The sequence below is a fragment of the Solanum dulcamara genome, chromosome 7, assembly GCF_947179165.1.
Source record: "Solanum dulcamara chromosome 7, daSolDulc1.2, whole genome shotgun sequence".
Taxonomy (NCBI): domain Eukaryota; kingdom Viridiplantae; phylum Streptophyta; class Magnoliopsida; order Solanales; family Solanaceae; genus Solanum; species Solanum dulcamara.
In genome coordinates, this window is record NC_077243.1 from 25,597,884 (window position 1) to 25,669,972 (window position 72,089).

Genomic DNA, 72,089 nt, shown 5'->3' on the forward strand with positions numbered 1-72,089 from the left:
TACCGCTGACCATTTAAAGTAATAAAGTTAGATTTGGTTAGAAATTAGTAGTACCTAAAATCTAGTTGAAAAGAGACAGGAAACTTACTTTGTTTGTGGACAAGAGAAGAAGAAGATGCCAAAAATTGATCTTTTACTATGCAATTATACATAAAATAATTGGATTAAAAAAATAATTAGTAATAAAATAAAATTGTATTAGTCTAGGATTTACTGAAGTGAAAAGTTGTCATTATTGTGGTAAAACACAAATATTAATTATGATGTAATGTATGAGGAAATGGATTTGCGGCATGCATAGGAAAGACAGACTCATGCCAAATTCTCATACCTTAGATTACTCTAATAAACTAAATATCCTTTAATTTCATACTTTCTGACTCCTGACTCCTGACTGACAACAACTATGTCCATTTGACTTTGTTCTTGGAGTTTTAAACATCTTTGCTTCTAAGAATTGGTAATTTTCTCTCTATAGTTTCTGAATTATGTTTCCTTTCTGCTTTTGTTTTTCCCCATCTAAATTCTGTCTGTCTTTTAAGTTGTTTCTCGATTTTCCTTGTAAAAAATTCATAGGCATATTCAAGAATTGTGTATCTCTTGATTGAGTTAGCACATGATAAATGAGGTATTCAGAATAGTTTCCTTTGGTTCGCGGGATCCCAGAATTAAATCTGATATAAATTTATACCGTCAACCAATCCCAGGCTCAATTCATCCTCCAGGTGGGATAAATTAATCCAAAGATTATAATCCGCGTACCAGGCGACAAGATTTGATCTTTTAACGTGCTTGTTCACTCATGGAATCGTTCAATATGACGTTTTTGGTTAATATCTCTGTTTCCGTTTTGTCTTGATTGCTAAAATTTACTGAATTCTTGCTTTATATTTGACTTTCAACTTCTTGATTCTGGAATGTTTTTGTTGGGGTGAAAACAATACTCATAATCAACATTTTTCCTGTTTACTTGGATATCAAATTTGGAAAACACCTATCTGTCTGCTAAACAATTATTTCTCTTTTGTGTAATAGAGCCTTGACAAAAATTGGTTAAGTTATGGAAGAAAAAAATGAAGTTGTAACTAAAGTGGAAGGCCTAAGTCCTCTGCCTTCAGTAAACTCTTCAACCATTGCAGTAGCTATCAATGGTAAGAAAAAGAGCAAATGTGTAGTCAGGTGGGCTTTGGACAAATTTGTTCCTGAAGGAAAAGTTTGCTTCAAGCTGTTACATGTCCGTCCGCCCATAATTGGTGTGCCAACCCCAAGTAAGTTGTTTTTCTGCACTCTCTTGTGTTTAATTATTGACTTATTCGAAAGCTTTCTGAAGTAGAAAACTTGTTTGCAGAGGGCTTCCATTGGCTAGTAATTCAAGTTTAGTCTTTGTGATTGATGTAAGATGATTATAGACTTCATTAAATTGATGAACTACTGGAGTGTAAATTAGGCCAGAGGATAGAGCATCCTTCTAGTCTAGTGTTTTAGAAGACTTTGTCCATGATGACAGTTGATCTTGCAACTGAGGTGTTATGTACTCCATTTGTTTTAGTTTGTTTGTCTTACTTTCCTTTTTAATGAATTCCTCTTTCTTAATTTGACCACTCATTAATTTCAACATCCCACGTGACATGTTAAAGGACATTTTGGTAAATTATACATAGCTTTAGCATAAGACTGCAAGATTCAAAAATCTTCACTTTCTTAAACTCCGTGCAAGTCAAACTAAGACAAACAAATTGAAACGGAGGGAGTAATACATAAATATCTGATGATGTGGCTAAGTGGAGAAGGAACATCGTATCAGTATTGTAGCTTAACAATCTTTCACCCCCTCCCGAAAGGAAAAAGGAAGAATAAGAAAGAACTTTTGTTGCACACCCTTTACACTTGATAAATTTGCTTCCGAATCCTGGAACAATGAGAATATGCTGTACTTTTTCTTTCTGCATGGTGGAGTCTTTAGGCCTTTTCTTTCTTGAGCATGAGATATAGCCTTTCTTATCTACATGCACTCTAACTTTGTGACAATATAGCAATATCTAACAATTTCTTGAGGATGCTAACTTGACTAAAGCTTCCGTCTCATATATTATGCCACACGAGTCCTTCATTTGCCTTACAATACCCGTGCCAAATATATATGAAGTATTTTCTGCAGAAGGTGGAAAATACACTAAATATTATCATAAAGCTGTGCGTATCACTGCAAAGATGCTTATACACACTTACTGGATACGTCCTGTGAATGAGTTCATCTAACATGGTTCATATGCTATTTCCTTGAGAAAGCTTCCAATTTTTCTTTGTACACATCAGTTGTCATTAATTCAACTGATATGTTAGGACTATGACTGCTTTATTTATAATCCTTCCTTTTCTTAGTGGGAAGCTTTATACCTATTTCACAAGTGCGGGATGATGTAGTGACTGCTTTCCGAAAGGATGTGGAGTGGCAAACAAGTGAAAATCTGCTTCCTTACAAGATGTTATGTATTAATCGAAAGGTAAATATATATATATATATATATATATATATATATATATATATATTTCAGAAAAGTGGAAAATCTCCTAAAGCTAAACCACTGATCATCCAAAATACATGCAGGTCCAAGTAGAAGTTTTACAACTTGAATCAGATGATATCGTGAACGCAATTGCACAGGAGGTCACCAAGCTTAATATCATCAAGCTTGTGATAGGTGCTTCATCTCGTAGCATATTTTCTAGGTAATAAGATCTATGATGTTACAAATTTTAATGATGAGCTACTGCCAATTGCTGACACTCCAGTTGGCAATCTCTTTATTTTTATTTTTAGTATTTCTAAGGTATATATTGCCTCAACTCAGATTATGTAGTCCTTAATCCTTTATGCCACACTGCAAAGTTGTGATAATCAAGAAATGCAACAACCTGTGGGTGTCTTAGAAGATACAATGCAGAAGAGAGGATGACACCCAATATGGACGAACAAGTTTATTAGTTTGACATACATGCCAGCTTCATAAAGATCCTTGTGGTCATTGACTTGTAATACCAAGAGAAACATTGATTCTAGAATAGGAGGCATTCATACGGATTCACTTCTGATGAGCTGTGAAATACCCTCTCTCAAACAAACATGACATTTTATCTCCTTAGATCATTATGGTTGTTTCATTTTAATTTGCTTAACTCATGCAAAATATCCAAATACCCTTCTTCCTATGTGGACGAACTCTATAGAATATCAACAGTAAATTAGGACAATGTCAAACTAAAAGAAGAGTGCAAGAAGTTCATATTATCCAAAAGTCGAGTATGAAGCAACTAATATTCAACATCATAAAGCTATTCAAAATTATATGAGATACATTAATATGAAAATAAATGAAAGCTTCAGTTGGTGATGCCCCTAACTAGGTTGAAGAAGCAACAAGGAATTCACTACTAATATAAGGACTAGGTTTTCTTATACTCGAGAGGAATGGTCTTTTGGTCCTTTAGCATGACTTTTTGCAGGGCACGAGTCCGTTATGAATGGGATGTAAACACAAACTTTGAAAACCATTGTGGGAGTTTGAAATGTTATTTTATTTTTGGTGAATAGTTTTAGTGAATTGAAATAGGAGAAGATCATAACATTTTTTTTTTTGGAAATCTGTACCATCTTGAGGTGTTTTTACTTGATCATTGTTTGACTCCTTAGAAGAGGGTCTTTCTAGCATCATTTCCATTTTCAGTTGTAAGTTTAAGCTTTTTATTTGATGTTTAGGGGACAAAGCTTATCCTCAAGAATCTCGGATAGTACTCCAAGCTTTTGTACCATCTATGCTGTTTCAAAAGGAAAATTGTTATCTATACGTCCTTCTGATTCAGAGATAAATGGAAGCAGTTCGGCTGGAGATAGTTACACGAGCTGCTCAATCACCAGTTCAACAGTTCAAACTTCAAGTTCACTAACAGGTAAAAATCAACTGTTTGCATTTATTTTATTGTTATTATATGTTTCACCAAACAAAATACTACAACTGTCGACCAGTTTTGCGTACCTTGGCTGAACTTGTTGCCGTTGGCTAGAGAAATTTTTTTCCTTCTTAAGGAGTTTATGTATTTCGTAGCCCCATTTCTTTCTTCCTGTGATTTAGGAGCGATATGAATTCACATTACCATTATCCCTAATCTAAGACGGAGCAGACGTTAGCTAGTACTGATTGTCTGGATGCTGTATTTGATGGCTCTAAATGAAAGACATGGTAGCAACTAGTTAATATTCCTTGCTGCACTTCTATTGAAGCATGTCCCAGGATCGTGATAGCATGTGCTGGATCTTGATTGAAGAAGTATCTTTGTAATAAATTTTCTACTAATCACGGAAGCAGTTTATTCCATTCCTAAAAGTACATATAGTATAAGAAGGTAATATTTTGGGCCTTCTAATGAAAACACCACTTGAGATGTCTTCACAGATTAGGTAGTCATTCAACTGTCATTGATTCATTCTCATCATCATGAATGTTGGTTTTTAGTTTGGGTGATTCATTTTAATATGCCTATTCTTGAAAATACACAACACTTTGTTGAAAGATTTGTCCATTCATAATAGAAAATATCTCTCTAGAATATGTCTACGAGTTAAGAACACGTCAATTCATTAAAGAGTATGTCTATTCATAAAAGCCACATTGGTGATGGTTCACTATCTATAATTACCCATCCCCACTAACCAGAATCATAACTTCATCCTAAGGATCTTCATCTAATTCACTCTCCTGCTGTATCTCTTCTTCATTCACTCTGGTGATTCTTGAGTAGTTCATTGTGTCTTATAAGTAGGACTTTGCTTTGCTATTTGCACCAAGGTAGCATGGAAGTATACTTTGAAACAAACCCTTACATAGCGATTAGTTTTTCACATTCAAACTCCATCTTTCTTTTGTTATGCCTATCTATTGATTTAGCGTTTCCATATTTAGTCATTTCCTAACGATAAATTCCATGTTCTTGAGAGACCTAAAGTGCTAGGACATTTTCTAAATGTGGGAGTAAGTTCATCATTTCTTGGACTGAACAATTTTTCTGTATTCTGCTTTTCAGAAAGGTCAGAACCAGACTCAAGTTCTTCATACAGTCACTTCGGTTCTCCTTCACTGCCAATGCAAAGATTTCAAGCTCTTTCACATATTAATCAGAACTTTCCTCATAGAAGAGCAAGTTCAAATGTATCAGTCCACCATAAAAACTATTCTCTTGATTTTGGTGATGGTGAGGATACTGTCAGGTCTTGTTCCCAAGGAACATATCTCATTGATGGAGATGACCTTGCTTCTAGTTTTAGGAGCTTGGTAACAGACAACTACACAACGGCAGATGATCAAGCTTCAATTTCAGGGGCTCTGACAGATTCATCATCGAGATATGAGGTATATTCTGCCTCAGGTTGTTATATTCATTACTCATCAAATGGGCATAGCTTAAAGTTCTGATCAACTGATGATGACTTATGATTTCAGTTTTACTTACATCAGACATGCCTCCTGTCCTTTAATTTCTGGATCTGTCAAAAACAATCTAGCGCACATCCTAGACTTTTAACACTATTCAATCTTCTAATGCAGGTGGACATCAATTTTGAGCTAGAGAAGCTAAGAACTGAATTAAGACATACTCGAGGAATGTATGCAGTTGCACAGACTGAAGTAATTGACGCTTCTAGGAAGGTATGCTTAGGCAACAATGACTTTTAATGTTCATCCTTTTATGTCTGATTCATATTGTATTGTGATCATAAACCTGCCCACGAACAGATAAATGAGCTGCACAAGCGCCGGTTGGAGGAAGGTGTTAAACTTCGGGAAATTTGTTTGAAGGAAGAGGAAGTAAAAGAGTTAGCACAAAAAGAGAATGAGAAATACGAAGCTGTAAAAAGAGAAGCTGATTATGTGAAGAACTGTGCTGAAAGAGAGGCTGCACAAAGAAAAGAAGCAGAACTACTAGCCTTACGTGAGTCAAAAGAAAAAGACAAGCTTGAGAATGCCTTGATGGGTCAGGCACATCAGTACCAAGAATTCACTTGGGAAGAAATCATATCTTCCACCTCTTCTTTCGATGAAAATCTTAAAATTGGTATGGGGGCATACGGAACTGTTTATAAGTGCAGCTTGCATCATACTACAGTTGCTGTCAAAGTTCTTCACTCTGAGGGATCTCATCTGACGAAGCAGTATCAGCAAGAGGTATGACAAGTTAATGAACGAAAGAATGAGCAAAATGAGTTAGCTTGAGATTTAGAAGAAAATGTGATATTTGTCTGGTCGTAAAGGTTGCCTACAAATATTAGTCCCCTCTATTCTAGAATTCTTAGAATCTGCTCTTTTGTTGTTTCAGCTGGAAATATTGAGCAAAATTAGTCATCCACATTTGCTAATCCTTCTTGGTGTGTGCCCCGATCGTAGTTGCTTAGTGTATGAGTTCATGGAGAATGGTAGCTTGGAGGAGAGGCTGCTCAGGAAACATGATACACCTCCTATTCCATGGTTTGATAGATATCGAATTGCATGGGAAGTGGCTTCCGCCCTTGCCTTTCTTCACAACTCCAAATCAGATCCAATTATTCATCGTGATCTAAAGCCTGCAAACATATTGCTTGATCGTAATTTTGTCAGTAAAATTGGTGATGTTGGCCTCTCAACGATGATAAACTCGGATGCTGCGTTATCCACCATCTACAAAGATTCAGGTCCTGTGGGAACACTTTGCTACATAGACCCTGAGTACCAAAGGACCGGATTGATCTCTCCAACATCTGACATTTATGCATTTGGGATGGTTCTCCTGCAGTTGCTAACAGCAAAAGCAGCTATGGGACTTCCCCACATTGTTGAAACGGTAATCGATAAGGATAATCTAACTAAGGTACTAGATCCAGAGGCTGGTAAATGGCCATTAGAAGAGACAAAGGAACTAGCTATGCTAGCACTTAAATGCACAGAGCTTTGTCGAAGAGACAGGCCCAATTTGAAAGATGAAATTCTCCCTACATTGGAGAAATTGAAAGAAGTTGCTGATAAGACTCGAGATTCTGCCTCGAATACCCAATCTCCTCCTAACTACTATTTGTGCCCTTTACTCAAGGTGTGCCATTCTTTGCTTCCCATAACTCTTATGTTGTGATAATGATTCACGTTTGATGTGGCACACAATAGTACCAAAGAACAAATTGTTATGTACTACCTAGTTTCTCATCTTCATTTCTAAGGCACGCTTGGTTCTTTTGTCTCAGGATATAATGGAGGACCCTTGTGTGGCAGCTGATGGGTATACTTACGACAGGCATGCAATAGAAACATGGCTAAAAGAGAAGGATATATCACCAATGACAAGCCTACCATTAGCTCATAAGAACCTTCTACCAAATTACACACTGCTTTCTGCGATTCTGGACTGGAAATCAAGATAGGCTGGAAACATTTAGATTGTTTGGGTAGATAATTTTTTAGACTTATAGTCTAGTTGAACATAGCATACCAAATTTATATACCTTCACACAATGAACCAGACGATAGATTTGGATGTTTCTCTGTAGGTGTAAAATATGTAAGTGTGAGATTGAGCAAGCAGTCCTATAGTTTGATCTGCTAAATTTTAACTCTCATGGTTAAGTTTTTCCTGTCTCATATGTTTCATTATTAGTTTGCTGTAGGACCTAATTTTCCTGGGATTGTAGTTCAATCGGTCACAGCACCATCCTATCAAGGCAGACGTTGCGGGTCAATAAATATAGCATTCATCTCTTCATTTTCTATGAAAAGGGGGACAGGGAGCATAACTTCATTCCGAACAGGTGATCTGCTTTAGCTTCATTGACAGAAGCTCCCGCCTAAAGTTCAGACCGTTACTTCAAGCTCATTTGAACACAGGGGGATCCAACTTAAGTTATTAGCGTTGAACTAATTGTAATTTTATATGGGTTTAGATATAAGATTTATAGAAATTTTAATAGGCTTTCACATGTATATCTATGCTTTGTGTTGAAAATGCATTTGCTTGTAGTCAGAGTTGTATTTGTTACTGCATGTGAACCACCTATCTTTCTTGTTCCTTTCTAAGCGATTGGGAATAAGAAAGTGTGAAAAATAAAGATGATTTTTGGCGGAATGACCTCGAAAATTTCTGTATTTGACTCCATTTGTCACCTAAGCCCTCCTACTCATGATTGGGAACATCATGATGTGGCAATTTATATCTGATGTGGATAGTGATGTGTTATCCACATCAGCGCGATTGAGAGACACACATGATCAGAGAGGTTTAAAATAATGTATTTTAATAACTTTAAGTATTCACTTGGCAAAATCATGTGAAATCCAAGTACAAGTGACAAATGGAGCCAAGTATAGGGGCTTCTGAAGTTATTCCGCCATGATTTTTTGGATGGTCAAATAATCCTAGATATTTAGTGTAACTTTCTAGAATTATGTAGAGTTACTTGTTGTATCTAAGAAGTGTGTAGATATTTTAGAGAATGAGATATTTATAGTCAATTATAGAATAATCTAGAGTAATATCTATGATAATCATCTTAAGGAAATACCTAGATATAGAATATAAAGTTCACAAGAATTTTCTTTATAGATGTATCTAGGGCTGTTCACAGTTTTGGTTAAAACCAAAACCAAACCGAAAATTTAACCAAATCGAATAAAAAAACCGACATTCAGTTTGGTTTGGTTTGGTTTTAAATTTGAATAACCGATAATATTTGGTTTGGTTATGGTTATAGAAAAAATAACCGAATAAATAACCGAACCAAACCGATAATTATATACTTAAAATTTATAATTATTTATATGTATAATATTAGTTTTTCATAAATAATTAAAGATATTTTATACCTTTTAATTATTAATTTAATATTAATATACTTATTTTTAAGGCCCAACAATCCAAACTCAACTCTCAAGCCCAATTATAAATTCTAATAAACACTAAACAACGGTCCAAGTCCAACAATCCAAGCCCATTAGCCCAACTCTCAAACCCAATTCTAAATCCTAAATTCTAAATCCTAAATTTCTAATAAGTACTAAGCACTTGAGCAGCAGGCAGCAACATAAAGTAAAAGTTAAAACTTTAAAACCCTAGTATCTGTTTTCTTTTTACATTTTTGTTCTTGTCACGTTGGTTTCTCACAAAGTCACAGACTCACAGTCATAGACTAACAGTGAAGGCTCAAGAGCAACCTCAACTTCTCAACCCCAAGTATAAGACTGTCAAATTTTGAGAAGATTTGTAGGGAGTTTTTCAAATTTTAAATTGATTTTAAGTTGTTTTCTTTTTTTTCCGAATGTTTAAGTTGTTTCATTTTCTGTTTTGAACCTCTGTGGGTCGTGAGGAAAAAAGAGGTTCATAAGAATTTGAAGAATGTAGAGAGAGAATATTTGAATTATCTCGGCTAGTCATAAACTGACTAACCGAATCAAACCGAACCAAACCGACAATAACCAAACCCGTGGTTATTATTTTACTTGGTTTGGTTATGGTTTTAGACATTTAATAACCGATTAAATTGGTTTGGTTATGGTTTTAATCAATAACCGATCCAAACCGAACCATGAACACCCCTAGATGTATCTAGAAGAAGTTTTAGAACCATCCATGAACAAGTATAAATATGGGTGGTCTTGTACATTTGTAACAATAACAAAAATAAAAGAGTCTTCTTTCATAACAAAGTTGTTTTACCAAAATACACATTCTCTTTTTTAGCTTCCTCTTCTTTAGTTGAATCTTTCGATCTTAGTTGACGATCTTGGGCTAGAAGAAGGTCTCTCCAATTATACTTTTCTTCTGCTATTTCCTTACATGGTATCATAGCCATAACCATATGTTGGCTTGAGTTATATTTCAAGATAGGGTTGGTGGTAGATTCAACTAGTTTATGTACATGGATTTAAGTGGCTGTGTTAATGGACTATGGATGGAGTTGTTGAATCAATCCAATTACAAGGTATGGAAGACATGTATAGAATCATACCTTGTGGGTGAGGATTTGTGGGATGTTGTTAATGAAAGTAACACAAGTCCTCCTGATGACGGATAGGAAAATAGTAGTGCATATAAGAAGTGGAAGCAAGTTAATGCGAAGGCGGAGTTCATTCTGAAGAGGACAATCTCCTCCAGTTTATTCGATCATATTATAAAGTGTAAATCAGCTCATAAAATATGAAGGACCCTCGATCGTTTGTTCAACAAGAAGAATAAAGCTCGATTGCAGATACTAGAGAATGAATTAGCTAAAACCACTCAAGGTAATTTTTCTATCGCCGAGTATTTTTTAAAGATTAAGAACTTATGCTCTGAAATATCTTTATTAAATTTGGAAAAGGCTATAACTGAAGCAAATTATCATTCGTGGTTTGAAATCTGAATATATTCCATTCGTGATGTTAATTCAAGAATGGGCTCAACAACCATCCTTGGAGGAATTTGAGAATTTATTGTCGTCACAGAAGCTACTAGCCAAACAGTTGGCTGATGTATTTATCAAAGAAATGGAAGGAAATGCTCTTGTAGCTGACAAGAGAACTTTAGAGGAAAATCAAGAGATATGTCGCTCTCTGGATTATCAGGTGGTTTAAGATCACCAGGAAAAAAGGAAGAGTCTTCTAGCAATTACAGTAAGAAGCCTCTTAAATGTTACCGTTGTAGTGAAATAGGACACATAAGAAGATATTGTCGAGCAAATGAGAGCAATATGGTTCAAGATGAGAAAGTTCCTGAAGAAGAAGACTAGGGAAAGTGCTTCTTAGCTGAGGCTCGAGAAGTAGATGTCATGGCTTCCATCAATTTTGAAAGAGACTGGATTGTAGAGTCGATCACGAGGAGAAGCAAGGCTCTAATATTGGTGATATGGTAACTATTATCACAGAAATCAAAGAACTAGATCCTGAACAGACAGTTTCTGAAACAATATAGGCTAGTGATGACCTTTACGGAGAAGGCACTACAGAAGATGTAGTAGAAGTTGATGTCTCTAGTCAATCATCTGTCATATCAAGGTCAATGGCTGACTTAGAGCAAATGTTGGAAGCAAATGAAGAAGATGATGATCAAATACATGAAGAAGCTGGCTTTGAAGGTCAAATTTTAGGAGGAGAGATAAATAACAAAACTTTTGGAAGCTCTGAAGCTGATAAACTGGTTATTGGAGAGTCAGAAAGAAAATTTGATGGTGGATCCTATTATGATGTCGAGGCTTCACAGAAAATTGATGATCAGACTATCAATGACTCAAACAAGGAGGCTGTTACAAATGAAATCTCATTCTGTTATGAAGTTGCGTTAGAAGAAGCAGATTTCAAAATCTTGAACCCCGGATTTCCAAACTTGCCCATCATAGATCTTTATCCAGGTAATACAACTATCAGAGAGCTAAGAGAAAGGGGGAGCTCGAGAACTCAACAACATAAAACTCGACAAAGCTCTGACTCACTTGGTTCGCAAAGGTCGGCGGTACGTTACAGAAATGAAAAGTTTATCAATACGTAGTATTGTTTCTTTGCAAAACCAATTGACTATGGAAAAATTTCATCATTTGAAGAAGTAAGAGGAATCAGAAGAAAACTATTGAGATCTTCACCACGGAATGAACAAAACCTTTGATTGAGTATCGTCCACAACAAGCTTGGGGTAGTTTTCAAAAATCACTTTAAGGAGGAATGTGAAAAATAAAGATGATTTTTTGAATGGTCAAATAATCCTAGGTATTTAGTGTAACTTTCTAGAATTGTGTAGAGTTACTTGTTGTATCTAAGAAATGTGTAGATGTTCTAGAGAATGAAATATTTGTAGTCAATTATAGAATGATCTAGAGTAGTATCTAGGATAACTATCTTAAGGAAATATCTAGATATAGAAGATAAAGCTCACTAGAATTTTCTTTGTAGATATATCTAGAAGAATTTCTAGAACCATACATGAACAAGTATAAATATGGATGGCCTTGTACATTTGTAACAACAACAAAAATAAAAGAGTCTTCTTTCATAATAAAGTTGTCTTACCAAAATACACATTCTCTTTTGTAGCTTCCTCTTCTTTAGTTGAATCTTCCGATCTTAGTTAACGATCTTGGGCTAGCAGAAGGTCTCTCCAATTATACTTTTCCTCTGCTATTTCTCTACAAAGAACATTTGAAGTTATTTGGTTATCATATTTTGCATACCAACCTGGGACACAAAAGGTAAATTTACAAATGGAATAAGTTTATTTTTGTTAGTTTCAAGCTCGAAGGTTTACTTCATATGAAGGTCCAAGCTCATGTTATGTATTCTCTAACATAACATATCAAATAAATCCAAAGCCACTAAAATAATGTTATGCGTGATTCAAATGATGTGGCATTTCCCAATTAAAATAAGGAAAAATTATATAAGAAGACTAATATGTGATATGTATTTATTATACACAACTATAGTTTAAATGAATTATGAAAAGGGGCCTAAAATACCATTGAACTATTGGAAATGGTACAAAAATGTCTCTCATCCATCTATTGGGCCTAAAATGCCCTTGACATCCACCTTTAGATCCAAAAATGACTTTTTCTTTAACGAAAAAAGGCATTTTAGGCCCAATAGATGGATGAGCGATATTTTGTACTATTTTCAATAGTTTGAGGGCATTTTAGGCCCTTTTCCGTAATTAAAATTCTGTTAAATAAATTTTGATTTATAATTAATTTTAAATAATTAAATTGTAACCAATAAATGACTGCCACGTGTTTAAAAAATTATTTAGTTAAAATTTTGTTAAATAAATTTTGATTTATAATTAATTTTAAAGAATTAAATTGTAACCAATAGATGGTCGTCACGTGTTTAAAAAATATTATTCAAATTATTTATTTAAAATTCTGTTATATAAATTTTGATTTATAATTAATTTTAAATAATTAAATTGTATCAATAGATGACCGCCACGTGTTTAAAAAAACTATTCAAATTATTTAATTAAAATTCTGTTAAAAGGGTCTAAAATGCCCTTTTTCGTTAAAGAAAAGGTCATTTTTGGATGTAAAGGTGGATGTCAAAGGCATTTTAGGTCCAATAGATGGATGAGGGGTATTTTTGTATCATTTTCAATAGTTCGAGGGCATTTTAGGCCCTTTTCCGAAAGAATTATGATTCGTATTTATAGTTAGGATTTTATAGCAAATTTCTCTCCCCTCTCTCGCCTCTCTCCTCTCTCTCGCATCTTCATCTCTCTCTCTACAATACAAATAGTAACAATCAATGATACAAATGGTAACATTCAATGACATAATTACACATTGTAACAATCAATGATACAAACGCACATGGCAACACATAAATACAATACACAAGGAAACAACAATATAATTGTATTTGTTGATACAATTGTATTCGTTGATACAAATTATATTTGGATACATAATGTATTCATTAATATACTTGATACAATTGATTTGCATCAACGACTTGAATACAATAGTTTTTGGTAAAATTGTATTCATTGATACAAATCAATTATTGTATTCATGATACAATTATCGTTCAGATATACAATTATCGATAAGATGTACAAGTCAATTGTATCTCTCTCCTAGATCTCGCTTGCCTCTCTCGTCCCTCTCCTAATCTCCTTCTCTCTCTCCTCCTTCTAGTAGCCAATCTTTGATACAAATCAATTTTATTCGTGATATATACAATTATCGATTAGATATACAAATCAATTGTATCTTTCTCCCTCTCTCTCTCAAATCTCCCTCTCCTCTCTCCTCCTTCTTATAACTAGTTTTTGATACAAATCAATTGTATTCGTGACACAATTATCGATCAATCAATTGTATCTCTGTCTTCTCACTCCCAAATCTCGCTCGCCTCTCTCCTCCCTCTCCAAGATCTCACTTTTTTCTCTCCTCTCTCTCCTAATCTCGCTTACTTCTCTCCTCCTTCTAACATGTAGCTACGAATCATAATTAAACAAACTATAGCTAACGAGCCTGATTATGTTTTTAGTATTAGTTGTTTTTGAAATTATTTCTTAAAATAATAACCAAACAAAAGTTGTCAAATGTGCAAAATCTTGACTAATCAAATACAATCTTATCACATAGCTTTTGTAATAGGCTAGAAAACTCACGTGAAACAATCAGAACCAAGCAAGAGAGATGACATTCACAAGTTAATTAAGCAAGAGGGAAGACATTCAGAAGTTGGTGAAGGGATCCACAAGTAGAGAGTTCTAACATCAACTGTATGTATCTTCAACTAAAGAGAAGTGATCAATAGAGTTCTTCCTGAAATTCTATCCGGAGTAACAAAATGCGGCCCGACAGTTAATTTGTAGATCAAAATCACAAGGACATCCATATCACACTATATTCAAGAAAGACGTTTGCTACAGTCCTCGAATCATGAGTAACAATGGAGAGAAAAGTCAAAAAAAATAATATAATACACAAAATTTTACCAACAAAAATCCACACCAAATAAAGTTATTTTTTTCATAATTTATTTGTGATTGTAATTAATTTTCCATAATGTAAAATTTATTGCGAACAATAATATGCTTGAAGAAATAACAGGAATATGAAAAAATTGGTGTTAGTTATGTCGGACACGAAATAAAAATAATTCAAACAGTATGATACGTGCCAAGTTGAGCAATACGAAAATTTGTTAGACATACATAAATGACCCTTAAGAACAAAACTGTAAGATGAAGCTTAGTGGCCCTTTTTAAAAATAAAAAAAATAAATCACCACTATCTTGTTTGGTAGATTAGCATGCATAATCTATCTAAACTTTTCAGGAGATGTGGAAAATATACATATTAATTAAGGGCAAATGGCCTGATTTACCCTCGATTTTATGATATTGAGCTGGTATATCCTTCTTTTAAAAACTAGCTCATATATATCTCTGTCGTTATTGAAATGACACATATATACCCCCCGATACAAATTATTTTTTACTAAATTAGAAATACATTTATTTTTACTAACTTGTAAACAATAAATTTTTCGGGCCGAGAAAAATAAATAATCAAGACCGGAAAACTGGAGTAACAAAGTGTAATATTTGATTTCAAAATGTAATGCGGTTACAATCTCTATAATAATCCTCTGATTCTTCAAATAATATGAAACGCGTTGAACTTGAATTTGAATTTGATTTAGAGTCAAGGGCTTGAATAGCTTGATCTTGAATCTTCGTCTTCGAATTTGGATTTGAATTATTCGTCACGAACACTTGTATGGTTATGACGAACAATAAATATGAACAAGTAACTTGATCTCGAACTTTTTGATATTTGTCTTCGTTCTTGATCTTGAACTTGAGCTTGAATTTGATTGCTTGAACTTTGTAGCTTTGTAGAGAATTTGCGGCCTTTGATCCACGAGCTCTCTTCTTGCTTCTTGTTCTTCAAAAAACCTCCCTCTCAGAATAATGAGGACCCCTATTTATAGTTGTAGGGAGTGGTATGAGGGTGTGATTTGATTGGTTGGTTTGAACTGACCAATCAGATTTCTTTGTTGAAGAGTTTTAATTTGATTGGTCAGAACATGTCACATAGACACGTGGCATTATTCTAGTGGCTCATTTAATTTGACTTAGATTGCCATATAACTTTGACATGTGGCATGATTTTAGTGGCTTATTTAATTTGACCTGGATTGCCACCTAACTTTGACATGTGGCATGATTTTAGTGGCTTATTTAATTTGACTTGGATTGCCACATCATTTGGACTATTTTCTTGAATTTAATATAGTCTAAATTAATTTACGGATTTAAATCCAATATAATTCTAATGTTTACAAATGCCCCCTACTTCAAATCTCGTCGAAGTATTTTATACAAAGACTAGGTTTGAAGTATCGATCAAACGATAATAGTATGTCGTGCAATTTAATATGCATTATGAACATATTAAATTAATATGTTCCTCCGATTGGAGTAACATAGTTGGAGTAAATGATGAGACTCCAATTGGAATATATATATATTATTATTATTTGAGCCTCTTTTTTTCGTTTTTTTTTTGCAAATGCCTACCATTTATTCTGTCCTCCAAATCCAATTAGAATTTCGAAAGGACACACTCCTTTTAGAATATGGATAGCCCAAATTTTTACAATTTCACATCCAATTAGGATTTGGAGAGAATAAATTTGTATCATTCTGCTAGAGTCCTACCCAAAAAATAATTATAATTACTTTGGAAGAAGGACTCTCTCACCATCATTACTTGTCTATAAATAGACTCTCTCCTTCTATTTATTTTCATCGTTGGTATTGACAATTTTGATACTCCTTTTTGCATATCCTCTTGAGTTCAACAATACACGAGGTACGTTTTTTTTATTAAAAAAAATCGCATCGTTATACATATGTACCCGCAATGATGTTGTAAATGACTTTTGGGAGGGTAAAACACAGGGTTTTTTTTCCATTTTTTTTCGTTTTTTTTTTTTGCAAATGCCTACCCTTTATTCTGTCTTCCAAATTCAATTAGAATTCCGAAAGGACACACTCCTTTTAGAATATGGATAGCCCAAATTTTCACAATTTCACATCCAATTAGGATTTGGAGAGAATAAATTTGTATCATTTTACTAGAGTCCTACCCAAAAAGTAATTACAATTACTTTGGAAGAAGGACTCTCTCACCATCACTACTTGTATATAAATAGACTCTCTCCTTCTATTTATTTTCATCATTGGTATTGACAGTTTTGATACTCCTTTTTGCATATCCTCTTGAGTTCATCAATATATGAGGTACATTTATATATATATATATATATATATATATATATATATATATATATATATATATATATATATTTTGTTTTGTTTTTGTTTTTTTTTATTATTATTATTTCGTTTTTTTTTTTTGCAAATGAAAATATTACTTCATATGCAATAAACTTGTATTCTATTGGTCTAAGTCAAAGACTTTACACCGTCTGAGACAAAGACTTTACATGATTTGTGGCAAAGAAAAGGCATTTCATAGTCCGAGCTAAAGACTTTACACCGTCTAAGACAAAGACTTTACATGATTTGTGATAAAGACTTTACACCGTCTGAGTCAAAGGCATTCCATAGTCCAAGCTAAAGACTTTACACCGTCTAAAGCAAAGACTTTACATGATTTGTGGCAAAGAAAAGGCATTCCATAGTCCGAGCTAAAGACTTTACACCGTCTAAGGCAAAGACTTTACATGATTTGTGGCAAAACCTTTACACCGTCTGAGTCAGAGGCATTCCATAGTCCGAGCTAAATACTTTACACCGTCTGAGGCAAAGACTTTACATGATTTGTGGCAAAGAAAAGGCATTCCATAGTCTGAGCTAAAGACTTTACACCGTCTAAGGCAAAGACTTTACATGATTTGTGGCAAAGACTTTACACCGTCTGAGTCAGAGGCATTCCATAGTCCAAGCTAAAGACTTTACACCGTCTGAGGCAAAGACTTTACACCGTCTGAGGTAAAGACTTACATAATTTATGGCAAAGAAAAGGCATTTCATAGTCCGAGCTAAAGACTTTACACCGTCTAAGGCAAAGACTTTACATGATTTGTGGCAAAGACTTTACACCGTCTGAGTCAGAGGCATTCCATAGTCCGAGCTAAAGACTTTACATGATTTGTGGCAAAGACTTTACATGATTTGTGGCAAAGACTTTACATGATTTGTGGCAAAGACTTTACATGATTTGTGGCAAAGACTTTACACTGTATGAGTCAGAGGCATTCCATAGTCCAAGCTAAAGACTTTACACCGTCTGAGGCAAAGAATTTACATAGTTTGTGGCAAAGAAAAGGCATTCCATAGTCCGAGCTAAAGACTTTACACCGTCTAAGGCAAAGACTTTATATGATTTGTGGCAAAGACTTTACACCGTCTGAGTCAGGCATAGGTTTTGCTCAAAGAATATAATCGTCCATTATTGAGATTCATTACCATGATTATTGAATTACTAATTTAAGCGCTAACATTTTTTTTATAGATTGAATCATGATTTACTTTAGAGATTTGACTTCCTCTTCTTCAGAGTTGCGATACCTTTTGTGTTTCGATAGTACAAGAGATATATCATTGTATGAGAGCACCAAGCCAGGATAGGCTCAATTTATCAGAAACCAAGCTTCTTAACATATCCAAAATTTATAGTTCAAGTCCTGCAGGATAGTTCTAAGCAAACTTCAAAAATGAATTTCACATACAGAAAAGCTGACAGATTCACATTTGCATGATCTTATTAAAAGAAAATATTCGTATCTTAGCGTAAAGAATCCAAAAAAACTATAACATGTACAATAATCATAGTTAATAGCTTTATGGATTTGTACGAATATTTCTTTGAAGTCAATTCAAATTCTATCTTGATTGGACCTCTTTAATTCACACGTCATATATGACAATATACAAGAACATTGTGATGCTCAAATAATAGTGTGTTCCATTTCTTTTGAGCTTATGAGACTAAAATTAGGATGTAACTCACAAACTATGGTGGAGAGGGTCAAGAGAGACTATGAGTTCTTTGGATACTCATGCGACTGAACTCAGAATGTAATTCTAAGCGCCTACGTACCTCAGTGAAGAGGATCAAGTCATAACGTAGTTCTGAGAGACTGATTTTTTTTGTGTCCTAACTTTTGCCTAGGATGCCTCTTTCGAGATTTTCAACCTAGCAGACAATTTTTTTTTTGGGTGTCGTGCACAATTTATACTCTTGTGGGCCAGGAGTATCATGCAGTTTATACTCGTACCTTAAGGAGTGTGTTTCTTTTCTTCAAGGATAGTATCTCTTTATGAACTTTCCGTTAATGGGGCTAATGCGCAATCCTTCTGAGTCAACCAGTTTGTAAGCGCCACTTGAGTATACTTCTTGTACCACATATGGTCCATCCCATTTGGCGGAGAACTTGCTTCTAGACCGACGAGAAGTAATAATGGGCCTTCTTACAACAAGAACTTGATCGCCCACTTGGAAGCATCTAAGACGAACCTTCTTATTAAAAGATCGAGCTAGACGATCTTGATAATATTACAGACTTTGTTAGGCCTCTAGTCTTTTTTCATCAAGAGCCTCCAATTCTTCAAGGCACAACCAAGCATTTTCTTCATCAGTGAGCCCTTCTTGAATGGCAAGGCGCAATGACGGAATTTGACGTTCAAGTGGAAGAACTGCTTCAACTCCATAAACAAGAGAGTAGGGAGTTGCTTGTGTTGGCGTGCGATACGTAGTCCTATATGCCCAAAGAGCCTCTTCTATTTTTTATGCCAATCTCTCTTAGACTTGGAAATAACTTTTTTCAACAAGTTGCAGAGTGTCTTGTTAAATGCTTCAGCGAGACCATTAGCAGCCGCATAATACATAGAGGAATTGCGTTGCTTGAAGCCAAAAAAATCACATATCTTCGTCATTAATTTGTTATCAAATGGCTTGCCATTATCTGATAATATGTATCGAGGAATACCAAAACGGTAGATAATATTAACTCGAATGAAGTTGGCGACATTCTCTTTCTTTACTTCTCTAAGAGAAACAGCTTCTGCCCATTTTGAGAAGTAGTCAGTTGCAGCCAGGATGTACAAATGTCCACCAGAGGACTTAGGCAATGGTCCAACAACATCCAAACCCCAAGCTTCAAATGGCCATGAGGCAATAGTTGGGTGCAATACTTCTAGGGGTTGATGTATAAAATTCGCATGGAATTGGCAAGCTTTACATCTTCGGACGTAATCCAAGCAATCTTTCACCATGGTTTGCCAGTAATATTCCATCCTTTTTATGTGAAAATAAAGTTTTGGTCCAGACTGATGCGCTCCACATACTCCAAAATGCGCTTCTTGCATAGCTTGAGTAGATTCATCTGCCCCCAAACATCGTAAGAGAACTCCATCGAACGACTGCCTGTAAAGTATATTTTTATAATAAAGAAAATGAGGGGCTCGCCTTCGTATTTATGTTCTTCTTCGAAGGTTTTCTGGCAATATTTCATAACACAAATAATCTATTATTGGTTGTCGCCAATCATCAATTTCAGCTTCCGAAGTGGCGATAACTTGTCGAAATTCTTCTTCATGCTCATTTGGAGGTGGAGTTATCAATCTTTGGCAAACCACAACTTGTATTTCATCAGGAGATACCAATGCAAAAGCTAAAGCTGCCAATGCAACAGCCTTTTTATTTTCTTTTCTTGGGATATGTTGAATAGTCACCTCTCTAAGCCACCCTATCATCTTTTGAGCGTAATTACAGTATGGGATTAACTCAGGCTTCCTTACTTCATAATTACCCAAGACTTGATTGATCACCAACTTGGAATCCCCAAAAACTTATAGTTGCAATTGTTTCATATCAATGGCCATCTCAAGCCTAAGTAAGAGTGCTTGATATTCAACAACATTATTGGAGAAGTTTTGTGTTAGAGTGAAAGAGTATGGCAAAAATTCTCCATGGGAAGTGACAAATACCACTCCAGCACCGGCTCCTTCACGATGTGCAGCACCATCAAAATACATTTTCCAAGGTGGCTGAATTTCCACTAGCATTACGTCTTTATCAGGTAATTCATCAAATAACTCCCAATCATTCGGAATTGGATGATTGGCCAAGAAATCTGCTAGCACTTGTCCTTTTACTGCCTTCTGAGATATATACACAATCTCAAATTGTTGAAACTGGAGGTACCACCTTGCTAGCCTATCACTTAAGACAGGCTTGGACATGACAAACTTGATAGGATTCGCTTTAGAGACAAGTTGTACAATATGAGCCTGGAAGTAATGCCTCATCTTCTGAATTGAGAATATGAGTGCCAGACATAACTTCTCAATAGGTAAATACTTGATCTCATTTTGTGTCATCATCCTACTCAAGTAATATAGGGCATTTTCTTTCCCTTCATCATTTTCTTGTGCGAGAAGTGCTCCTACTGACCTTTCTTGTGCTACAATGTATAAAATCAATGGTTTTCCAGGTATAGGAGCTACAAGTACTGGAGGTTTCATCAGATAAGACTTTATGTTCTCAAAAGCATTGGTACAAGCTTGGTCTCATTCAAAAGGAACATCTTTCTTCATAAGGCGACTGAATGGTTGACATCTCCCAGCCAGATTTGAGATAAACCTCCTAAGATATGCTAATTTTCCTTGTAAGCTTTTCAACTCATGAATATTTTTTGGCTCAGACATCTTCAAAATAGCATCTATTTTATCTTGATCAATCTCGATTCCTCGATGTCGAACAATAAAACTGAGAAACTTTCCCGAAGTAACTCCAAAGGCACATTTTAAAGGATTCATTTTGAGTTGGTATCTTCGAAGTCGTTTAAACACCATTCTCAAATCTTTCAAGTGGTCATCACTCTTCTTTGATTTCACTACTAAGTCATCGACATAACACTCAACATTTTTATGAAGCATGTCATCAAAAATATTCTGCATGGCTCGTTGATAAGTGGCTCCAACATTTTTTAAACCAAAAGGCATCACTTTGTAGCAATATATACCTTTAGGAGAGCGAAATGCAGTAAGTTCTTCATCCTTTGGTGCCATGCGAATTTGATTGTATCCAGATGAACCATCCATGAAGGACATTGCCTCGTATCCAGTTGTAGCATCAATCATAAGCTCAGGGATTGGAAGAGGAAATTCATCCTTAGGGCATACATTATTAAGATCTCTAAAGTCAACACAAACTCGTATTTGGCCATTCTTCTTTCTTACAGGTACAATGCTTGAAATCCATGTAGGATATTTGACTTCACGAATGAAACCTGCTTCAATGAGCTTGCTAACTTCAGTTTCGATCAAAGGAACCAATTCAGGTCTAAAGTGACGTTGCGCTTGTTTAACAGGTCGAGTACCTCGTTTTACAGCAAGACGATGAACTGCAACTTTAGGGTCTAACCCTGGCATCTCTTTGTAACTCCAAGCAAATACATCCCTAAATTCCATAAGCATCTCAATATATTTCTTCTCTTCATCGTCATCCAGCGAAGCACTCACATATGTAGGCCTTATATCATCATCAACCCCAAGATTTACTTCCTTCAATGCATCAACAGTATTCTTTATCCCTTCCTCGAGTTCAGGTGGTGCATCTTCAGTATCCTTATCTTCTTGAGGATCACCATCATTAAAAGAAATGTGATGGCATGCATGAATATCAATAAACTCGTCATCAATTTTTGCATATAGTGGAGTACTTTCTTCGTCACAAATTGTGATGTGATTTGATGATCCCACACTTTTTTTCATCTTCATCTCACTCCCTAGTGTGAACTATGGTATGAGTTATTGCTCTCAGAACATCTCCACATAAAACTACAAGTTTTGTTTCTCGCCTCATTCTAGAAGGGATCAAACTGGGCCAATTCTTGGGTGAATTATGCTCCCGAGCATATACCCGTTCTTCCATTGTTCTATAATTTCCTTGGCGCTTGTATTTCTTCTTCATTGGTCCCAATCAATCAAATACTGAAATTTTTGGAGTTGATTCTATTAGCCGATCAGATGCAGAAACGTTAGGAGTCATGCCACTAAGTCGATCAAACACAGAAGGCTTCTTGTTGAACATCATCAATTCTTCCATAGGGGTAATGTAGTTGATGCTCATCCTTTTTATAGAGATTCGGATTGGTGACGGTTGTTTGTAACCCAGGCCTTCGCGCGATTTCTTGACATTATACCCTTTCTCTATCATCATCCTTTGAGTTGGACTTAGGCCATGACTTGCCCTTTCAATAACTTCATTTGAAAGCTTCCTTACTTTAGAAGCTTCATTGGGATTGTATCCTGCTTTCACCAACAACTTATATGCATTCGGGTCAAAACCCTCATTTGTACGATTTTTAGGGAGTGATTCATGTGAATCATGATTCGATGGTTTGATAAATCCTTGTATCATTTTTGAAGGTGATTTGATTGCATAAATTTGCTTGATAGGGAATGTCAACTTACTACTCTGCAACTTAGAGGGTGGGATCTTGACTTTGTTTGTCTTTGGGACATAGTGAGAAACAAGACTCATTCTCTTACTTGAAGATGCCTCACTTGTCTTAGGTACTTTACTCATATCTGAAAGCGTTTTATCCTTTTCAATCATGACCCTCGCATTATCAGGTGCTGCATCAACCCTTTTTGTGATATCAGCAGGTATCGCATTATCAATTTTAATTTCTTTTGAAATATGATTCTTTAAGTAGAATTTTACATCAGCAAAGTGCGCTTCCGTCTCGGTGAAAGGTTCATCATCAGCAACTACCTTCTTTTGAACCCCATCTTCAAAGTATTTGAAACATTGATGGTAGGTGGACGGTACCACTTTGTTCTCATATATCCATGGTCTTCCTAACAAGATGTTGTATGAGGTCTTTGAGTCAATAACATGCATCCATACACTCGAACGCATATCCCCCATCGTTATATCTAATTTGACAGCACCAATGGCTCTCTGCCCCCCTTGGTTAAAGCCTTGAATTATCAAACGACTTTCAGACAGTTCATTTATCGGTATTCCAAGTTCTTTCACAGTACGAATAGGGAGAATATTGACCCCAGATCCATCATCCACCATGATCCTATTTACTTTATATCCATGCACAAAACCTACCATATATAAAGGACGATTATACAACATTTCACCCAATAAAAGATCATCATTAGTGAATGTAAACTTCGCATCCCAAGTGTCCACTTCTTCAGAGTGAGGCTTTATAGGTCCTTCATGTGATGGAGGTAATGATGGTGATAAGCTTTCTACCATCGTCTCTTCTCTATCAATATTACAACACGAGGCCTTGGTGTCACGATGAGAAATCTTTTCACGAAACCAACTTGGCAAGAATTCCTCTAATGTCACCGGAGGACGTTGCTTTTGATAGTAATTTCCCTCGACTCTTGACTTCTTCACATTCTTCTTTACCCTTTGAGTTTTAGGGGTAGGTGGATGGTAGCACTTTGTTCTCATCTTCGCTTTAGTCACTTGATTATTTGGTTCTCTTTGCAAGCTCGTTTTACGACGTCTTCGTCGTGTCACTAAAATCCATCCTTCATCATCAGTATAAGAACCGCAAGATTGGTTTTCCTCTAGAGGTTTATCTTCCCTTATTACTTCATTCATCAAAGGAATAAGCGATGATACGTTAACATCTATTGATTTGAAGTCACCAAATTTAATCATCTTTGATGGTGATGTGGCTAGGTCATCACCACTATCATGTATTTCGATAAAGTTGCAAAGAACTATGGGGTCGAGTGAACCAAAAGTGACAGAGACTTGATTTGAACTCTCCTTCTCATCTTCAAGGAATACCTTTCCTTCACGAGCCAAGTCCATGATCTTTTCCTTAAAGATAAAACACTTTTCAATAGGATGGCCCATCAAACGGTGATATTTGCAGTAATTTGGATCATTAGTCCTCCCAGCCTCATCTGGACGCTTCATTTCAGGTAGCTCAAAGAGTTTTAATGCCAGAAGATCTTCGAAAATTGCTGAAACATCTGAGTCCAAGAAAGGATACTCTTTTGTCTGCATTTCCTTCAAAGTCAGCTTTCTACCAGTGTTATTCTGAAAAGTCGTGGTCTTCACCCTTTGATTCTTACTTAGATTTGTAGCCACTTTCAAAGGTACAGCATTAACACTCATCGACTCCTTGTTTCCAAACTTAGGTGCCGATTTTCCCTCTTTCTTTACCTCCATTTTGTCTTTTCCCTTGCGAGACCCATAGATAATTGGTCCTTCAATCCCGCTTGCAGACATGCTCAACTCCATATCATGAGCACGTGTGGCTAGTTCCTCAAATGATTTGGGTTTAATACCCTATAGGATATAACGAAGTCCCCAACGCATTCCTTGAATACATATTTCTATTCTGGAAGTTTCACTAAGCCTATCCTTACAATTGAGGCTTGCATTTTTCCATCGATTGATGAACTCAATGACGGGTTCATCTTCCCATTGACGTGTATTTGTGAGTTCAACCATACTCACAGTACGCCTTGTGCTATAGAAGCAATTAAGAAATTCATGCTCAAGTTGTTCCCAACTATCAATAGAGCCTGCCTCGAGATCCGTATACCAGTCAAAGGCATTTCCTTGTAAGGAGCGCATAAATTTCTTGACCAGATAATCTCCATATGTTCCAGTGTTATTGCAGGTTTCAACAAAATGGGCAATGTATTGTTTTGGATTTCCCTTTCCATCAAATTGTTGAAATTTTGGAGGTTGATAACCTGCAGGCATCTTCAAAACATCGATTCTTGAAGTGTATGGCTTTGCATACGTGAATGATGACTTTGAAGACACGTCATACTTATCTTTGATAGTTCCCATAATGAAGTCCTTCAGTTGATGAATGGGAATTCCTCCTTCAGCAGATACTTGTAGCTCATCACCCACATTTATTTGCTTTGTAACTGAATCTCCCTTTTCTTGTATCATCGGACGTTTTCCAGGTGCATGACTTGAGTCCCCCTTCATAGCATTCTCAACTCTGTCCGTCAACTTGACAATTCGATTATCCTGATCTTGCATATATTTTGTTAGACCTTCAATTGCCTTTGTCAAACTCGCCAGTTGTTCTTCAACAGTTGAGGTGTTAGTCATCATCGCTTGGATGGCCGTTATGGATGATGGGGCAAAGCATGGATTTTCCCTCAAACTAAAATCTGTCTGAAACAAGTTACGCGGAGTGACTGAGGCAGATCTAGTGATCAAGACATCATCTTCATCTTGAATAGTGCGATTCCTCGTGTTAAGAGGACTAAGTCGAGCCAACGTCTTTTCAACAATATCAGCTATATTCTCTCCTTCTTCCAATTCATTCGGGAAGAATCTTGCCCCCTTTGAAAATGGAAGATCAAAAATAGGAACTGATGCGGACGGCACTTGAAGTGCTTGTTGTCCTAGCAAGTTTGCTCTGTTCCTAGTGATGGGTCCCAAACTTTCTTTAGTAGCATCCAGTATGTTCTCCACCTCAGAGGAAAACTTGGAATCAGTAGCCTTAGCAATAATAGTCATGGAGTCAAACTTCTTAGATGCCATTTAAGTGTTCTTGAAGTTTGATGATCAATGTGAAGAGATGAGAGGTAGAGATGGTCCCACTGGGCGTGCCAAAATTTGTAAACAACAAATTTTTCAGGCCGAGAAAAAGAAATAATCAAGACCGGAAAACTAGAGTAACAAAGTGTAATATTTGATTTCAAAATGTAATGCGGTTACAATCTCTATAATAATCCTCTGATTCTTCAAATAATATGAAACGCGTTGAACTTGAATTTGAATTTGATTTAGAGTCAAGGGCTTGAATAGCTTGATCTTGAATCTTCGTCTTCGAATTTGGATTTGAATTATTCGTCACGAACACTTGTATGGTTATGACGAACAATAAATATGAACAAGTAACTTGATCTCGAACTTTTTGATATTTGTCTTCGTTCTTGATCTTGAACTTGAGCTTGAATTTGATTGCTTGAACTTTATAACTTTGTAGAGAATTTGCGGCCTTTGATCCACGAGCTCTCTTCTTGCTTCTTGTTCTTCAAAAAACCTCCCTCTCAAAATAATGAGGACCCCTATTTATAGTTGTAGGGAGTGGTATGAGGGTGTGATTTGATTGGTTGGTTTGAACTGACCAATCAGATTTCTTTGTTGAAGAGTTTTAATTTGATTGGTCAGAACATGTCACATAGACACGTGGCATTATTCTAGTGGCTCATTTAATTTGACTTAAATTGTCATATAACTTTGACATGTGGCATGATTTTAGTGGCTTATTTAATTTGACTTGGATTGCCACATCATTTGAACTATTTTCTTGAATTTAATATAGTCTAAAGTAATTTACGGATTTAAATCCAATATAATTCTAATATTTACAATACTAACCTATATATAATCTTTTTCACAAATGAGTTATTTTTGAAGAAATATATATATACCCATACATATACCCTTTTCTTCTAATGGAAGTGAAAAAATTATTTTTAAAATTATTTTTAAAAGTTTTTTATTAAAAAAGATGATACATATAGGGGTATATTTGATCTTTCTCACACATAATTTATTTTTTGATTTTTTTGATTCAACGACGCTAATTTGAATTTATTATTTAGATGGTCAAATTCATTTTTCTCACTATTTTTATTGTAAAACTTATTATACATGCCCCAATTTGTTTTATAGATACAAAAATTAAATTACAATATAGCATCAAAAAAATTAGTTTTAAATTACAATATAGCTGCAAAATAGTTTTAAATTTTTTTCTTATTTTTTTCTCTTTTTTCAATTCACACTTTTTTTATTTCTCTTATATTTACACCAAAGAATGAAAAATAAAAATAAAATAAGAATTAGAAACTCAAATAATAATAATTAAAGAAGTCAAAAAAAAATTATGTGTGAAAAAGATTATATATACCCCTAAACTTTGCTAACATTTATTTTTACATGTATGGGTATATAAATTTTATTTTTTTATTTTTTTACTTTCTCAAAAAATATATATACCCATACATGAATTTTTTTAAAATTAAAATTAAAAAAAATAATTTTTTCACTTTTTTAAGATGAAAGGGGTATATGTGAGCTATTTTTAATTTGTAACGGTAGGGAGTATATATGTGTCATTTCAATAACGGCAAGGATATATGTGGGCTAGTTTTTAAACAGAGGATACATCAGCTTCATGTTATAAAGTTCAGGGATAAATCAGGCATTTTGCTCGTTAATTAATAAAATAATTAAAAAAAGAGATAAGTTCATGAAAAACAGCGGTATGCAATATGGTCAGGTGAATGGTGGGGTTTACATTGAGTGTGCTTTATTGGACATCTCAATTTATTGCCATTATTTAAACAATAATCCTTCTTCAATAAGTAATTAGTATATAATTCTCCTCTCTTTTAATAGTTTAAGTAATGTAAAAGTGGAGAAAGTTTCCTTTATTCTTTGCTTTGGGCATTAAGCATGTTTTTCCACTAGGCGTGAAAAGTGCTTAAGGAAAATAATAGTCTTATTTTAATTATGCATAATTGTGACATACAAGCAACTTGACATATATATGGATTTGATATAACACACTAATACCTGTTTAATCAAAATGTTTCTCTCTGTCACAAACCACCAAATAAGAGCCAGCTAACCTTTACATGGGATGTCTTTTACTTTTTATTTATTTGTTTGTTTATTTATAAAGTATCTAGCATTCGAGTCGGTTATCGCACTAATTTGTTGAATACGTGACATGACATGTTGACTTGTATAGATAGTAATCATGAATCAATCGAACCTCTTTTAAGTTTTTCAAATGGCAGGCCTCTGCTTTTCTTTTGATTAATTCAACTCATGTCAATTGACGGTTATCTTACCTATCTCTTAAGTCACACTCTCATCAATCCTTTTATTTGTTATTAAGAAATTACACAAATGAGAAGAAATTATCTTACATATTTTTTTTGTGTATGTTAGCATGTGCACGTGCATTGGAAAAGACAGAGAGAGGATCTTGATATAATGCATACGTCAGAGAAAGGAGAATACAGTAATCAAATCTATATAGTAAGCTTGTAAATCTTATAGTGTTGGACTTTTTGGACAATGACAAAACTGGCAGATCAATAATTTCAATGATGGGAAATGGCTTTTCTTTGTTTTGTTGCTGAAACTATGCGTCTTTTCTAACTAATGTTTTTAGTTTTTAACCCAACAAAACAAAACACTTGATAACTGGTTGGTGGTGATCATATCCTTTGGAGCTTCCAACTGTCACCAGATTTTCTCTGAAATTAAGACAAGTCCACTGGTTGTTGTCTGTTATCACAGAATAAACTAATTAAACGTCACCAGTCACTCTCTAAACTATCGACTATATTTTACAAATATATCTTGCTCATATGGCGACATGTACTTCCTACCCCTCAACAATGTGAATCGAATCGGATAACTACTCTGTTATGTGCCTCACACAAACGATGTTACTTTTTTTTTGTCTCACAAAAAAGGTGGATCCAAGTCTTGTACTTTTGGGTCCACTTTTTTGTGAGACTGTAGTGTCAGTCGCAAAATAAAACTTTTCAAATCTTCAAGAGAATTTGGAAGCTAATCTTCAAGATCCAGAATCTTGCTTCTGATTCTTGAGGTGAAAACTTCTGCTTTACCAAAAAATTGAAGACCAATTTCATAGCTCTTGCCAATTGATATAAAGCCTCATAGCATTCTCTTGCGGTGATTGCACATAGGGAAGTAAGACATGTCCCCAAAAACCAGATTCCTCACAAGAAGTCAGTGTGTTATATCAGCATGCTTAAGTATGTCGATATTGATTGATTGGATCAAGTCAGTCAGAGGAAACAGGTCATGCTTCAAGCAGAAGCAGAAAGATTGTTCATTTTACTTCCCAATTTCTTCAAGCTTGCTGAGGACCTGCTTTATAGTAGGCCTAAGAGCAGGTGAGGGAGAACAACAAGCTACTGCAAGCTGAAGGAATTCATAAACACGATCTTCATTAACTGCCCTTTGGCCGTCAGTTTGGCTAACTAGAATCTGTGGATGATAAAACTCGACAACTCTATGATCAAGAATTGCACTTTGAATGGCATTAGGCAAATAAATATCCTTATCAAGATTTGGTTTCCTGTAGAATGGTTCTTTCCCTGTTAATAACTCTAACAAGATAACCCCAAGGCTGTAAATATCAGTTTCTTCACTAACTTCTTTCATCTTGATCAATTCAGGGGCTTTGTACCCCTGAGCTGCTGAAGCTTCAAGCATTTCTTGGCCTGCAGTCGGATTCAAGAGAAGATGCAACCCAAAATCAGACACATATGGCCTGAAGTGTCGATCCAATAGTATATTATTCGACTTAAGGTTTCCATGGATTATGGGAATTTCCAAGTCTGTGTGAAGATAGTCTAGTCCTTGAGCAATGCCAATGGAGATCCTACATATGATGTGCCATTTATGAGCCTCACCGTTCCCATCTGTAGCATTAAACACAAGTTTCTTAAAACAAATACAGTTGTATACTTGAGACATATATTGAAAACTAATACATGTGTATACTTTAGTCTTGAGAGTAGTTCAACTTAACACGATTAGTTATCAATGAAAATATAATTTTGACAAAGTACCTACTATTAGGTTCTAAATTGACAAGAAAACTAACTGAAATTTGAAGCAAGATATGTAAAAAAAACTACAACACTGCACATGTGTAGGTTTTTAAATAAGTAGAAGAAAACAAATTCCACATAAATCCAGAAAGCAAACTTTTTCAACATAAACAAACATTTCCAAGGACACAAGAAATTGAGAATTATCGAGAAATATAATATCATGGCTAAAATATTCAAAAAAGAAAAGAAAAGAAGAGAAAAATGGAAGAAAGTCAAGTTCCATCTATGCTTTTCAGATTCAGAAACAGTATTGTTGAGATGTCACCAAAAAAAAGTGAAAAAGTAAAGGGAATAATCAAAGGACCTAAAAATTCAAACAGCATATACATATCTAATTAATTAAAGCCCCTTCCAGTTGTGAGAAAATGATTGACATGGACATTTTTCAAGGCACCAAATGGCAAAATCAAGATCCCCATTTTTGGCCCTGAAAATTTTGTAATTAACTAATTGAAGAAGACAGAAAATTACTGTGAAAATCAAGCATTTCCTGCCAGATGTTATAAATCATTAAAATGACCAAGACAACAAACTTTTTTGAATAAACATAGGCATAAAGATTGTTAGCACTCAAGTCATTGTGTGCAATATATCCAGTATAGTCCCATACGAACAATTTTAATACTTGTATACTAATATCTATATTCGGCATTGAAGATATTAAGTTGAATTGAAACCATGTAACAGAGGACATAAGATGAATGGCATACAATTTAACAGCAAGAGCACATACCTCTAATCAATTGAGCTAAAGTACCATGACGATAAAAAGGATGTACCATCAGTTTCTCTCCTCTTTGCCCTGCATAAAAAGCACACAAAGAGACCAAATTGGGATGCCTTAAAGACCCCAAAAGCTCCATTACAGGCACCACTTCTTTCATAGTCACAGTGCAAGCTGGTCTCAAGAATCTCAACAATGTAAGCCTATCAATACTCAGCAAACTAGCCCTGTATAAAGTCCCATAACTTGATTTCCCAATAACTTCTCCAGGGGCATCCAAGATATCATACACAGTGAGATCTTCACCATCTTGAAACTTGATCAACAAATCTTTTTCAAAACCATCTCTTTCTTTAACCTCAAAATTAGCTTCAACATCCCTAGAAACAATCTCCTTTCTTTTCCTTGTACAGAAATAGATCACTACCAACAAAACAATTAAAGCAGTTAATGAACTTGGTACTATAATAAGTATAAGCATATGCTTGTGTTCCATTTTCTTTTAATGAAAAACTCTGACACCTGGGAGTGAAAAAGATTGAAACTTTATGACATTTTAAAGGAAAAAAGTAAGATCCAAGATCTGGTTAGAATGGCAAAGTCTTGAAAATGTGTGTAAATGAAGGTTCAGAGTGGAATGTAATCATTTTGAGAGAAATCTATAAAGGGAAATGAAGGGTTTGCGGAGATTGTGGAAAACAAAATCCTGAAGAGGACTTTGGCTTGGAAGAAAATTGCCGCAGACAGAGGGAAAAAGAGACGGAACAAGTCAAGAGAGGGGGAGTTGGCAAGAGAACGAGAGAACAGATGGAGGGCATGTGCCTATTATATGCAAGGAATTCATTTTCATCTCATGTTTATGCTCTATTTTTCTTGTATTAATTGCCTCTCCATTCCATCCTTCCTCACCAAAATAGTCTAACTTATTTCTAGTGCGGGGCGTTCGGTATTCGGTTCGGTATTTTTAAAGTTTGGATTCGATAATTCGATAATCGGTAATTCAAAGTATATATCAAATACCAAACTTTCAAACTTCGGTTCGATAATTCGGTAATCGATAAATCAAACTTTGGTTTGATACGGTATTCGGTAATACCATATTTTTTAATAGTTAATGTACAATAAAAATTTATCCGCATTTAATATTTACATTAACCTAAAGAATACATATTTTAACTTACATTTTTATTACTACACCATAATTAAGTAATATATGCATTTTAACTTACCGAATACCGAAACCAAAATTGCTCTGAAGCCACATTCTACGGAGGAGAAATGATACATCGTAAACAAAGAGAAAATAATTTATGAATAGATACTGAATTAAAAAAATATTACCATATAATAAAAATGATGAAAAAGAGTGAAAACAAAAATCTCTAATACATCACACATAATTTTTATACATATGTTTTTCTTTGAATTATCCAAAAACTCTACCTCATTGCACTAATTATTAATTAGTTCCTGCAAATATATGAAAGAGTTGGAATCTTTCGTTTTCAATGTAACCACCAAACAGTTTATGTAGTTAACTGACGTGGTGAATCATGCAAAGTGAAATTAGAATTCTTAACCAATTACATAAATTTGAAATTAGAATTTATAATTTTTACATGTACATGAATTTAAATTTTAGCAGTTATCCATAATGTACGGGTTTGAAAGTGTGCATATAGTATGCTGTAAACGTGGAAAAGTTGAAATGGAAATGATAAGGAAAATGAAAAAATGGGATAGTTCCCTTTTACTAAACTCTTCTCTTTTTGGTAATTTTTCTTTTTCTTTTTTTTTTTAATTTTTTTGTATTAATAAAAAAAATTGGTATTCGATATTTTCCGAATACCAAAATCGAAATACCGAATATCAAAACCAAAATATAAAATTTTATATTTCAGTACCGAATACCGAACCGAATTATCGAATACCAAAATATCGAAATAGCCGGTTCGGTTCGGTAATTTGGTTTTCGATATTTTATGCCCAACCCTACTTATTTCTCCTATTCAATTTAGGTAAATTATATAAATTGGATACATTAGTTAGATTATTCATCCAAATTAAATCTAACACAAATTATTTATCCATGGTCTTAACTATTTATGCTCCTATTCCACTTTTTCTTTTCTTATCATAACTATGAATTAATTTTTTGTGATATTTCATTGGTATATTAATATCATATTGAAATTATAAAAGACTGAATTTAATCCTCTGTCGGTATATTAATATCCTATCGGTATCATATAAGATTGAACTCTTTATTTAAGAAATAAATAAGAAATAATTAAAAGAATATGAAAGTCGCAATCTTATTTATTAAACTCTAAATTAGTCTAAAATATATCTTTATAAATTTTTTCTCTTTTTGTAATTTTTTTTAAAAAATTATATCTAAATTATGACTATTTTTTAAAACTATTTTAAAATGAGAAAAGACATAAAGTCACCATTTAAGTTGTCCCTTTTTTTTTTCAAAAAGACACCTTAACTTTATGGACGTCTTATTACCCTACAAAACTATTTAATACCTTTGTAAATATACCATTTTGACCCATTTTTTTCATCTATGAACACTTGCGTGATGCTCACTCTCTTTTAATTAATTAATGTAATTTAAAACACTGATTAACCCAACTTGGGTCATTTTTCAAAAACAAAAAATTTTGGTAATGTTTAAAATAGAAAAACACACAAAATTCTCCTATAAAATACCAATCTTTAATCAACAACCCACAAATTTCTAACTTCAAATTCATCAACCCATAAAATTCTAACTCAAATTAATCAATCCACTTCACAATTTCACTCCTTAGATCAATTAAATTGACTTAGAAATCTCCAACTACTGCTCCTGCAATATACAACAATGGCGACTCTTTCCGTTTCTCCCTCCATGGGAACAACTTTTCATTGTCTTCATAGCTACCCAACTGGTTCTTCTTCTCCCATTACTGCTTCTCCAACTTTCTCACTAACATTGTCATCTAGAAATTTAGGATTTTTAAATTCAACATTCAAGAAGAATGAAATTAATGTTCTTGGGATTTCTCAAATTAAAAGAAATTAAACTTTGAATAACTTCAAAATAACTTTTTCGATTGAAATTAAACTGAATTCTTATCTTTTTGGGCTGATTTCATAAGAGAGAGTGATGATTTTTTTTAAAACCTTCGACCAAAGACTTTTTTGAAAATTTGGGGAAGATAGTGTATTTAAAAATGAATGAATTAATTAGTAGAGAAACAACTGCAACGTGCCACTTTTTAATTGGTTTTTTGGAAGCAAAATGATACATTCACGCGCCTCATCAGCGTGTTCACAAACATAAGGAGAAAATAGATCAAAATGGTATATTTACAAAGGTATTAAATAATCTTGTGGGGTAATAAAATGCCCACAAAGTTAATGTATTTTTTTTAAAAGGGGGCAATTTCAATGATGGCTTTATGTCTTTTCTCTTTTAAAATTGAAATATTGAAGGATTGAAACATACATCAATGATACTCATAGATGATTGAGTAATCTCATTGAAAGACTGAAACAAACCTCAATGAAAACAGTTCTCAGTTACTGTTAGATACCACTAGAATATTTTATATTTTGATAGTATCAAGGAGGAAGAAACAATCCTTCAATGAAGACAATGATCAATTACTCTTTGATACCATTAGTGTATATTCACATATTATAATATATTGTAATGGTAATTAGAGAGTAATGAAGCATTTAAAAAAAATATTTTACTTTTTGGGATATAAGTGTTCTTTTTCCTTCAATTTATGTACTTTTTTTTGGTTTAAAAAGTGTCATATTTATATTAGTAAGTAATATTGTTTTAGTTTTAATATCTATTGTGTTATATTTAAGATTACAACATCTAAGCATGTACAACGATACGAGCCGACTCAGGGCTCGCCTCAACTTGTCTATACTTAATTTGCCTCAGCTCACCTATATTTAGTCTGGCTCAACTCGATTCATTTTTTATCAAAATTAAGCTTGAATTAGCTCGATTCAGTAAAGCTCGGGCTCGATTGTCTTATTTTGGTCATGTAATGATGACTTAAAAATTAAATTCATCCATTAATCTTAATTAAGTTGGCAAACTATCAATTCAATAATTATTATTTATTATAATCAATTTATAATTTTGTACTTCTTTAATTTTATAGGCATTGTTACTTGCAACTATTTTATAGGTGGTGCAAAACGGAATTAATATTTCAAATTTAAGAATTCAAAAATTAGATAAATTCAATATTGTACATTTTTTTAATTTTTTTTTTTTCCTTCCTGAAACTTCTATTCTATATTCAATAGGGAAAAATGGTCAAAAATGCCCTTAAATTATTTGAAATGAACAAAAATGCCCTTCGTTTATAGTTTGGTCCAAAAATGCCCTTGACATCAATACTTTGGTCGAAAAATGCTCTTATTGTTTTTTAATGGGTCAAAAATGCTCTTTTTTTAAATAAATATATTACTTATTTTCTTTTTGAACAAATATTTTTTCTAATAATATTTCTTTTATTAACAAATGTTTTCGATTAGAAAAAAATTTAAAAAATTAAAAATATTTCTTATTTTATTATAAGTATTTTTATCGTTATTTGAATAAAAATTAATGATGGATTTATTATGATCTTATATATATGACATATATTATCCGTTAAAACTTAGAGTACATGAAATTATTCTTTTTGAATTGATAAAATGAGATTACGAAGAATGAAACAATTTCCTACATTTTTATTACTTAAAGTGGTTTAAATAGAAAGAAACAAGAATGGAGTTCCTTAAAAGTAATATTTTTACAAGGAAGAAGATTTGTTTTCTTTTTTTTTTCAAATATATTTATTCGGAAAATGACATTTTTGACTGATTTTATAACAATAGGAGCATTTTTGACCCATTAAATAATAATAAGGGCATTTTTGGATCAAAGTATTGATGAGAAAGACATTTTTGGACGAAACTATAAACGGAAGATATTTTTATTCATTTCAAATAATTTAAGGGCATTTTAAACTCTTTTTCCTATTCAATATAAAGTTAACGTCATTTAGATTTGAGGTCTAATTTAGACTAATAATATATAATTCAATCACACTTGAATGCAATCACCAAATTAACCTACTAATACTTATCTTTTTCTTAATCAACTAACTTATTACAAATTTGATTACTTATTAATAGCATAACACTAGGTAGAACTAAAAATTAAGGAGTCCAGTCGAGCTTTATTATAATCTGAGTTAAACTCGACTCGGCTCAATAGTATAAATGTTTTTGGTTAAATTCAACTTGACCTAAATCGACTCGCCCCAACCTATCTTTGGAATGGGTAAAGATATAGAAGAGGGTAATATTTTAAAGGAAATCCTAGAGCATTTGTTGGTGGTTGCACGTTGGGAATAAAGGCCCCCACAAATTGGAATAACACTTGTAAAATGAAAGAGGACTCCACGAAGTATCCTTTGCCTCTTTGGACCATTTCCTTGACAATTGACAAGTCCCAACCAACAAGATATACCTAAAGGAAAAAGAAACAAACACATACGCACGAAAAAAAGACATCAATGTTGTAGGAACGAGTTATTGATACGACAGACAGAGCTAAAGTTTTTATTAAGAAATTTTAAAATATAAAAAAGTAATTAAATATATAAAGATGTCAAGAAAATTTAACAAGTGTTATATATATACATGTAAATTGTTGATGAATATGGTTCGTATGAATCTCCTTCCGATACCCCAAGCTCAGCCTATTGTTGTAGCTAAGGGCAAAAAGTGATACAAATGATAGAAGCATAATGGAAATTAAAGGGAGTAGGTTATATGGTCCATATTACATATTGGATCCACGAAGAACGTAGTAAGTGACATAATTATTTGTCTGTTGTACCAAAGTTTCTTAAAAAGTGGAGAAAAAGGTTGGTATAAAATGTCATTACAAAGAGACAGAAAAAAGGTGGCATGCTTCCTCATTGCTTTTTTCACTTTTGTACTTTGTATTGATTTTTGAATTTTGACCATATGTTTCTAGTGCTACTACAACTTCTATTTTCTTTTTATTTTTCTTTTTGAGATTGCCTTTTCAGAAATAGAAGTAAAACCATGAATATTGTTTTCAAAAATAGTTTCAAGATCTAAACGTAACTTAGCTAGCATTTGACTCCAAATTTTCAAATATTTTTAACAAATTTATTTTTGAGTGAAGTTTCACCACGCGTTCGATCACAAATTTTTTCAAGAATATTTGACTGTTTCAAAAAATATTATTTTATACTTGTAAATTCTAAAAATTATTTTTAAATATCCATAAGTTTGTATTATCATTTTATAATGAACATGTTCCGTTTAAAAAAAATCTTATAACATAATTGATAATAATCAACAACAACAAAATAACAATATGGGCAAGAGCAATACATTAATTGCATTAAAGACAAATTATAAAAAGGAATAGTCTGGTTGTTTACTAATAGATAGAGTTGTTATTGTAACATCCTGTCCCCGTCATTAGGAATAGGTCAATGGGGAAGGATTTCAGACCAAAAAATTTTGGGTAGTAACTTTGGAAAAATTTAGCCTAGGCTAGACTTGGATGAATTCTGAGTCAGGTGAAGTCTACGCTAACAATGTGAATGGTGGGAGAGCGAATATCTGATTTATTTGGATATGCTGATAGCCAAGACGATACACAATATTTACGGCTTCGCGGAATCTCATTCGGGCGAGTAAAACTCTTGGAATCAGATTTGGTGTGAAGGGCATATTTTAAAACGTCTTGGGGAAGGGGGGGTGTTGTGAAATGGGGGCTTGGAGCTCTAACTCCGTGCTCTCTATTTCCGTGCAATCCGTCAGAGTGGGATGGGTCCCGCCAGAGTGGGGAGATCTCGACTTAAGTTGGGAAAAATTGCAGAAACAGTCTTTTTCTGCAAAAATAGTTTCTAAGACTTTAGGAGGCGACCTAGAACGATTTTTATCAATTTCCCACGAATTTCCACGCTTAGGGTAAAGATTTTACTCTCTAAATTCATTCTTTAATTCCTAGAACCTAGAAACTATGGTTGGTAATCATTGAGAGAGGGTTTGAACTGAAAACTAATGGTAGAAAATAGTCCTAGATAGGTTGGGACTAGACCAAGAATGAGAAGAACGAACCCGAAAATGGAAAACCCTTGCATTGTAAGGTTGTTGAAGCGTGAATTTGAGGTAGTGATGGTTTTTTTTCCGTATGTGTTTCATATACTTGCTAAACTGCTTTATGATATGCATATGTGTATACGAATAGGGAGACATGCTGGATTATGTGTGAAATGATCACTTGCTGGCCTGTTTTTGTGATGAACCTGTTCTTGGTGATATAATATTGTAAATACTGAATATATTTTGTGATTGTGGTATGTTTGAATCGGCTGTCACGTTTCGACACATATTTGGATCGGGTGTTATGTTTCAACATACAATTGGTTCAAGTGTCACATTCCGACACACAATTAGATCGGGTGTCACGTTCCAACATAAAGTTGATTGTTTGTAGGTCTCCTGAAAGGACCCTTATGTGAAGTTATAGCATGTTGAAGATTTTGAATTGTGAACTTGCTGAATATGGTTGAAAATGAGATTGGTTAACTTATTTTGTATATATATATATATATGCCTGTTATGTTGAGTTTATTTGTTTATGATTCGCTTAATGGCTAACCGCAGTTATTTTTGTGTACTAATACTACTCTTGCTCTACATTTTATTGAGTACATGGCATATTCAACCAGCTGTCGAGAGACCTCGCCTAGAGGAGTAAAAATCTTGTTCAAGTCCAAGAGTGAGCTATTCTGTTATGCTGTCGTAGACTTTCTCATTTATCTTGGTCCTTCGTCCGGGACTCAAATATTCAGACAACTGTTTTAGTATTATGACTTCTTTTTTGGGAGTGTTTCCCCTTCTTATATTGACATTTGGTTAGAGTTTTGGTACAGACGATTTTCAGTTCCTAAGATGTGTTTACTTCTGCATATTTTTGGGTTGATAACTAGTTATTTTCTGAGGTTATGGGAACTCAACATTTATTCTTATTTTACACCTATCTTGCATCTTAAGAACTTGGGATACTTTGTGATTATTGTTGTTGGGCTGTTTAGAATAGTTTTCCCATTGGAGGGTTAGAGCGGGTGTCAATTATGGTGGGTCGGGATCGTGACAAAGTTGGTATCATAGCCTAGGTTCGTTGATCTCTTTTTATCAAAATGAGTCTAGTAGAGTCTTACGGAATAATACGAAGACGTCTGTACTTTTCTTTGAGTGGCTATAGGATTTTGGAAAAAGTTTCATTGTCTTCTTTTCTTCGTGCTATAACTTAATTTCAATTGGTATCTAACCTCTTTCACTCTCTTGTCCGCAGATGATCAACACTCGATATAACAGTGTAAGGCCCATAGCTCCAGTGGAGCCAGAAGAAGAGACAACCGTTTGAGAGTGTGGTAGAGAAAGAGGAAGACGAGGGATATGAGGCAGAGGCAGAGGGAGAGCAGCACCTGCCAGAGTAAAAGTTCCTATTGAAGAGGTGCTAGTAGATGAGGCCCCTTCTACTCCCCTGAATGAGTTAGAGGGAGAGGTAGAAGTTAGAGAGGAAGAAGAGAATGTTGACCAGGAGGAGGACACCCAGACTGGGGCTGCTGGTATTCCCCGTTTGGACACCATATTACCCCAATAGATCATGATATTCTTGAGTGGGTTGGATGGCACCGGAGCCATTCCCACCATGCCTGCAACATCAGCTGATTAGGTGGTAGGCAATGATGCCTTCTTCAGACCACTCATGAGGCCAGTAATGACCGGTATTGAGCATGACATGCTCACCAAGTTCCTCAAACTCAAACCTCCAGCCTTTCATGATACTAAAAATGAAGATGCTTATGAGTTTATTCTTGATTGTTATGAGAGATTGCACAAGGTGGGTATAATGCATCAACATAGAGTAGAGTTTGTGACTTTTTAGCTACAAGATGAGGCCAAGAAGTGGTGGAGGGATTATGTAGAGTATTGTTTACCTGTGTTACCCCTTACTCACTTGGGTTCAGTTCCATGCTCTGTTCCTAGAAAAGTATGTGCTCCATACTTTAAGGGATAGAAAGAAGGATGAGTTTATGACCTTTGAGCAGAGAGAGTTATCAGTGATTGCTTATGAGGCCAAGTTTCATGCATTTTCCAGATATGCTACTCAGCTGGTCACTATAAAAGAAGAGAGGATCAAGTTGTTCGTAAAGGGGTTGAACTCTGAGTTGCAGGTACTATCCATCCATATGACTTCGTCTGGTAGGAGTTTCAACGAAGTCACAGACTTTGTTAAGAAGGTTGAAGATGTGAGAAGAGATGGGAAAGCAAATCTTTTTCTAAGAAGCCCAAGAGCACAAGATATTTCCAGGGATCCTATTCCAGAGGGTCAGGAAGGGCGGTGATTGCAGACCGGCCAATTCAGTCAGCACTGCCCACTTCTACTACAGTTTTTCTTGTACTTCACAACACCATCCAGCCCATGAGGGCTAGGGAGAATCATTCCTAAGTAGTCGCCCGTCTTTTGATCACGGCTGTTTTAATTATGGAGAGCTGAGACATATATGGAGGGAGTGCCCTAACCCCCATAGGACAGTTTCAGCACCCTAACGGGCCATAGCAGTAGTCCCAATGGCTGGGGGGAGAAATGGACGATGACGTCCATAGATTGGGCAAGGAGGAAATTTGAGAGGTCGTGCTGGCTGAGGTAATGGTAGTGTAGGTTAGGGAGTAGCACAACCAGGTAGGGAGATGACCCGTCAGGATGATCGGGCTCAGTTTTATACATTATTGAGCAAGATCGAGGTAGAGGCGTTTGACGCAATTATCACAGGCACTATTCTTGTCTGTGACTGGATGACTATTATTTTATTTGATCTGGGTTCTACTTATTCCTATGTGTCTGTGAAATATGCCTTGGGTTTTGATGCCCTGTATGATATACTAGATGCCCCTGTTCACGTTTCCACCCCTGTTGAAGAGTTAGTCTTAGTCACCCATATGTATCGTGCTTGTTTTGTTTTGTTTATAGGATACCAAACTTGAGTTGACTTAGTGATCTTAGACCTGATAAATTTTGATGTGATCTTAGGTATGAATTGGTTGTCCCCCTACTTTGTTGTACTTAATTGCAATGCAAAAACTATTGCTCTAGAAATATCGAAGAGGAAAAGGTTAGAGTGGGAAGGGGTGTACAAGCCTAAGCCAACCAATGTCATATTCTTTTTCCAGGTTAGAAAATGGTGGGGCAGGATTGTTTGACTTATTTGGCCTATATCCAGAATGTGGATATAGAGTGTCCTACTATTGAGTCTATTTCAATGGTATGTGAATTTCTAGAAGTTTTTCTTTCAGACTTTCCTAGCATGCATCCTGACCGAAATATAGATTTCTGCATTGACTTAGAGCCGGGTACTCGTATAATTTCCATTCCTCCCTACCGTATGGCTCCTGTAAAGTTGAGAGAGCTTAAGGCTCAGATTTAGGAGCTTCTTGATAAGGAGTTCATTCGTTCCAGTGCTTTTCCTTGGACTGCTCCTGTGTTGCTTGTCAAGAAAAAAGATAGTAGTATGAGAATATGAATTGACTACAGATAACTAAATAGGGTTACCATCAGAAATAAATACCCTTTACCTCGTATTGATGACCTTTTTGATCAGTTGGAAGGTACTTCAGTATTCTCAAAGATTGATCTCAAATTCGGGTATCATCAGTTGAAAATCAGGCCTGAAGATATGCCCAAAATAACTTTTAGAACCAAATACGGGAACTATAAATTTTTGGTGATGTCTTTTGGGTTGACCAATGCACCTGCGACCTTCATGAGTTTGATAAATGGGGTGTTCAAGCTGTTCTTGGATTCTTTCGTGATAGTGTTTATAGATGACATATTGGTATACTCAAAGAGTGAACAAGAACATACAGATCATCTTCAAATTATTTTAGGTGTTTTGGGAAGACAAAAATTGTATGCAAAATTGTCTACATTTGAATTTTTGCTGCCTTCAGTTGCCTTCTTAGGCCCTATTGTTTCAAAAGAAGGGGTAATGATGAACCTACAAAAGATTAAGGCAGTTAAGAACTAGGTTAGGCCTAGTTTCATGACCGAGGTTAGAAATTTTGTGGGACTGACCAATTATTATCGCCGGTTCATGAAAAACTTTACTTCTATTTCTACTCACTTGTCCAGACTGACTAAAAAGAAGGTGACATTCGAGTGGACTGAAAAGTGTGAAGAGAGCTTTCAAAATCTCAAGGCTCTTTTGACACAACACCAATTTTGACCCTGCCGGTCGAAGGTAAAGACTTCATTTCTTATTGTGATGCTTCACATTCCAATTTGGGTGCTGTGTTGATGCAGGATAAGAATGTTGAAGCATATGCTTCACGGCAATTGAAGGTACATGAGAGGAACTACTCGACTCATAACCTGGAGTTGGCAGCGGTAGTGTTTACACTAAAAATCTAGAGACATTATCTGTAAGGTGTTTACTGATCACCGCAACTTAAAACATGTGTCCACCCAGAAGGACTTGAATTTGAGACAGCGAAAGTGGATGGAGTTGCTTAAAGACTATGACGTCACCATCCAGTACAATTCAGGTAAGGCTAATGTGGTGGCAGACCCACTGAGCCAAAAACTAATTAACATGGGCAGTGTAGCCTATTTGGGAGCCCTTAAGCGGCCCTTGACTAGAGAAATTCAGGCCTTGAAGGCAAGGTTCATGAGGATAGGCATTTTAGAGAATGGTGGGATAATGGACGGAGTTGATCTAAGGCCCACTTTTATAGAAAAGATCAAGACCAAGCAGTTTGAACATATTAACTTAAATAAGTTAGAGGAAAAGTGTTGATGAGCAAGGCTCACTTGATGCAGATGGGGTGTTTCACTTTAGGGGAAGGATTCGTGTTCCCCGGATAGATGGACTAATTTAGAAGATCCTATCTGAATCTCATGGTTTATGATGCTCTATTCACCCGGGAGTGACAAAAATGTATCAAGACTTGAAACGGTTATATTAGTGACCTGGTATGAAGAAAGACAAAATTGAATATGTAGACAAGTGTCAGAATTGCCAATAGGTGAAATATGAGCACCAAAGACCTGCAAATTTGCTTCAAAGAATACCTATTCTTGAATGGAAGTGGGAAAGAGTAGCCATGGACTGCGTGTTGGGACTTCCCAAGACTTTGGGAAAGTATGACTCCATTTGGAAGGTGGTTGAAAGGTTAACAAAGTCAACACACTTTATCCCGGTTAGAGTAGACTACAATGCACAACAGCTGGTCAGGATTTATGTGAAGGAGATAGTAAGGCTGCACGGGGTGCCCCTTTCTATCATTTCAGACCATGGTGCGCAGTTTACTTCTAAATTTTAGGGTAAGTTGCATGAAAAGTTGGGTACTCAACTCACTTTCAGCACAACTTTCCATCCATAGAAAGATGGGCAGTCATAAAAGACCATCCAAGTGCTGGAAGATATGTTGAGGGAATAAGTGATAGACTTTGGGGGACATTGGGACATGTTTTTGCCCTTGTGTGAGTTTTCCTACAACAATAGCTGCCACTCTAGCATTGATATGGCACCGTTCGAAGCGCTGTATGAGAGGGGATGTAGGTCTCCCATAGGATATTTTGAAGCTGGGGAAGTGGAGCCATTGGGTGTAGACTTAGTGAGGGATGCTCAGGATAAGGTAAGAAGCATCCAAGCTAAGCTTCTAACGGCTCAAAGTCGTCAGAAAGAGTATGCTGACCATAAAGTAAATATGACATTTGAGTCCGGTGAGCAAAAAGTGTCACCCATTAAAGGGATAATGAGGTTTGGCAAGAAGGACAAACTCAGTTCTCGCTATATTGGGCCTTTTGAAATTCTTGACTGTGTAGAGCCAATGACTTACAGATTGGCCTAACCACCTAGCTTGTCTAGGGTACACCAGTGTTCCATGTGTCTATGCTAAAAAAGTACCATGGGAATGGAAACAACATCATTAAATGAGACTCGATGTTGTTGGACAAGAATCTACAGTATAGTTAAAGTGCAATGGAAACATCGTTCGATAGAGAAACTTTAGCCTTGCTTTCTCTAGTTAGTAAATCGGGGATGAGTGATGGGTAAATTGGTATCTATTATAAAAACCTGTTCCCATCATTAGTAATAGGCCAATGGGGAAGGATTTATGTTAAGAAAACTTTGGGTAGTAACTTCAAAAAAATTTAACCTAGGCAAGAATTGGATGAATTCTGAGTCAAGTGAAGTTTAGGGTGACCATGTGAATGGTGGGAGAGAGAATATATGATTTATTTGGATAAACTAATAGCCAATATGATACGGAACATTTACGTCTACACGGAATCACATTCGTGCGAGTAAAACTCCCGGAATCGGATTCGGCGTGAAGGGTATATTTTAATAAATCTTGGGGAAGGAGGGTGTTGTGATATGGGGCTTGGAGCTCAAACTCCGAGCTCTCTATTTTTGTGCAATCCGCCAAAGTGGGATGGGTCCCGCCAGAGTGGGGCAGTGGCGACTTAAGACGTAAAAACCCCCAGAAATGGTCTTTTTTTGCAAAAATAGTTTCTAAGACTTCAAGAGGCAACCTAGGGCGATTTTCATCAATTTCCCACGGATTTCCACGCTTAAGGTAAGGATTTTACTCCCTAAATTGATCCTTTGATTCCTACAACCTAGAAACTATGGTTGGTAATCATTGAGGAAGGGTTTGAATTGAAAAAACTAATGGTGGAAAATAGCCCTAGGGTGGGGTTATGATAATGGATTCACCCTAGGAGGTGAATTATATTATATTTCATGATATTTAGGTCATTTTATTGATCTTTTATATGTATTTATTATTTACTAGACCAAGAACAAGAGGAACAAACTCGAAAATGGAAAGTTCTTGCATTATAAGGTTATTGAAGTGTGAATTTGAGGTAGGTGATGGTTTGTTTCCCGTTTGTGTTTCATATACTTTCTAAACTGCTTCATGATATGCATATGTGTATACAAATAGGGAGACATGCTGGATTATGTGTGAAATGATTACTTGTTGGCCTATTTTTATGATAAACCTATTTTTGGTGATATAATATTGCAAATACTCAATGTATTTTGTGATTATGGTATATTTGGATCGGGTATCATGTTCCAATACATATTTGAATCGGGTGTCATGCTTCGACAAATAATTGAATCGGGTGTCATGTTCCGATACAAAGTTGATTGTTTGTAAGTCTCCTGAGAGGACCCTTATGTGAAGTTATAGCATGTTGAAGATTTTGAATTGTGAACTTGCTGCATATGGTTGAATATAAGATTGGTTAATTTATTATATATATATATATATATATATATGTGCCTGTTATATTGAGTTTACTTGTCGATGATCCACTTACTGGCTAATCGCGTGATCCTACAAGTACATCATTGTTTTTGTGTACTGATACTACTCTTGCTCTGCCTTTTGTTGAGTATAGGGCATATTCAGCCAGCTGTGAAGAGACCTTGCCTAGAGGAGTAGAAATCTTGTTCAAGTCCAAGGGTAAGCTATTATGTCATGCTGTCGTGGACTTTCTCACTTGGCTTAGTCATTCGTCCGAGGCTCAGATGTTCAGACAAAGTGTTTTAGTATTATGACTTCTTTTTAGGAGTGTTTCCCCTTCTTATATTGACATTTGATTAGAGTTTTGGTACGGACGAGTTTTAGTTCCTAGGATGTGTTTACTTTCGCATATTTTTGGGTTAATAACTAGTTGTTTTCTAAGTTTGTGGGAACTCAACAATTATTCTTGTTTTACACCTATCTTGCATCTCAAGAACTTGGGATACTTTGAGATTATTGTTGTTGGGTTGTTTAGTATGGTTGTTCCATCAGAGGGTTAGAGTGGGTGTCAGTCACGGCGGGTCGGGGTCGTGACAGTTATTTAATGGTGTTGATTGGTCAAATTAATGTAGTAAATTGATAGATAAATATTAGCTGAAATTAATAAATAATGAGTGCTTTTATAAAATATAAAATTTTGGGTAATTTTTAAATTTTTAAAACTTTCCAAGTTCTCAAGTTCTAGTTTTTTCTACAACTTGAGAATTTGGGATATTTGTCAAATATATTTGCCAAGTAATGACAAATTATATGGTCAAACACTACTTCTCAAGTTTTTTTCAAGTTTTTTCCAAAACCTATTTGGGGCCAAACAACACCATAATGAATTTAGTATTTGAAGTTTTTAGAAATCAAATGCTCAAATTTAAATAGTTGATGAAATATTGAATTCAAGTTCAGCTGAGCTTAGTAAGACCTCGTTTGTTTTCATTAAAATTAAAACGTCTGAATCTGAATACATATCTGAGTATTAAAATATTGCATTAAGATTTGACTACTAAATAGTTAAGATTGTTCGTTTTCTCAACATCTAAATAAATAAATTTATTTTTATTTAAAAATAATAATAAATATAAAATACCAAATTATCTAATATTATATTAATGGTAATTGTGTCTGTCAATTTGGAATGATCTTGTCTGATGGTGGTGGTTGTAGCAGTATCTTATGTATGGTATAATAGTTGGCAATAATGATTAACTGTTGTTGTTGTTGATGGTGACGACTGATAATTATAATACTAATAATTAATGATGATGAAGAATGATGATGACAATTAGCTATATATAATATTGATAGACTAATGGTGGCAATTATCAGTATTCATTAATGGATTTAATAATGATTGGTGGTGATAATTGCAAATGATGGTTAATGTGATGATGACTAATTTTGGTGATTGACGGTGATGGTAGTTGTGGTTGAAATGGTGGTTGTAGATGGTAAGTGGCGGTAATTGACATTGGTGATAGTTGTGGCTGAAATGATTGTTGTTGTTGGTGGGCGAAAATAGATGGAGTAGAGGTAATTGTCATTTTTATAGAAATTTCTAATAAATATATTAAGAGATAAGTGTTAAAAAATACACCTAAATTATCCCTTTTTTTTGAGTTTCATACCTAAACTATTAGAAGTGTGAGTTTCATATCTAAACTATCATGTATTAGTTTGAGAAACACACCTTAGTAGTGTGTATAATACATTCTCTCTACTCTCTCTATTTTTTGAAAAAACCTTGTCACATGGATAAAATATTCCACATTGACAAAAATTAAATAAACTATTAATATTAATTAAAATTTAAAGACTAAAGTATTTCAATCTAAAAAATAATTTAATTTTTTTATAAAAGAAATTACTTTTTTTAAGAAATTATTTTTTTAAAAAATAAAATTTAAAATATTTTGCTCACGCACTCTACCACCTCTTCCCCCCCCCCCCCAAACAATCCCCGTCCTTTTAGTTTTTTTCAAAATTTTCAAATTTCTTTTATAAAATATTTTTTTAAAAAAAATGCATACTTCACCCCTTCCCCTGCTCCTTTCAAAAAATTATTATTATTTTTATTTTAAAAAATAAAATTATACCCATCCATCTAACCCTCCGCTCTTAATTTATATATATATAATTTTCAATATTTTTCTTATTTTGTGTTAGATATGTACATACATATTTAGAAAAATAATTTTTTCTATTTGCGTACCGAATATAACATAAATAAAAAAAATATTTTAAGAAAAATATTGCGGCAAATATTTATCCTAAAATTATATGTATATATCTAATACAAAACGATAAAAAAATTGAAAACGAGGGGTTAGGTGGGGCGGGGTAAATTATTTTTTTTAAAAAAATAAAAATATCTATTATTATTTGAAAGGGGAGGGGAGGGGGGAAAAGTAATTTTTGTTTTTTTAAAAACTTTTATAAAAGAAATTTAACAAATAAAAATAAAACTAAAAAATTATGGTGGGGTGGTTGGGTTGGGGTATGGTGAGAGAAAGTGATGGAGTGAGATAAGAAAAATATTTTATATTTTAGTTTATAATTTTTTTTGAATGGGAGATAGTAATATTTTAATCTTTAATTTTAACTAATTCTAGTAATTTATTTAATTTTTGTTAAGGTAAAATATTTTGTTCATGTGGAGTGTGATGTGATAAATTTTTTTAAATGAAAGAGAGAGTGTAGTACACAAATCATGATGAGAGTGGAATAAAAGAAAAATATATGTGTTTTCTCAAACTAATAAGTGATAGTTTAGGGATGAAGCTTACGCTTCCAATAGTTTAGGTATGAAACTCAAAAAAATAATAGTTCAGGTGTGTTTTTGACACTTATCTTATATAATAGTTTAGTGTACGTGCTTTGCACGTGTGTTTCACGTCATTTATAAAATTATATATAAAAATTAGCAAGTGACGTTAAAATAAATATATATGTATCTAAATGGTATAGGTAAATATTGTAGATCGAATATGCTATTGTTTTAAGACTTTTAAGTAAAATATTAAAAAATAAATATAATATATTTATTTAGTTCTACACGTAATTTTTATTCAAATCAAAATTTTCGTAATTGTTATCTTTGGTTTTAAAGTACTAACTGTTAGGACTTTTAATATAGTTCAAATAAGGAAAGAATTAAGAAACATATTTTAAATAACTAAACACTAGAAGTATATATTCTTAAAAAATGATATCCCTATAACAATTTAAACATAGTATTTTATCGAATCATTAAATATTAGAATAACGCCTCAAGGCTCAATCCGTATTTGCTCAATCAAGTTAAAATGATTGGACAATGTAGGGCTATAACAATAGAAGAGAAAAAGACACTCGATGGCTAATAGTAAGAATAATGACCCAAATTTGACCTACTACACAAGTATACCTTCGGTCATTTTATTTTCACTTCACCTATAATTAGCTCGCATAATGGGGATCGAACCACCTTTGTTAGGGACCAATTAACCCCTAATATGGAACTTTTCAATACGAATTACGTATACATGCGTTGCACGTGTCAATATATAAAAAAATGTATACAAAAAGATCAAATTATATAAAAATAAGATATTTCAAGTTATAATAATAATAAAAAATAATATTAAATTCACCATTATGATGTTATGTAAATCATGAATGAAATCATATCACCATTTTTGACACAAAAGGTATATCTATAATAAATTTTCTATTGACTTGTTATAACATGATCTAAGAAGTAAGCACTGAATTTTTATTATTTGAATTTTGCCTACAACAACGACTACAGTTTAAAAATTCACCGAACAGAAATTATGACTCAATAATTATGCCTTCAATCTATTGTCACCATTAACTTTAATATACGAAAATAACTTAGCTTTGAAAAGTTAGGTTTCCAAGAACCCAATCGATGAGTAAAAAGAAGACAGAGACACAAAAATAATTTATGCAAATTAAGTTGATATACAACGTTGCAATACATTCCTGTTGAAATTGAGGCACATAAATTTTAAATATTTAAAGTTTCAACGTGATTCAAATAAAAAAAGATTTAATAATCAAAATTTTAGTTGAGAGAAAATCTTAAAACTTTTACCATATATTTTTAGTATTTCAGAATTTCGTAATTTTTAAAATATATATTTTTTTACCATATATTTTAGTACTTCTTAATTTTAATTCTCTATATTCTCTTACCATATATTTTTTCTTTCCATAAACAAAAAGTCCTATGGCTAAAAGGAATGAAAGTGATTAGAGTTTTTATTTTTTTGAAAAACTCACGCAAGTTTTTGCTAATTAAAAGGGAAGTGATAATATATTTTACTTATGGTAAAAGAATAACTTTAAATAACTTTTCTTATTCTTTTGGACTTTTTTTGGTTATTATTTTTTTGACGTTTTTTTTTTGCCTATTTCTTTGGACCATTTTTTTTTTGCTTATGTTTGGACCTTTTTTATGTCTATTATTTTGAATTTTTTTTGACTTTTTTTTTGGATTAAGTATTTTAGTTTGAAAAAGATTTTCCATGTAGGAATTCAATCATAATAACAAAACCTTCTCTATTTAATTTTTATTATGTTTATTATAGTCAATAATTAATATCATTAGAATAATGATATAATAATTTGAGGAAAATAGTGAAAAGACGATTTTGTTTAAAACATAGCTTTTTTAATAAAGGGCAAAAAGATCAATCAATATTTTAAGAGCCTTCATGCTTTTAATATAGTATAGATAAATTAATGATATTAAGACTGTAAAATATTCAGATGCGGATTATAAAATAAGAAAAATAAACACACTTAACAATTAAGATCTGAATAATTAAGATTTAAATTATTAAAATAAATAGATTTAATGAATGAAATGAAACAACTAAAATTAAAATTTTCTCATTAAGTGCAAAACAAAAAAGGTCTAGTAAATGACATTCACCCCTGCTTGTTGTTGCACTGTGGCTACTTCATCTGGTACTCATACTGCAACAACAATCGAATAATTATGCACTAAGATTTAGGTATATATAAATCACCTAATATTTTTTGATAATCTTGAACTCTCATGATTATGATAACCCTCATTGTCACTTTTGATTGCATTGGACAATGAATATCTAAGCAACTTGTAAGTAGAAAAAATTATATGAAAAAAATGATCTATTCATTTTAAATGTGATACAAACTAAATGTAATTCAAAATAATAAAGATCTATGATATCTTCACCTTCTCATTTCAAGGCCTTACTTTGTCAAGTTTTTTTATGCAAACATATATAATGCATTTTGGTGTTATTTATGAGAAAGAATGCTTCATTTGACTTGTCAATTTTTTTCATTTAAAATTTGGTGGTAGTTCCTTGTCTTAATTATTAGTCGTAATCATATGTTACTGTCCCCACTATCAATCTTGCTTCTTCTTTTTTCATCTTTTTTTTCTTTTTTGGTAATTCTCTTTTCCTAGCATAATCAAGAGGATTTGGCCCCATCCAACCACGTGAGGATGATTGCAACCCTAAATGCTCCTTACACCCATAGTGCCCTCATTATTTTATCTTACCCCTATGTATTATCTACTGTTTTTTTTTTTGATTTTTCGCGCGATATTTGATATTTATTTTAAACTCTATTTAATTTGAAGTTACATTAAAAAGTTTTATTTTAGGAGTAAAACAGTTTTTATTAAAAACAATTTTATTCACAAGATTTGAATCTCATACTCCTAAATCAATGATAAAAGGTCACTTACCAAGCCATTGAATTACTCCTACAATTACAAATCATGAATTGCAACAACTACCTCATTGAACCTTAATAATGTACAGCTGTTTTTTGGTTGAAAATCAATTTGGTTGGATTGGTCTCTAAAGTAATTAACACCCGGCCCATACGTCGTAGGAAAGGTGCACTTACCCTCTTCCCACATGTAATAGTGGGCGTTTCGCCATGTTTCATGGTAAAAATTGGAAAAAAATATTTTTTATTTTTAAAGTAAAAAAATGATATTTGAAATTGCAAGTTGTGCTTGGTCATGAATAACAATTGAAGTTATTTTATTTTATTTTTACTTTTTATTATTATTAATATAGAGCAAAAAAAATGAAAACACATTTTTGTTATTTTTCAAATTCTTGAAAATTCTGAAGTTGGATTCCAATTTTTTATGGTCGAACGTCCGAGTTCAATTACCAAAAAAAAAGTGAAATATTTCATGGACAAATGTCTCCTAATAATTTCTTTCCTTTTAAATTTCTATCTCATACTGTCATACATATGCCACGCATAAATCTTTCTGATTTCTTAATTATTATAATTCCACTTGGGCAAATTGTCCATCTTTTCTTGGCAATTTGTCCGCCTTTTCTTACCTATATAATGCCAATTTTGGCAATGAAAACAGTGAGACATACAAAAACACAAATACACTGCTTTCTCTTTTTACTGATCATTTTTTTCTTACTCTCTCCTTCTTATTTTTATCAAATTATTTTATTTTACAACACGTTATCAGCACAAGCCTCCATCACTTTGAGCTATTTTTAAGAAGGTAACAAAAAAATGGGTAAGAATTTTATTTTCTTAAAATGTCTAATATCTCAAAACTTGAATTTGTTGCTCTTGATATTTCTGAAAAATGCTACTCATCATGGGCACTAGATGTCGAAATACATCTAGAATCGATGGGTCTGACAGACACCATCAAAGATGACAATACGACATCTAGTCAAGACCGTGCCAAAACCATGATATTTCTCCGTCACCATCTTAACGAGGGATTAAAATTACAGTACCTTACATTAAAGGATCCCCTTAAATTGTGAAAGAATCTAAAAGAAAGCTATGACCACCTGAAGTTGGTTATCCTTCCATAGACACGTCATGATTGGCTAAATCTGAGATTAATGGATTTTAAAAATATAACTGAATATAATTCTGTCTTGTTTAGAATTATAGCTCAGTTAAATTTATGCGGAGAAGAAATCACTAAGCAAGATAAACTTGAAAAAGCATACTCCATATTTTCACCCGCGAATATGCTCTTGCAGCAGCAATGTCGCGAAAAGAGTTTTAAGAAATAATCTGAATTAGTTTCTCACATTCTGATTGCTGAACGTCACAATGAACTATTAATGAAAAATCATGATAGTTGGCATGTTGGTTCTTTGCCACTCCCTGAAGTAAATCAGGCAAATTATAACCAACAAAAAAGAGGTCATGACACCAATCGTGGTCATGATCGAAGAAGAAATTATAATCATAATGCTCGACTGTCACAAAAAATGATCAGCAGTATAAAAAGAAGAGTGAAAAGCCAGAAGCTTTACTAAAAAAATTCAGAAAGTATATGTCATAGATGTGGAGGTATGGAGCACTGATCACGGACTTGCCGGTCATCAAAACGCCTAGTTCAACTATATCAGGCATCCTTGAAGAGGACAGAAAATAATACAGAGACAAACTTTATCTCTGAAGATAATATTGAGCCTATGCATCTGAATGTAGATGATTTCTTTAATTTTTTAGAAGACAATATGAATATTGATAAGCCTAATAATATTTAAATATTTTTTTATTTGTGTGTACTAAATGATATTTCTAGTCCATATAAATAAATAAAATTTATGAGCCATGTATTAATTATAAGATTTACTTTATTTCTTTTTGAAGAAAAAATATGGATATGTCTCAAATTTTATTTGGATCAATGATCAATGATGAAGATATTTGTGCAATTGATCGTGGAACAACTCATGCGATTTTTAAAGATAAGAAATATTTTTCCAACTTGCTTAGAAGAAAAACAAATGTTACTACAATTTCTGGTAATTCAAAAATAATTGAAGGCTTCAGAAGAGCTACTGTATTTCTCCCTAAGGAGACAAAGATTGTTATAGACAATTCACTATTCTCTTCTAAATTCCCAAGAAACTTAAGTTTTAAAGATATCCGCAGAAATGGATATCATGTTGAGACACTAAATAAAATGAATACTGAATATCTTGGTATAACCAAGAGTATCTCAGGCAAGAAATATATTTTGAAAAAATTATCAACTTTGTCGTCTGACCTATATTATGTAAAAATTAGTGCAATTGAAACACATGTGATCGTAAACCAGACGTTTACTAATCTAAATACATTTGTGCTATGACATGATCAAATAGGTCATCCTGAATCAATAATGATGAGACAAGTCCTTGAAAATTCAACTAGACATCCGTTAAAGAATCAGAAGATTCTGACGAATGATGAATTTTCATGTGCTTCTTGTTATCAAGGCAAATTAATTGTCAGACCATCGACTCTGAAGGTTGACATCGAATCTCCTGGCTTTTTAGAGCGTATACATGGAGATATATGTTGGCTTATTCATCCACCTAGTGGATTGTTTAGATATTTTATGGTCCTAGACGATCATGTGTGCCTCTTATCATCTCGCAACCTAGCATTTGCAAAGTTGTTAGCATAAATAATAAGATTAAAGACGCAATTTTCAGATTATCCAATTAAGACTATTCGACTTGATAATGTTGGAGAATTTACATCTCAAGCTTTGATGATTATTGCTTATCAATTTGGATAAAAATTGAACATTCTATTACTCATGTTCATACTCAAAGTGTCCTTGTAGAGTCATTTATTAAGCGCCTACAATTGATAGCCAAACCTTTACTAATGAAAATAAAATTGCCATTTATTGTTTGGGGTCATGCTATTTTACATGCAGCAGCACTTGTATGTCTCATACCAACACATTATAATAAATACTCTCTGTCACAATTAGTATTTGGTCATGAACCAAATATAGTCTATCTACGAATTTTTGGTTGTGCGTCATACTTGCCTATAGCACCTCCACAACGTACAAAAATGGGCCTTCAATGAAGATTGGACATCTATGTTGGATTTGACTCACCCTCCATAATTTTCTACCTTGAGCCGTTGACAGGAGACTTATTCACTACTCGATTTGTAGATTGTCGATTTGATGAAACAATTTTCCTGCCATTAAGGGGAGAGAAAAAAAAACCCGAAAAAGAAATTGCGTGAAAAGTTTCATCACTATCTCATTTTGATCCGCGCACCCGCACATGTAAGCAAGAGTTTCAGAAGATCATCCACTTACAGACAATAGCAAATCAAATACTAGATGCATTTACTGATTTGCAACGGATAACTAAGTCACATATCCCTGCAGGGAATGTGCCTATCCAGATTGATGTCCCAAAAGGATCATCTACTAGTATCATAGCTACTGAATCCCAAACACGCCTGAAGCGTGGTAGACCATTGGGTTCAAAGAATAAAAATTCTAGAAAGAGGAGCATGAGGAATAATAAAGATGATACTACACAAGAACCTTCTAAAGAAGGTCAAGATTTGAGTAATCTTGATATTCCTGAAGAAATCATTGAACCCGAGACTCAAGTGAATGAAGAAGTTTTAATAAGTTCTACCGGTGATGAGATAAATTTAGATCAATAAAAAATTACGGTGGATAATATTTTTGCATATAATGTTGCACTTAACCTCATGCACGATAGTGAAAGTCTTGAGCCTAAATCCATCGAAGAATGTCGATGTAAATATGATTGGCCAGAATAGCAAAAGGCAATTCAATCAGAATTAGACTCACTTGCAAAACGTGAGAATTTTGGATCTGTAGTCCAAACCCCTGAAGGTGTAAAGCCAGTTGGCTATAAATGAGTTTTTGTGCGAAAACGAAATAAGAGAAATGAAATTGTAAGATACAAGGCACGCCTTGTTGCACAAGGATTCTCTCAAAGATCCGGGGTCAACTATGAAGAAACATAATGAATGGAATAACTTTTCGATATCTCATCAGTTTAGCTGTACATAAAAATCTTAAAATACATCTAATGAACGTAGTTACAACTTACCTTTATGGTTCACTTGATAATAAAATTTAAATAAAAATCTCAGAAGGATTAAAATTGACTAAAGCATATAATAAGTCTCGGGAGATGTACTTAATAAAATTGCAAAGATCATTATATAGTCTAAAAATATTAGGGCATATTTGATATAATCGCCTTAGTAAGTACTTAATAAATGAAGGCTATATAAATGATGTCATTTGTTCATGCATTTTTATTAAGAAAATAGAATCAGAGTTTTTTATACTCGCCGTTTATGTTGATGACATAAATCTCATTGGAACCCCTGAAGAGGTCCAAAAGGCAATTGAATATCTAAAGAAAGAATTTGAGATGAAAGACCTTGGAAAGACAAAACTTTGTCTAGGTCTGCAAATTGAACATTTAGCAGACGGGGTTTTTGTCCACCAATCTGCCTGCACTGAGAAAATCTTAAAATGATTTTACATGGACAAAGCACATCCATTAAGTACTCCAATGGTTGTTCGATCACTTGAAGTGAAAAAAGATCCATTTTGACTTCCAAAAGAGGATGAAGAACCTCGTGGTGCTGAAGTACCATATCTCAGTGCTATTGGTGCACTTATGTACCTTTCTAACGCAATCAGACCTGATATAATATTTTTGGTTAATTTTCTGGTAAGGTATAGTTCATCCCCAATCCGAAGACATTGGAATGGTATCAAACATATTTTGCGATACCTAAATGGTACCATTGATATGGATTTGTTTTATACTAACAAAGGTTGTGCAGACCTTATTGGTTATGCAGATGCAGGTTATTTATCAGACCCACATAAAACTCGATCTCAAACAGGCTATCTATTTACACACGGAGGAACTGCTATATCATGGTGATCTACAAAGCAGTTTATTATTGCTAATTCTTCAAATTATGTTGAAATAATAGCAATTCATAAAACAAGTAGAGAATGTATGTGGTTGAGATCAATGATAGAATTCATCAAAGATAGATGCGGCCTGGAAAATGATGTCAAAGTAACCACAGTTATATCCGAAGACAATGCTGCATGTATAGCTCAATTGAAATGTGGCTTCATAAAAGAAGACAGAAAGAAACATATTTCACCAAAATTATTCTTCACACATGATCTTCAGAAGAATGGTGATATTGATGTACAACAAGTTCGTTCGAGTGATAATCTTGCAGATTTATTCACAAAGGCATTACCAACATCAACTTTTGAGAAGCTAAGATATAAGATTGGAATGCGTCGTCTCCAAAATATCAAATAAAGTTTTCATCAAGAGGAGTAAAATACGCGTTGCACTCTTTTTTCCTTAACCAAGGTTTTTTCCCACTGGGTTTTTCTGATAAGGTTTTTAATGAGGCAACAATCAAGGCGTATTGCCAGATGTGTATACTCTTTTTTCTTCATTAGGCTTTTTCCCATTGAGTTTTTCCTAGTAATGTTTTAACGAGGCACAATATCTATGAGGGTTCAGAATTACTATGTATATTATTTCTTGTAATTTTTTTTTACACGTGGACATCCAAGGGGAAGTATTACTAAAGTGGATGTCCACTTGGGCAAATTGCCCACCTTTTCTTGGCAATTTGCCCACCTTTTCTTACCTATATAATGCCAACTTTGGCAACGAAAACGGTGAGACATACAAAAACACAAATACACTGCTTACTCTCTTCTGATCTTTTGTTTCCCTTACTCTCTCCTTCTTATTTTTATCAAATTAGTTTATTTTATAACAAAAGTTGGTTTGTTATTATTTGATTTATTTATGGTGATAGTACTGTAGCTTTCACATGTAAAAGTTTTTATTATAAACTACGTAATTAATTAATGAATTAAAAGTGCATCAAATTTAAGACTCTAGACAAAACAGAATCATCTAGCATGAGAAAAAGGGGATATAATTTCCTCTTAGAAGTTAACAGTTAACTTGCAAAGAAAGTTGTTAAGTTGATAACTTTTTTCTTTTCAGAATCTTACAACTTTTATTTCTTGGATAACTTTTCTGGTCCTGCCATATTTAGAACCATATTGTTGAGAGACCTCCACATTAATTAGGTGGAGGCAGTAGAAGATTAATTATTAATGTGATCAAAGTAATTAAGTAAGTAACCTTATTTTGATTTAGGATGAGTTTGTTAGCAAATATAAATCAAACTTGAATATGAATGGGTTGATATTATTGTTTTTTAACAAAACAAGCACTAGCCAAGTTGAAAAAGGACTACTAAATGTTTGTCAGTTGTATTTAAATATAAAAACATGAGTTAAAGCTATGTGAGGGAAAAATTGGACAAAAAAAAGAACTCCTAAATCTCTTTTCAAATTTGAAATTTGAAATTGAAATAATGAGCCGATTTATTTAATAAATCTATACTTAATCTTTTAAATATTTCCATTTTCATTCATGATTAAACAGCTAATAAATATCTACGGTAAGATGTGAAGCGGAAAGCAAATGTTGTTGACGTAGCTAGATATTTGGTTATGCTAGAAGCATTTATTGTGAGCTATTGTTGAACTAAGGGAGTGTTATTGACTAAAAGCATCCCTTAACTATGGGACAAACTTAAGGTATATCCCTGTGTTATTAAAGTGAACAAAAAACATCCATTATCTATATAAAAATTTCAATATTCATCCTTCCGTTAGTTTTTGTTAAGAAACTAACGGCTCTGGTCAACATATGTGCCCTTTTCATTGCTCCCTAGATTTGGTGCCATTTTTCACTTCCATTTCCCTCCACATTTCTTTACAAATCCAAAACCCTAATTCATATATATATACACACACACATTTCTCCAGCCTTCGATTTCAAAAATTCTCACTCTGGAACGGCCTGTAGAAGATTCTATAAGGTTCGGTTTTTTTGTGGTTTTCAAAAGTTGATGGATGATCGATATGTGTCAACTGTGTAGTGTTGTGCCTAAAGGCCGTCAACCGATTGCTCCGAACATACCACACGCGCTGTCACCGGAAAATGATGAACCACACGCGCCGATTACAAGGTTGAGGAGGAGAGGTATAGGGAATAGAGAGGAAGGAGGGAGGAAGAAGAAAAATGACGTTGTGAGTGGTGATAATGTTGTGATGAAAATGACGTGGCACAAAACTAGTGAAGAGGAAAAGGAGGAGGAGGAGGACAAGATGGATGAGTATGAGAGTGGTGGAGGAAGTGGTAATAAAGGTTTAGCGGCTGCAGAGGATGAAGGAAACACTCTGCCATTGCTTAAAAGGGTAAGAGTATTCTAATAACTCGAGGGAGCAAAGAAAAGGGCACATATGTTGATCGTAGCCGTTAGTTTCTTGGCAAAAACTAACGGAAGGATTAATATTGCAATTTTTGACATAGATAAGGGATATTTTTTTGTTCACTTTTATAACACAGGTGTAACGGCTTGTTCCCTTCGTTAGGGATAGGCCAATGGGAAAGAATTTCTGGCCAGAAAACTTCGGATAGTAACTTCGGAAAATTTGATCCTAGGCCAGACTTGGACAAATTCTGAGTCAGGTGAAGTCTAGGGTGATCAAGTGAATGAAAGGAGGTAAATTTTATAATTTAATTGTACAGGCTGATAGCCAAGATGATACAGAGCATTTACGACTTCGCAAAATTGCATTCGAGCGAGTAAAACTCTCGGAATCAAATTTGGCGTGAAAGGTATAATTTTAATGCATCTTTAGAAGGGGTGTGTTGAGAAATAGGGGTTTGGATCAAAAACTCCGAGATTACTATTTTTGCATATCCCGCCAGAGCGGGATTATTCCTGCCAGATTAGAATCTGTCCTACTAGAGTGGGACAGTCGCAACTTAAATCGTGAGAAAGATCAAAAATGATCTTTTCGGCAAGAATCAATTTCCAAAATAGTAAGAGGCGACTTAGGGTGATTTCCATTGATTTTCCATGGATTTCCATGCTTAGGGTAAAGATTTTACTCCCTAGATTCATATTTTAATTCTTAGAAACTAGAAGTATGGGTGATAATCATTGGGGGAGGGTTTGAACTGAAAATCTATGGTGGAAAATAGCCCTCGGGTAAGATTAGGATCATGGGTTTGGCCGATGGAATGAAATTATGTTATATTTCTTGATAGTTAGACCATTGTATTGATCTTTGATATATTTAATATTTCTAGACCAAGAACGAGAAGAACGAACTCGAAAAGAAAAAACTCATTCATTGTAAGGTTGTGAAAGCTTGAATTTGAGGTAGGTGATAGTCTAGTTTCCCTTATGTGTTTCATATACTTATTAAATTGCTTCATGATATGCATGTGTGTATATGAATAGGAAAACATGTTAGATTATGCGTGAAATGATCACTTTCTGTCCTGTTATTGTGATGAACCTGTTCTTGGTGATATAAATATTGTAAACATTGAATGTTCTTGTGATTGTGATATTTTGGGATCGTGTGTCACATTCTAATACATAATTTGGATCGGGTGTCATATTTCGACATATATTTGGATCGGTTGTCATATTTTGACACATACTTGGATCGGATGTCACGTTCTGACACAAAATAATTGTTTGTAGGTCTCTTGAAAGGAACATTGTGTTAAATTATAGCATGTGGAAAATATTGAGTTATAATATTAAGATATTATTGACTTATTCTGTATATGTGTATACCTATTGCGTTGAATTTACTTATTTATGATCCGCTTACTAGCTAACTGCGTGATCCTACTAGTATACCGTTGCCTTTTGTGTACTGATACTACACTTGCTCTGCCTTTTTGTTGAGTAAAGGTCATATTCAGCCAGTTGTGGAGAGACCTCATCTAGATGAGTCTTCGTGTTCAAGGGTGAACTGTTCTTTCAGGCTGCCATGGATTCTATCGTTATTCTAGTCCTTTTCTTTTTCAGGACTTAGGTGTTCAGACAAGGTTTCTATTTACTACTGGTTTCTATTTGGAGTTGTACTCCTATTCTACACTTGTTAGTTTAGAGTTTTGGTATGATGACTTTCAGTTCCTAGGATGTGTTTACTTTCACCACATTTCATTGTTATTAAAATGGTTGGCTGAGTTTATGGGAACTCAGCAGTATTTCTTATTTATTCTTACTTCCGCAAGTCTTTAACTGTTATCTCCTAAGTTTGATAAGCTGGGTTGTACATAAGGTTCTCCTATTGGAATAAATATTGTGGGTGCCAGTCACGGCGGATCGGGGTCATGACAACAGGGATGTACCCTAAGTTTGTCTCATAGTTAAGTGATGTTTTTAACCAATAACTCAACCAAGGGATCATTTGATTCTTTAATGAGAGAAAAAAATTAAAATAATATAAAGGAATTTAAGTTGTAGATAATGTAAATATTTTTTATATCATTAGTGTATTTTATATTAAAATAATTAATGTTGATGAATGTTAAAGAGAGATTAAACGTTGGAGCAAGGACAAGGACAATGCATCAGGACTCACATCAATAAACCACCCAAAATGGGTATGTTGCCCATGTGATGCACCCACTGTAGCGCCTGAATGTTTGTTGGTATATGAATATGGATCTGTTTAAAATAGTTGAGTTTGTTTCAATAAACTTTAAAAGGTACTAATATTGTAATGATCTAGCCCGTCATTATTAAAAATATTTGCGGTAAAGGTATACGGATCTCATTCATCAAATGATAATATATCTCAGCGTATAATGAATTAGGTGGTCCATGCCTTATGAAATTAAAGGTTTATGAGTTTTCTTTCAACACCACTGAATTTACCTCATTTGGAGTTCGGAGTAAAAACTTATGCCCATTTTATTGAGCATTATTTGTGCTGGCCGCTAGGACGTCCACAAAGTGGGCGAGGAGGAAATTTGAGAGGTTGTGCATATCGAGGCAGTAGTAGTGCAGGTCAAGGAGTAGTTCAGTCAGGCAGGGAGGTGACTCGTCAGAATGACTGAACTCAATTTTATGCATTCCCGAGCAAATTCAATACATAGGCGTCTGACACAGTTATTACAGATACTATTCTTGTCTGTGACTGGATGGCTACTGTTTTATTTGATTTGGGTTCTACTTATTCCTATGTGTTTGTAAGATATGCCTTAGGTTTTGATGCATTGTGTGATATATTGAATGTCCCTGTTCATGTTTCTACCCCTGTTGGAGAGCCAGTCATAGTCACCTATGTGTATCGCTCTTGTTTTATTGTGTTTATGGGATACCATACTTGGGTTGACTTAGTGATCTTAGACATGACAAATTTTGATGTGATCTTAGGCATAACTTGGTTGTCCCCCTACTTTGCTGTACTTAATTGCAATGCAAAGACTGTGGCTCTAGAGATCCCGAGGAGGGAAAGATTAGAGTGGGAAGGGGTGTACAAGCTTAATCCAGCTAAAGTCATATCCTTTGTCTTCAGGCTAGAAAAATGGTGGGGTAGGGTTGTTTGGCCTATTTTGTCTATATCCGGAATGTGAAAGTATAGTCTCTTACTATTGATTCTATTTTGGTAGTGTGTGAATTTCTAGAAGTTTTTCCTTCAGACTTGCCTGGGATGCCTCTTGACCGAGACATAGAATTCTGCATTGATTTAGAGCCGTGTACTTATCTGTCACGCCCCGAGAGGGTACCCTACGCGTGGCCGGCACTCGAAGGCCATTTCTGACCTCCAAGCGAACCACCTACTCCAGTCACACATTCATTTAATCACCTTCTCTTAGCGGAAAACTCAATTAATAAAATACTGTTTTTAAATTAGGGCCGAAGGCCAAACAACCATCAACTCGACAAGAAATTTTAAAAGGGGCTACTCAAAAGAACAATCCAATATTTCTACACTCCGGTCTATGAAGCCTCTATCTACAATTTGGAAGGTGCCCATGACAAGCCTATGGCTACCAACAATCAAAATAAAACAAGTGACATCAGAATTATATAAGAAGAGCTCAACATCCTCCGGAACTAGGAGGACTCACCGCTAGCTGGGAGGGGGGTGGGGATCTTCAACGGAGTGCCAGTTGATGATCTCTGGTACCTGTCTCTGCATCATGAAATGATGCAGGCCAACTAGCGTCAGTACGTGGAATGTACTGGTATGTAAAATGGCCAAATATAAGGACATAAAGGAAACATCAATTCTATCAGAACTCAACTCAGAGAAATAACAACTCAATCAAGTATCCTAGATCTAAACAAGAATACGGTTTAAATGGGACCAATCACATACCATTCAACTCAATCCGACTCAGAGTATTATCAAGACTTATGTAGGAGTTTCTCTTATCCGACAACCGTCACTTATGAGCCAGTGACAGTACAACAAGCCGACGTTGTTTCCGCGTCCGTTCATACTTTGCCAGGGCATGAACGAGTCAACCAATCATGGATCCAATCCAACCAAGTCCTATGATGTCAGGACAAACATTTAGGGAAGCATCCGACTTTAATGGTTCAATCCCCTTCTATGTTTGGCGACGTAGTTATTGGGTTCGAGTATGGACTTTACTCTTACCCAATTCGGTGCTCGATACTCCTCCCAAAATTTAATGCTCATAAAACTCCATCCAATCGACTCAATCAAATCATATCGACAAGTCTCATTTAAACCTTGTCAACTCATCCACTCTAGCTCAATCAATCATCTCTAAATCACATCTTTCAAGAGAAATTTAAAGGCACATTTATAGCAATATGTAAACATAACCAATCATTTCCTCTATCCATTTAATCAATCTTTGAATCTCATCACAATTCCAAGGCTTTAAATCTACAATTCAAGATAAGCATCATTTTTAAGAAAATAGCATCCTTTATCATAATCCACATAGCTAAGAAAATCAATAAAACATATTTAACAACTCATCTTTATCAACTCATACTCACACAAAGACTCTTTTTGAGAGTTCTTGACTAAACCTCATCAATATAGAAAAAATTACTCTAATAGACAACAAAACTCATTTGAACACAACCCAAGCAAAAAACTCCATTTCTATGGGCATTTATCCTCAAAGAAGGTATAGGGCACATGGGTGGACTCAACCCATATTTTAGATAGCCTTACATACCTTAGAATAGACTCTTGAAGAAACCTTGTTGTTGGGTCTTCAATGGAAAGCTTGAAGTCTAGAAGCTCTTGGAACAATCTCTTGTTGAAAATGGAGAAGAAGAAGAAGATGAGGAGGAGAGAGTTTTCTAGGGCTTTTCTAGAGAGAGAGTGGGGGCTGAAAAATGTGTCTCCAAATGCTCAAGGAGGATACATATATAATTTGGGACAATTCCCCAATTGCCCCTTCTCAAAGTTCTGAAAAAAATAGGCAAAAATGTACCTGGCGCGATAGTGGCACATCGCCAGGCCGATTACGCCTAAAACCTACACACCTCGTAGTGACGCGCCGCGCCAGAGACCAAACTACTGAGGCATGTTTCTGGCGCGATAGTGGCGCGTCGCGCCCTTACAGTGCCAAGGCATATTTTCTAGGTTCTAGAAATTTGGCCTGAAAAACCCTACACAACTTTTAGTGGTGCGCCGTGCCAGAGACCAAACTACTAAGGTATATTTCTGGCGAGGTAGTGGCGCATCGCGCCACTGGGGCGCCAAGCCCCCTTTTTCTAGAATTTCAACCCATGCCTGAAATCCCTACCGTGCTAGTTTGTCTTAGGATCGTCATATATTTTGACTCCGAACTTCAAAATTCACGTTCTTAGTGGCGTTGGAAAGAAGACTCAATGACCTTTAATTTGGTAGGTCATGGGCCAACTAGATTGTCTTTTTTCAAAAGATAGGGTCGTTAGAAGTCGACCCCTTATATGAACTCATCCCAAGACTTAGCCACGACGAATCTCTTGAATTTAATTTGGTCCTAGGGGCCTCTTGTGACCCCACATCGCCTCCAACATCCTTATATTTCTTGGGGACTCATCCTAGCTCATGCATACGCCCCTTAATACTCGGTTTCGACCCTACCCGTATACAAGAAGGGTCCAAATCTTAGAAAAATTTTGAGGGGTGTTACATTATCCAATTTCCATTCCTCCCTACCATATGGCTCCAGTAGAGTTGAGAGATCTTAAGTCTCAGACTCAAGAGCTTCTTGACAAGGGATTTATTCATTCTAGTGCTTTTCTTTGGGGTGCTCCATTGTTGTTTGTTAATAAAAAATGGTAGTATGAGAATGTGCATTGACTATTGACAACTGAATAAGGTCACCATCAGAAATAAATACCATTTGCCTCGTATTGATGACCTGTTTGACCAGCTACAAAGTGCTTCAATCTTCTCATAGATTGATCTCAGGTATGGGTATCATCAGTTAAAAATTAGACTTGAGGATGTGTCCAAAATAACTTTTAGGACCATGTAAAGGCATTATGAATTTTTAGTAATGTCCTTTGGGTTGACCAATGCACCTACAGCTTTCATGAGTTTAATGAATGGGGTGTTCAAACTATTCCTATATTTGTTCGTGATAGTGTTTATAGATGATATATTGATGTAGTCAAAGAGTGAACAGGAACATGCAGATCATCTTTGAATTGTGTTGGGAGGTTTTAGGAAGACAAAGGTTGTCGAAGAGTGAATTTTAACTGCCTTCACTTACCTTTTTAGGCCATGTTGTTTCAAAAGAAGTAGTAATGGTGGACCCACAAAATATTGAGGCAGTTAGGAATTAGGCTAGACCTAGTTCTGTGACAGAGGTTAGAAGTTTTGTGGCACTAGCTAGTTACTATCACCGATTCGTGAAAAACTTTGCTTCTATTGCTACTCACTTGACCAAGTTGATTAAAAAAGAAGTACCATTCGAGTGGACTGAAAAATGTGAAGAGTGCTTCCAAAAGCTAAAAACTCTCCTGACCATAACACTAATTTTTACCTTACCGGTCAAAGGTAAAGGTTTCATTATTTATTGTGATGCTTCACATTCCGGTTTGGGTTTCGTGTTGATGCAGGATAGAATGTTATAGCATATGCTTCACGATAATTGAAGTTGCATGAGAGGAACTACTTGACTCATGACTTAGAGTTGGCAGCAGTAGTATTTGCACTAAAAATCTAAAGACATTATTTGTATGGTGTCAAGTGTGAGGTTTTTACTGATCACCATAGCTTACAACACGTGTTCACCTAGAAGGACTTGAATTTAAGACTGCGAAAGTAGATGGAGTTGCTTAAGGACTATGATGTCATTATCCAGTACTATTCAGGCAAGGATGATGTGGTAGCAGATGTATTGAGATGGAAGTCGGTGAGCATGGGTAGTTTAGCTTGTTTAGGGTCCCTAAAGCGACCCATGGCTAGAGAAATTTAGGCCATGGAGGCTAAATTGATGAGGCTAGGCATCTTAGAGAAAGGTGGAATAATGGCCGGAGTTGATCTAAGGCCTACTTTCATAGAAGAGATCAAAACCAAATAGTTTAAGGATGTATACTTAAATGAAATTAGAGGGAAAGTGTTGATGGGAAAGGCTCTAGACTCAACACTAGATGCAGGAGGGGTTCTCCATTTTAGGGGAAGGATTTGTGTTCCTCGAGTAGATGGACTAATTCAAAAGATCCTATTTGAATCTCATGGTTCACGATACTCTATTCACCCTGGAGTGACTAAGATATATCAATACTTAAATGGCTATATTGGTCACCAGGTATGAAAAAAGACATAGCTGAATATGTAGCCAAGTATTAGAACTGCCAACAGGTGAAATATGAGCACCAACGACCTGTAGGTTTGTTGCAAAGAATGCCCATTCCTAAATGGAAGTGAGAGAGAATAGTTATAGATTTTGTGGTAGGACTTCCTAAGACTTTGAGAAAACATGACTCTATTTGGGTGGTAGTTGATAGATTAGCGAAATCAACACACTTTATTTCGGTTAGAGTGGATTACAATGCATAACAGTTGGCCAGAATTTATGTGCAGGAGATAGTAAGGCTACACGGGGTGCCCTATCCATTATTTCAGACCGTGATACACAGTTTACTTCCAAATTTTAAGGTAAGTTGTCTGAAAAGTTGGGTACTGAACTCACTTTCAGCACAACTTTCCATCCATAGCCAGATGGGCAGTCATAGAGGACTATCCAAGTATTGAAAAATATATTGAGGGCATGTGTGATAGACTTTAGGGGATAGTGGGATAAGTTCTTTCCTCTGTTTTTGTTTCTCATACAACAATAGCTACCATGCTAGTATTGATATGGCACCATTTGAAGCCCTTTATGAGAGGGGATGTAGGTCTTCTATAGGGTGGTTTGAAGTTAGGGAAGTGGAGCCATTGGGGTTGACTCAGTGAGGGATGCTCAAGATAAGGTGAGTAGCATCCAAGCTAAGTTTCTAGCGGCTCAAAGTCTTAAAAAGGAGTATGCTGATCGCAAGGTGAGGATATAACATTCGAGGCTGATGAGAAAGCACTTCTAAAGGTATCACCCATTAAAGGGGTAATGAGATTCGGCAAGAAGGGCAAACTCAGCCCTCGCTATATTGGTCCTTTTGAAATTCTTGATTATATAGGGCAAGTGGCGTACAAGTTGGCCTTACCACCTAGCTTTTTTGGGGTACACCCAGTGTTCCATGTGTCTATGTTGAAAAAGTACCATGGAGATAGGGACTACATCATTAAATGGGACTCGGTATTATTAGATACGAAACTTTGGTATGAGGAAGAGCCAGTTGTAATTCTTGATCTTAACATCCAGAAATTAAGAACTAAGGAGATCAATATGGTTAAAGTTCAATGGAAACATCGTTCGATAGAGGAAGCTACTTGGGAGACTGAGAAAGACATGCGAGACAAGTATCCTCAATTATTCGACGAAACAGGTACTACTCTATCTTTACTTTAGCCCTATTTTCCTTAGTTAGTTAATCAGGGATGAGTGATGGGTAAATTGGTATCTATTGTAAATTTGTTTCCGCCGTTAGAGATAGGCAAATAGGGAAGGATTTCAGACTAGAAAAGGTAGTAATTTCGAATAATTTGAGCCTAGGCCAGACTTGGATAAATTTTGAGTCAGTTGAAGTCTAGGTTGATCACGTATATGATGAGAGGTAAAATTTTTAATTTATTATATAGGTTGATATCCAAGATGATACGGAGCATTTATGACTTTGCAGAATTATATTCGAGCGAGTAAAATTCATGAAATTGATTTGGTATGAAGGGTATAATTTTAATGCATCTTTGAAGGGGTGTATTGAAAAATGGGGGCTTGGAGAATAAACTTCAAGCTCACTATTTTCGCATATCCCTCCAGAGTGGGATCTTTCCCGCCAGAGCAGAACAGCCGCGACTTAAATCATTAAACGGTCTTTTCTGCTTGAATCAGTTTGTAAAGCTCCAAGAGGCGACCAAGGGCAATTTCCATTGATTTTCCATGGATTTTCACACTTAAGGTAAGGTTTTTACTCCCTAGATTCATACTTTGATTTTTAGAAACTAGAAGTATGGGTGATAATCATTGGGGGAAGGTTTGAACTAAACATCGATGGTGGGAAATAGCCCTAGGGTACGATTAGGATCATGGGTTTGGACTAGGAAATGAAATTATGTTATATTTCTTGATAGTTAGGCCATTGTTTTAATCCTTGATATGTATTTAATATTTCTAGATCAAGAATGAGAAGAACAAACCCGAAAAGGGAAGACTTTTTCATTGTAAGGTTGTGAAAGCTTGAATTTGAGGTTGGTGATGATTTAGTTTTCCGTATGTATTTCATATACTTATTAAATTGCTTCATGATATGCATGTGTGTAAATGAATAGGAAAACATTCTAAATTATGCGTGAAATGATCACTTTCTGGCCTGTCATTATGTTGAACCTGTTCTTGTTGGTATAAATATTGTAAACATTAGATGTTATTGTGATTTTGATATTTGGGATTGGGAGTCATATTCCAACACATAATTTGGATTGGGTGTCATATTCCGACACGTATTTGGATCGAGTGTCACATTTCGACACATACTTAGATCGGGTGACACATTCCATCACAAAGTTGATTGTTTGTACGTCTCTTGAGAGGACCTTTATGTGAAATTATAGCACGTGAAAGACATTGAGTTGTGATATTGAAATGTGGTTGACTTATTCTGTATATGTATATGCCTATTGCATTGGATTTACTTGTCTATGATCTATTTACTGGCTAACTGCATGATCCTACCAGTACATCATTATCTTTTGTGTACTGATACTACACTTGTTCTTCCTTTTTGTTGAGTACAAAGCATATTCAGTCGGTGACAGAGAGACCTCGTCTAGAGGAATAATTTTCTCTTCGAGTTCAAGAGTGAGCTGTTCATTCAGGCTGTCGTGGACTCTATCGTTATTCTAGTCCTTTTGTTTTTGGGGTCTTAGGGTTTAGACAAGGTTTCTATTTATTACGTGTTCCTATTTAGAGTTGCACTCCAATTCTAGACTTGTTAGTTTAGAGTTTTGGTACGATGACTTTCAATTCCTAAAAAGTGTTTACTTCCGCATTTCATTGTTATTAACATGGTGAGAATTTCTGATTTATTTCTACTTTCGCAAGTCTTTAACTGTTATCTCCAAAGTTTGATAAGCTGGGCTATAATGGTTCTCCCACTAGAATAAGTATTATGGATGCTAGTCTCGGTGGATGAGGTTGGGGTCATGACAACAAGGATGTACCCTAAGTTTGTCTCATAGTTAAGTGATGTTTTTAGCCAATAACTCAACCAAGGGATCATTTAATTCTTCAATGAGAGAAAAAAATTAAAATAATATAAAGGAATTTATGATTAGGCCTTCGGGCTTGGAGTCTGGATGGTTAAATGATTGTCAATTGTTGTTTAAAGTGAGAATATATGTTATGGTTCATGATTATTATATGACTAGTGATAAATATCCAATCTTTGAATGTCAACCTTGGTGAAACTGTTTAGAAGTCCAATTATTCTTATGAGAATATGTGTAGACAATATTGGGTAATAACGGAATCTTGAGACTTGAGGGTTATAGGACATTGATGTATATGGCAGGATGTGTTTATATAAATAATTGTGGGTGTTCATGCTGATTATTCCCTGTGAATTACTTTAGTAATGTGAATCATGAAATAAAGAGTAAATATGAATGGCTTAGGGTTGATAAATTTCATGTCATGAACCTATGTGATTACCAATGACTGTAGCTTATGGTTTAGAGCCCGTTTGGATGGGCTTAAAAAAAGTAATTTTTATGTATGAAGTGCTTTTAGAACTTTAAAGTGCTGAAAGTTATTTTTATAAATAAGCAGTTGAGTGTTTGGATAAAAGTTCTTAAATGAGAAAAATTATGTGAATTTTAGGATTAAAAGAATAAAAAGGGTAGTTTGGGAATTTAGTTAAAATATAAGGGATATAAAAGTAATTTTCATGGTCAAAAAAATGACTTTAAGCACTTAGAAAAAAAAAGTTAGGAATCCTAACTTTTCATTTTTGACTGACTTTAAGAACTTTCTGGCTTAAAGTTAGCATTAGGCAAACACGTCCAAAAGCTGAAAAGAAGCTTTAAGTTGATTTTGACCAACTTAAAGCCAATTCAAACGGGCTCTTAGTTTATATCATAGAGGGACTCTTATAGTGATTGAGTAATGCTGTGAAGTTTTCTATTCATTTAACAATTATGGTTGGGTGATTGATATGTTGTAATGATTGGTCTACAATTCCAAAACTATGAAATCCATAATCTTGAACTTACTCTACCAAAAGTGATGCCTTAAATAAAGAAGACTTGATGAAATATTGTTAATCAAGGGAAAGATAGAATGTAACTAATAAAATGAATATTTGTGAACAATTGCATGCAATGAACCTGCTACTTGATTGTACAAGTATATGAACTATTCATTGTGGACTGTAATTGTGTTAGTGATTATGATATTGGATAGGGTGTCACATTCTGCCATATATATTAAAACTAGTATCACATTTCGATACATATATTGGATCGGGTGTCATATTTCAACATATATATTAGATCATATATCACGTTCTAATACATACTCAATATTAGATCAGGTGTCACGTCGACACTAATAATTTGGGTATAGGTTCCATGAGAGAACCATTATGTGGCTATTATCTGTAAATTGATCTTGACTATGTAGGTGATGATAGACAAACTGACTTGATTATAATTGAGCATGCCTATCCTGTGTAATAATTGATATGAAAGGATTGAATGTTCAAGTGTTACCATGTTAATATTTGTATTTGAGATTTACATTGTGAAAGGGTATATTGATCTTGAAATTATATATTGGTAATGTACTTCTGTGTATGCCTGTTTGGATAATGCAATGTTTACTAAATGCGTCAGTATCATAGGTATGAGGCCGTGGATAAACAAGTGGAGAGCAGTTGATGTATGGTTTAGCAAGATTAGTGATTTAGAGTCAGATATTGATGGTATCTTGTTGGTACATGTAAAATAGGGGGAGATTAGAGAGAATTTAGAGATTCTGTCTTCTGGTGGGAGAAATCTCGTTGCGGTGAGGCCGCCAGAGTGGGATAGGTCCCGCCATGGAGGGCCAGTACGATTATAAGAGGAACCTTAGTCCACCTAAATATTTTTCTTTTTCAAGTGAGATGTTAATTATTCTAGGGCCAGATGTTGGTCTGAAAGCTAAATATAGTAAACTAGTTAGATAGAGTTAGTGGTGGCCTGTATTTAAGAAACTCCTCTATGTGATAAAAAGGCTAGGCCTTGATCTGATTTTGAGTTGGCAGCAGACCAACTAGAAGGGATGAGGCTTGAATGACTTTAATGAGGTTATGGGAATGATAAGAGTTTGTGTATAAAGGTTTGGTGAGTGTATTTCCTTAAGAGAATGCTTTATTCTTGTTGATTTCTTTATATTATGCGATCGATATCGAGTTTGTAACTCCTCAAAATTTTTGTAAGCTAAGACCGAGACATCCTTCATAGGGGTATGCGGTTGTACCAAATAATTCATAATTATGTACATGTGTGGAGGTTAATTCTTTTGTGTGAGAATAGATTTGAAGATGAATTAAGATCATAAGTATCCTTTAGGACAAATTCGAGTTGAAAGCTTCCTTACTGATTGAGTTTCGATAAAAGATATTACTTATGTCAAATTCAAGTGATCATATCTTCTAAAATATAAAGAATTTGATGGCATATCTATCAAATTAAAGGTCTTTAAGTTCTCTTTCTAAAGACACCAAGTTTACCTCATTCCGAGTTCAGAGTAAAAACTTATGCCCATTTTAGTGAAGCCCTATCGAGAAGAGTGTTTGTACGTAACCTCTTTACAGGTCTTAAACATATTCACGACCCGTAGAGTCTTCTCTGAAGGTTTTTTACACTTTTTTCAGCAACTTTAGACATGTTCTAGGGTTAATTTGGTCTTTTTCAAAGCTTTTAAACCTTATTCTAAGTCTTTTTTGGGTGTTTTGAAGGAATATATCATTCCACTAACTTGTTTTCCTCTAATAATCATCAATCCAAATAATCTAGTCTCAAGAAACTCTGTCAAAACTAACCTAGGGTTCCTCTTTTTCATCAAGAACCCTAAGGCTTTCAAATCAAAAATTCAAGAATCAAAGAGAAACCCTTCACCCAAGGTTTCCCCATGTTCTTCCACTCTAAGAACTCCATAAAAGAAATTCTCGAGATCAAGCTAGGTTTCCTCTAAGAAAGCTAGTGTTTTTAGAGTTTTGATTGTAATATAAATCTTTCAAGTATGTAAGGCTAATCATAGTGTTGGATTGAATTCTTTCACGTGCCCTACATCTAAATTTTATCGTTAAATAGTTGAGTTGAGTTTTAGCCCTAGTTTCTTGTGTTCTTGAATCAATTATAATCCCCATTGAGTTTTGCATATAAATTCCATTG

At 34.5% G+C, this 72,089-nt stretch overlaps 2 protein-coding genes across 5 annotated transcripts; one reads left to right on the forward strand and one right to left on the reverse strand.

Moving 5' to 3' along the window:
• Positions 1-353: 353 nt before the first annotated feature.
• Positions 354-8,363, forward strand: LOC129895342 (U-box domain-containing protein 35-like). Of its 4 annotated transcripts, XR_008767765.1 has the most exons (11): positions 354-460; positions 1,036-1,268; positions 2,383-2,504; positions 2,609-2,730; positions 3,758-3,948; positions 5,080-5,405; positions 5,601-5,702; positions 5,790-6,218; positions 6,370-7,116; positions 7,265-7,578; positions 7,675-8,363. XR_008767765.1 is itself a non-coding variant. In XM_055971053.1 (10 exons), the coding sequence occupies exons 2-10, from the start codon at positions 1,061-1,063 to the stop codon at positions 7,439-7,441; spliced, it is 2,424 nt and encodes an 807-aa protein (XP_055827028.1). In that variant the 5' UTR covers positions 354-460; positions 1,036-1,060; the 3' UTR covers positions 7,442-7,636. The 4 variants fall into 4 exon arrangements, 3 of the variants coding, with proteins under 3 accessions (XP_055827028.1, XP_055827030.1, XP_055827029.1); XM_055971053.1 differs by lacking the exon at positions 7,675-8,363 and having other exon boundaries at positions 7,265-7,636; XM_055971055.1 differs by lacking the exon at positions 7,675-8,363 and having other exon boundaries at positions 2,425-2,504; positions 7,265-7,636.
• Positions 8,364-28,579: 20,216 nt separating this feature from the next.
• On the reverse strand, positions 28,580-31,799 carry LOC129896664 (putative kinase-like protein TMKL1). The gene is made up of 2 exons (XM_055972601.1): positions 30,950-31,799; positions 28,580-30,021 (listed from the first exon to the last, which is right to left on the reverse strand). The coding sequence occupies exons 1-2, from the start codon at positions 31,434-31,436 to the stop codon at positions 29,432-29,434; spliced, it is 1,077 nt and encodes a 358-aa protein (XP_055828576.1). The 5' UTR covers positions 31,437-31,799; the 3' UTR covers positions 28,580-29,431.
• Between the last annotated feature and the right edge of the window lie 40,290 nt (positions 31,800-72,089).

What these genes read in the sequence shown, in the direction of transcription:
- LOC129896664 (XM_055972601.1), bottom strand. Translation starts at nt 31,436, where the DNA reads ATGGAACACAAGCATATGCTTATACTTATTATAGTACCAAGTTCATTA. An exon ending in TTTAGCTCAATTGATTAGAG is followed by an intron (nt 30,022 to 30,949) that starts GTATGTGCTCTT and finishes TTAATGCTACAG; the next exon opens with ATGGGAACGGTGAGGCTCAT.
- LOC129895342 (XM_055971053.1), top strand. Translation starts at nt 1,061, where the DNA reads ATGGAAGAAAAAAATGAAGTTGTAACTAAAGTGGAAGGCCTAAGTCCT. An exon ending in TCTCGTAGCATATTTTCTAG is followed by an intron (nt 2,731 to 3,757) that starts GTAATAAGATCT and finishes TTTGATGTTTAG; the next exon opens with GGGACAAAGCTTATCCTCAA. An exon ending in ATTCATCATCGAGATATGAG is followed by an intron (nt 5,406 to 5,600) that starts GTATATTCTGCC and finishes CTTCTAATGCAG; the next exon opens with GTGGACATCAATTTTGAGCT.